Source organism: Ricinus communis, chromosome 8, assembly GCF_019578655.1.
Source record: "Ricinus communis isolate WT05 ecotype wild-type chromosome 8, ASM1957865v1, whole genome shotgun sequence".
Taxonomy (NCBI): Eukaryota; Viridiplantae; Streptophyta; class Magnoliopsida; order Malpighiales; family Euphorbiaceae; genus Ricinus; species Ricinus communis.
Window position 1 is genome coordinate 23,005,967 of NC_063263.1, and position 72,089 is coordinate 23,078,055.

At 34.0% G+C, this 72,089-nt stretch overlaps 1 protein-coding gene, 2 long non-coding RNA genes and 2 other non-coding genes across 9 annotated transcripts; 3 read left to right on the forward strand and 2 right to left on the reverse strand.

The window, feature by feature from the left end:
* Positions 1-15,574: 15,574 nt before the first annotated feature.
* Positions 15,575-15,681, forward strand: LOC112534342. Its single transcript, XR_003078642.1, has one exon. It is a non-coding gene; the product is annotated as a small nucleolar RNA R71 (small nucleolar RNA).
* Positions 15,682-21,596: 5,915 nt separating this feature from the next.
* Positions 21,597-24,069, reverse strand: LOC112534330. Of its 3 annotated transcripts, none has more exons than XR_003078626.2 (5): positions 24,012-24,069; positions 22,879-23,007; positions 22,435-22,718; positions 21,959-22,337; positions 21,597-21,860 (listed from the first exon to the last, which is right to left on the reverse strand). It is a non-coding gene; the product is annotated as an uncharacterized LOC112534330 (long non-coding RNA). The 3 variants fall into 3 exon arrangements; XR_003078627.2 differs by having other exon boundaries at positions 22,435-22,763; XR_007217171.1 differs by lacking the exon at positions 22,879-23,007 and having other exon boundaries at positions 24,012-24,055.
* An 8,026-nt stretch (positions 24,070-32,095) lies between these two features.
* LOC125370794 lies at positions 32,096-37,008 on the forward strand. The gene is made up of 2 exons (XR_007216868.1): positions 32,096-32,744; positions 33,863-37,008. It is a non-coding gene; the product is annotated as an uncharacterized LOC125370794 (long non-coding RNA).
* A 446-nt stretch (positions 37,009-37,454) lies between these two features.
* LOC8286569 (abscisic-aldehyde oxidase) lies at positions 37,455-47,731 on the reverse strand. 3 transcript variants are annotated; one of them, XM_025156776.2, is made up of 11 exons: positions 47,364-47,504; positions 47,044-47,111; positions 44,303-45,991; positions 43,411-43,670; positions 43,077-43,286; positions 42,679-42,897; positions 40,161-41,126; positions 39,806-39,901; positions 39,047-39,145; positions 38,600-38,789; positions 37,455-37,817 (listed from the first exon to the last, which is right to left on the reverse strand). In XM_025156776.2, exons 3-11 carry the CDS (start codon positions 45,768-45,770, stop codon positions 37,606-37,608), a joined length of 3,720 nt encoding a protein of 1,239 aa, XP_025012544.2. In that variant the 5' UTR covers positions 45,771-45,991; positions 47,044-47,111; positions 47,364-47,504; the 3' UTR covers positions 37,455-37,605. The 3 variants fall into 3 exon arrangements, 2 of the variants coding, with proteins under 2 accessions (XP_025012544.2, XP_002515837.2); XM_002515791.4 differs by lacking the exon at positions 47,044-47,111 and having other exon boundaries at positions 47,364-47,723; XR_007216867.1 differs by lacking the exons at positions 37,455-37,817; positions 38,600-38,789; positions 47,044-47,111 and having other exon boundaries at positions 39,041-39,145; positions 40,097-41,126; positions 47,364-47,731.
* A 16,101-nt stretch (positions 47,732-63,832) lies between these two features.
* On the forward strand, positions 63,833-63,939 carry LOC112534335. The gene has a single exon (XR_003078635.1). It is a non-coding gene; the product is annotated as a small nucleolar RNA R71 (small nucleolar RNA).
* The last annotated feature ends 8,150 nt before the right edge of the window (positions 63,940-72,089 follow it).

The following is a 72,089-nucleotide window of genomic DNA, read 5'->3' on the forward strand; positions in this document are numbered from 1 at the left end:
TATGCAAATATCCTTGCTGGAATCTCACCGAAAGCCACCAGATTGAGGCTGGAAAGCTTCAGCTCTGCTGAGTCTTGGACACAGCTTCCAAAGATTGAAAAAAATGGAAGGAAAGGGCTTCCTTATGTTTTTATGGTGAGGAATCCGTTTTCGATGTTAAATTTCAAAATAAGACCGGCGAGAGGCTGAACTAGTGGTGGTAGTCGAAGTGCAACTCCTCCACCTACTTTTCTACATTTTTCGACGAGCTAAAGGAGAAAGAGGATGACGCCACGAAAGGAGGAGGAAATGATAGTGTTTTAGTGGCTGGATGGTGAAGGGAAATGGTGAAAATAGTAGTGTAAGGGAGGGAGTGGGTATACAACGTGGCAGAGAAAGAAGGAGAGGTAGGTAAGATATTTTTGGTTTATTTTTTTAGGAAAAATTACATTTTGGTCCCTCAAATTTAGACTAGCTACCAAAAATAATTATTCTTAATGTTTTATCCACTTTTCCCATTATATATATATATGCCTATAATTATTCATACACCAAACTAACCAACTTTAGTTTTAGCTCATTGTGTATTTTAAAAATAAATGTACATATTAAAATTAATTTAATAAAATCTTGACTCATTTATTTAAAATCATGAAACTACATTTAAAATTCACTAAAATACTCCCAAAAATTAAAAAAACTAAAATTTAAAGATTATGGGTATTACATTCTCCTCCCTTAAGAAAATTCATTCTTGCATTTTGAAAGAAATAAGGCTTACCTTAAGATCGAAACAAATGGGAGTATGAATCTCTTATCTCCTGCTCAGTTTTCCAAGTACATTCCTCGATAGAATGATTATGCCATAACACCTTAACCATCAATGTAACTTTAGAGCGAAGCTGGCGAACTTGAGTATCTATGATCATGACTGTCTGCTCCTCATAATTCAAGCCTTCGTTCACCTCCACATACTGAGGTTGCAATACATGCGAAGGATCCGAAATATACTTCCTCAATGTAGATATATGAAATACCAGATGTACATGCGAGAAATTCTGCGGTAAATCCAACTTATATGCTACCTCTCCAATTTTATCAATAATCTTAAAGAGTCCCACATAACATGGGGCCAACTTGCCTTTCTTAATAAAGCGCATCACACCATACATAGGAGATATCTTCAAGAATACATACTCCCAAATACTGAATTCCATGTGCTTTTGCTTCGGATCCGCATAACTCTTCTGCCTACTAAAGTTGTCTTCAGTCTCTCGCAGATAATAGAAATCTTATCTGAGGTAATATGAACCAACTTCGGTCCTACTAACATCTATTCACCAACTTCCCAACATATAGGAGATTCGCACATCCTGCCATACAATGCCTCATAAGGAGCTATCTTGATGCTCGCATGGTAGCTGTTATTCTAAGCAAACTTATTCAATGGTAGATACCAAATCCTACTGACCACCAAAATCCATAACATACATTTGAAGCATATCTTCCAAGGTCTGAAGTGTTCTTTCTGACTATCCATCAGTCTAAGGGTGGAAAGTTTTGTTGAAGTTCAATCTGGTACCAAGCTCTTCTTGTAGCTTCCTCTATGACCTCGAAGTGAATTGTGGTCCACTATTAGATACTATAGAGATAGGAATGTTGTGAAGACTTACAATTCTCTCCAAATACACCCTTGCATATTTAGCCATATAATAAGTAGTCTTCACAGGTAGAAAGTGCGCTAACTTAGTCAACTAATTCAAATTTACCGAGATAGAGTCCTATCCAGCCGAAGTCTTAGGCAAACCCGACACAAATTTATAGTAATGCTTTCCTATTTCCACTATGGTATGGGAAGTGGCTGCAACAACTTGACGACTTATGGTGCTCAAGCTTAATCTGCTGACACGTCAAATACTTGGAAATAAACTCTGCCACATCCTTTCATCATGTTCTACCAGTAAATGCCTTTCAAATCATGGTACATCTTGGTAGAACATGGGTGGACACTGTAAGCCGTCTAGTGAACCTCTTTTAAAATCACCTTTTTGAGATTATCCACATCAGGAGCACACAGTCTAGTGCCCATCCTACCATCCTCATCTATGACAAAATCATTAGCTTGGCCCTGTTGCACTTCTTCCTAGACTTTTCTTAACTGCTGTCCTAACTTTAAGCTAACTTGATTCTGTTAACAAGTACAAACCAAACCTTGAAATGCACTAAGATCATTCTTGATTCTAATACCTCCAATTGTAATCCTTGATCATACAGTTCATGCAACTCTTTAGTCAGAGGTCTTTTCTCCATGCTGATGAAAGTAAGGCTACCTACTGACTTCCTACTTAAAGCATTTGCCACTACATTTGATTTACCTGGATGGTAAAGAATGGTACAATCATAATCCTTCAGAAAATCCAACCATCTCTTCTACCTCAAATTCAACTCCTTCTGCCTGAATATATACTTCAAACATTTATGATCCATATTTATCTCGCACGTCTCCCCATAGAGATGGTGCCTCTAGAGAGCAAAAATTACTGCTTCCATCTTCAAGTCATGAGTGGGATAATTTTATTCATGCCTCTTCAACTGCTTTGATGCATAAGCCACTACCTTACCATGCTGTATCAAAACACAACCTAAACCCACTCTAGAAGCATCACAACACATTATGAAACTACCAGTTCTAGATGGTAAAGTCAACACTAGAGCTGCAGTCAAATAATCTTTTAGCCTCTGAAAGCTCCTTTCACACGTATGAATTCATTATAATCTGAAATTCTTCTAAGTCAACTTAGTTAAAGGCACTGCTATTCTTGAAAAGTCTTGCACGAATTAGCGAAAGTAGCCTGCCAATCCTAGAAATCTGTAAACTTTTATCATTGTAATCAGTCTCTGCCAATTAGTCACTGCCTCCACTTTCTTTGAGTCCACTTGAATACCCTCTCTAGACACTAGAAGTCCCAAAAAAGCTACACTTTCTAACCAAAACTCGCACTTAGAGAACTTAGTATGCAATCTATGCTCCCTCAAGGTCTAAAGTATTATTCTCAAATGTCATGCATGTTCCTCTTCGCTTTTGGAGTAGACCAAGATATCATTAATAAATATAATGACAAAGCGATCCAAGAATGGCTTGAACACCCGATTCATTAGATCCATAAAGGATATAAGAGCATTAGTAAGTCCAAATGACATTATTAAGAACTCATAATGCCCATAACGCGTCCTAAACGTCGTCTTAGGAATGCTCTCACGAATTTTCAACTAGTCATACCCTAATTTGCAAATCAATATTGGAAAAACATGCAGCAACTTGGAGCTGATTGAATAGATCATCTATACGAGGAAGCGTATACTTATTACAAATCATCGTCTTATTCAACTGTTGGTAATCAATACAGAGGCGTAAGATACCATCTTGCTTCTTCATAAACAGTACTAGAGTGCCCCACATAGACATACTAATTCATAAGGTCTTGTAATTGCTCCTTTAGCTCCTTTAACTCTACTGGTGTCATTTTGTACGGTGGCATGGAAATGGGAGTTGTACCCGGTACCACATCATTGAAGAACTATATCTTCATGTCATGAGGTAATCTTGGCAACTCCTCTAGAAAAATATTAGAAAAATCATAGACCATAGGAACATCCTCAACTCTGCCTTTTCCTACCGAGGTATCCCTAACTAGAGCTAGATATCCTTGACACCCACAGTAAAGCATTCGTCTAGTTGTAATGGCTGACACGAGATTCGATGGTGCAAGTATGTGTTCACCTATAAAGTGAAATTCTGAGTCTCCCAAAATTCAAAAAGTCACTTGCTTTTCCCGACAGTCCAACATGGCATAATGCATAGCCAACTAGTCCATTCCCAAAATCACATAAAAGTCTATGACGTCTAACATCATCAGGTCAGCAGTCAGATCTCGACCCTTAATTGACACCAGACATGACTGAAACATAATATCGGTCTCTAAGACGACACTCAACAGCGTAGTCACAGACATAAGAACTTGAAGTCTAATTGGTTGAATACCCAATCTTAATGCAAAGCTAGGAGATATAAAAGAATGAGTAGCCCCAAGGTCTAACAAAACTCTAGCCTCAAAATAGCATACTGGAATAATACTTGACACCACAGTATTGGAAGCTTGAGCATCTTGGTAGGTGAGAGTGAACACTCTTGCTTGTCCACGGCCTTACTGTTGTGAACCCGAAGTCAACTTCAAGCTCTACCTCCCTTAGCCCTGCCTCCAAAGCCATGACCTTACTAGCCGGCAAACTAAGATCCAATCTGGGAATAATCGGGAGCTGCAAAATAAGTTGGTCGGGTTACGCTAGCAAATGAGCCCTGAGAAAAAGCTAGCTGGCTGAAATAGCAAGGGCATGTTCGAGCCATATAACCCATCTCACTACATCTGAGACAGGCACCATTAGACACTAGGCACGGTCCCTGATGTGACCTGCCACACATTTGGCATGCACTGGCTTAAGAACTAGAACTGTTGTAATCAAAACATTGTCCATTGCCACTAAATCCCTGTCTTGGCTTGAATCCTCAACTACCCTTCCGATTATGTCTACCCTTCTTGTGAGTATGGTAGCCTCTTTGCCTGGCTTACTGGTCAGAACCCCCGGAGTATCCTCCACTACCATAAAATTGCACTACTAGCTATGCACTACTTTGGCCCTCACTCTTGGTCTTTTTCTTCTTGCCCTCATCAGTCCCCTGGCCAAACCCTTGTAGGGTCATCTCCATCTATCTAGTCATATCAGTAACCTCTAGGAAGCTGCTCCTCAGAGACAAAACTCTGGACCAAGACTTGAAATGTACTTGATGTTCTTCTACTTCTCTGTCCCCATGGCATAGGTTGTATACCTACTCAACTGAACAAACTGCCAAGTGTACTCTACCACTAATAGATCTCCCTTAACCAGCCTCTCAAATCTCTCCCTATACTCCTACCTCACACGAAAGGGAATGAAATACTCCTCGAACCTATCTCTGAACTACCTCTAAGTCATACCATCCAAAAAGGAACGAATATTATCTTTGAACCACTGAGATGCTATTCTTTTTAAAGAAAAACCCGCCATCTCGATGGTCCTCTTATCTAAACAATGCAAGTTGGATGCTCCCTTTTCAACCTTATCCAAGAAGTCCAAAGGGTCTCCGGATACCCCATCAAACTTCATAGGTCTCAACTTGGTATACTCAGACATAGGAACCTCGTTCGGATTTCCAATATCGGACCTACTCGCAACTCCCAAACCTTGGCGACCTAAATTCTATCAATAAGAACCAATAGGCCTCCAAAGCTCTACGCACCCTAGTCATGCCGGCTACAAATGCATCAATTGGAACTCCACCAGCATCAAGTGCCTTCTGAGTCTCACCCTGATCTGGCTGGACTACCGCTCAAGGCCTACTTCGCTTTCTAGTATCACGGGCTAGTACTAGTGGGACCGACTAGGTAGGGACCTCATCTGGGCCTCTTCGGCCACTGCTACTGTCGCAGTTGCTCGAGTCCTCACCATAGCAAAAGTTGAAAATAAATAAACAAAATATCAAAATAATAACATACTCTCTAACGTGCATTGCAGATACTAGAATCAATGAAACATGCAAGGACAAACTCGACCCTAACTCTGCAATAGCTAAGGAAGCTAACCTAGGTCGAAAGAAATCTAAACCTAGGCTCTAATACCAAGTTTTTCATGATCCAATATGTGGGATCGTGTCCAGCGATAGGCAATGGGTAGGCATAAGGCTATCGAAACCCGTAACAAGCCTCACTAATCAATAAGTTAATTAAAATATAATTCCATTCAATATACCAAACACTTTATCTATTAATATTCATCCACACAGTTATAATAGAATTTAAATTGGTTCATCAGTAATAATAAAATTAATACATCATCAGATTTTTCATCATGTCAAATAGAAATATTAAGTCTGGATGTAAATGCTGCGGAGTATCTAGAAATTTAAATAGTTTAGAATACAAGAAAAATAATTATGTTAAGCCCGAGAAAGGAAAGAGTCGGGCTGCAAAAATGAGTGGAACTACAAAGACCGAGCTGACACCTGAAAAATTAATAAATTAAGACTGTCAATATCAGAGTGAGTTAAAATCATATAGTTTGAATTAAAAGCAACTATGTATATAAAACATATAGAATATCACAAAATAATAAAATGTGTGTCATATATCATAATTTAGAAAAATATAATTTTAACATATACGGGATGAGTACCTCAGTAGAATCCTAAACCTCCAATTATATTAGCCCTTCAGCTCTTTTATTCCAATAAGACTGACGCATAGAGAGCAAAGCTCAACCAGGATCCTTGAATCCAATCTGGTCACTTAAATACCAACACAAGCGATGCCTAAAAAGCAATGCTCAACCAAGGACCTTTTCTCCTGCAAGTCAAATTCTATAAGCCTAAAGAGCAGTTCGACTAGGGCATATCACCAAATACTTTCCTATTACGTGTCTCTGATTTATACCAGTATGCACACGGTCCTTATACAACTTATCAAGTGGCAATGCTATACTACTGTCTCATCCCAAACCACATTTCAAATTTATCATCAATAATTATAAAGTAACATGATACAGAGACATTTATAATATTATTTGATCTAACATTAAATATTAAAATTAAATAACGTCAGTTATAACAAACATGAATTAATAATGCAATATTTATAATAATAATAATAAATGTTATGACAAAAAAATAATAATTATAATAATAATATTAAAAATAACAAAAATAAAATGTAATAATACTAATACTGCTAATAATAATAATAATAATATTTATTAATCAAATGAAACTTGCATTTAAATCTAGATATGACACATGTAGTAGATTATATGACTTTAACTCATAGTTCTACCAGATTTCCTGTAGTTGCTCCTACACTTCTAGCGGAGCTGAACCGTCGAATTTTCTATTCACTGAAATAATTAAATTAATAAAATATTTCATAGTTAATTCTAGGACTAGACTCCTAGAATTAAACTACTTAAAAATTATGACTGATTTCAACTTGAAAATTCTACCGAAAATTTAGTAGAACTTCCCCTAAAATATGGACATTCATTCACCCCCATATAAACGGGTTTAGAACCTACTAAAAATACTTCTAATATTCATCAAATATTTAACAGAAGTCGGGTCATACCAAAATTGCATTATTTTTTTTCGATTATGCAATACAACTCAGATCACAATTAATAAGTAACAGTCCAACATAAATATTTATTCAACGACCAACTCAAATAATTTAATGGTATCTAATTTAATTATTCATAGCTACAATTATCACCAAATTGAATAATAATTAGCCATACTAATTAATTCATAATATTTATAATTAAACTATCAATTAATTAAATTATATTAAATTAATTATTTATAATTAAGAATTAATGGAGATAATATTTTCTAAAATTCTTTAAATAATTTTTAAGGTCCAAATAAATTTTAACAAGCCAAATATTCAAATTTCTACACGTTTGGAAAAAATCGGGATCTGAAAGCCAGTATAATCAACGGTATTAAAATTGGAATCTAGAGGTCTTGAGATACGTGGAGTCCATATTAGGGCCGAGCACGGATCGGTCCAATTCGGTTATTTATAAATCACCAGTACCATACCAAACCTCGGTTATTTTAAAATTGAAGGTACCGGTACCGTACCAAACATAAAAGGATCCAATACCGTATTGTACCAATTTTATGGTTCAATACAGTTCGGTTCGGTGCTATTTTCAATTCTAAAAAATTTAAAAATACAACTTTAATCTCATCTTTAATCAAATATATTTAGAGAAAATATGATTACCAATCTAAAAAAAGTAGCATGAAAATCTGAATTAAAATTGCAATCACATTCTTGAACAACCTGTTTCGCAATTCAATCACTTGCAAATACAATAATTCATTCAATATTCAAATACAAACTATTAAAATATATATTAATGCTAGCATAAAAATATTTTACAGATGGCAATCATTAAAATAAATAAATTTACAAACTTTATGTAGCACTAAATACATGTCCAAAATTAGCAAAGGAATATTATTACCTCCCCTCAAAATTAGCACTCCACATTTAATCTTGGCATAAAGGACTCATCAATCTCAAGATCTTGAATAATTTCTACAATAAAAGTAAAAAATTACGTCAATAAGACTTAACAGCATCAACAATAAATAAACATATGTAAGAAGTAAAGAAATGTTACCTGACTCTATGCTTTCAATATCCTCTATTGATTCTTCTAGTTGGATAGATTTATTTGAACTTCTAAGCCAATCTTGATAACAAATGAGGATCTTTGCTGTTGTAGGAAGTAAATAACTTCTATATTGTTAAAAGATGTTTTGACAATTTTTTTCTCAAGTTTTGTTGATCCTTTTCAAAAAAAAAATTTAAATTTATAAAATATAATTTAATATTTTTTTATATTTTAATATTAATTTATAATATTTTAATAGTTCATAAATTAATTATTTCTAAATATTTAATTTTTTAAGTTTTATTAGTATAATAATATAAAAATTATTTTTAAAATATTTATTTCTTAATTTTAATATTTATATAAATTAATACTTTTAGTATAATTAATATTATTATTCTTAAAATAAAAATATTATATAATTAAAAATATTATATAATAATATCTTTTTATAATTTTTACTAATTTATATAACTTTTTATTAAATTAAGTAATTTTTTAATTAACTTGTCAAAAATTTCTAGATTGTAAATAAATTTTAAATCTAGTATTATAGTATGTATATTAGATTACTAATATCAATATACTATGTGACATATTAATATATATAACTTATATTTTTTATAGAGTATAAAGTATATTATAATATTATATTTATTTTTAATATGTATTATTTTTATATTTCGATAACAATTCCTTGAATTATATAAATCATAAATATAAAATAATATTTTATAGAGTATATGTATTATTTTTTTAATATATGTATTATTTATATAATATAAATAATTATTTATAAATATATGTAAAAAATTCGGTTCTACGGTTTGGTCCGGATCAGTACAAGACGGATCGGTTCTGGTACGGTTATGGTAGGGTTTTTGCTAAAGAACCAGTACCATACCGTAATAGTAAAAAAATTCAGATCGGTTCAATTCGGTTATAAAAACTTTCGATTTTTTCGGTTCTGGTACTTTTTGGTATTGTTATTCGGTTCAGACGGGAATCATCGAGATCCATGCTCAGCCCTAGTCTAGATATGTAAATATCCTTGTCAAAATCTCACCGGAAGCTATCAGATCGATGCCGAAAAGCTTCCGCTATGGTGAGTCATGGATACAGCTTCCGGCGATCAAAAAATAGAAGGAAAGGGTTGTCCTTAGGTTTTTGATGGTGAGGAGTCCATTTTCGATGTTAGATATTCAAAATAAGGCCGACAAGAGGCTGACCCAATGGTGGCTGCCGAAGTGCAGCTCCTCCACCTACTTCTTTGAGTATTTTGGCAAGCTAAAGGAGAAAGAGGGTGATGCCACAAAAGGAGGAGGAAATGATGGTGTTTTACTGGCTGGATGGTAAAGGGGAAAATGATGAAAATGGTGGTATGAGGGAGGGAGTGGTTATACAGCATGGGAGAGGAAGAAGGAGAAGGTGGGTGAGACTTTTTTAGTTTATTATTTTATAAAAGATTACATTTTGGTCATTCTAATTAAGCCTAGCTACCAAAAATCATTATTCTTAATATTTTTATCCACTTTCCTCATATATATATATGAATATGTATACATCTATAATTATTTATATCCCAAACTAACCAACTTTAATTTAGGTTCATTATGTATTTTAAAAATAAATGTACATGTTAGAATTTTGACTCATTTATTTAAAATAAAAAAACTACATTTACAACTCATCAAAATACTCCCGAAAATAAATAAAATTAAAATCCAAAAATTACGAGTATTACAATAAACAAATAAGGAAGTTGACTTCCAAATCCATCTATGAATATGTAGTGTAAAAGCTTCTTTATGAAATCTGAGAAACGCCAGTCATTAGTAAAAGTGTACCAGTGATTACCCGGGTGGCGATTTCCATCTTCGTGCTAGTCTTAGTGACTAGTTAGTTTGTTTCCAATTAGGTTGAAAAGCCTTATAGTATCGTAGTCGCTAAAGACACTTGGGTGCGTGCCCGAAACCGCCACCAGTAGTTTTCTAAAATTCTACCACATGCTTTATTACATTTTACTACGAGTTCTATATTTCCTCACATTGTTAATTTTTACCCTAAAGACATGCATATATTACATAACTATCACATTGTCAGTACCCCTTTTCTAGATCTAGATATTGAGGGAAAAATAGAAAATCCTACGATGAAAGTTACTGCCTTCTTGGGTCTTGGGAGGTGAAGGACAGATGAATCTGAGGCAAGGATCAAGGTTAATCCAACTAGTATTACCTTTTTGAAATCAATTTGGACCTAATTATCAGAAAAATTAAGTTTGAGGGTCAAAACGGTAGTTTTTACAAATTCAGGGACCTAATTGCAAGTTTTTCATAAACGTTTATGGTGTAGAGCCAATCGGCTATATATAGAGCTGATTTGGATATATGTAGAGCCGATTTGGTTGTAAGTAGAGCACATCAAATAATCGATATTTTTGCAATCTGACGTTTTATTTTATGAAAATTTCACATCCAGATACAGGTTCTAGAAGGTTTCCTTGATGATAATCATTGTTCTATCAATAATATTTATATTTTAAAAATAAAGTGAGATATTTATCGATATATTTCTAAAATCTATCGTTTTCTCTAGGGTTTCACTTGAAACCCTACCTCTATAAATAAAAAGAGGTGTTTAGGATTTTGAGGGGGGGTCAATAATTAAAATCGGTCGTAAGTGGTATTAAGACTTGAGAGACACTAAGAAAGAAAGAATAGGGAGAAAATCCAGAGAGAAGAAAAGGAAAAGTATTGTTGTTCTTAGTCGTCGTTAGAAGATCCAAGCCACTAAAGAATGAACCATTTTAGGAAACAAGCCACTGAAGAAGGATCATTTTTGGAAACTATTTCTAAATAAACAGAAGGTTTGTCTACATTAGATCCAACACTGGATTCCTATCCAATCTCTGATTCAACTGCATCCTCATCGTTTGAGACTCGTAGATCTAACATTCATGGTGACAACCTGAGGGTTCCTTCTACCATACATCTGTATTCATTATAAAATCAGTTTTTTCATTCCTTATCTTATTTTTTTTATTATTTGCTCTTACAAATTAGGATTTGATCTATGATAAATATGATTAGATTAGATTTTTCTTTATAAATATGCATGTTAATAAGGTTTTGAATATGATAATAAGAAATTAGGGTTTTGAAATCTGACATTTTACCAATTAAGGTTTTAGATTTAATTAGAAATATGTTATAGGATTTATATTTAGATTTATTTGTCATTATGATTAAGTAATTAAACCTATTAAGCATGATTCTTTTGTTCTGATTTGCCTTCTATTAGTTAATGATATTTAGGGTTCTTAGTAATTTAGGATTTTGATTGCTTAATCGACTTTTGTTTCTTTATTTTTTTATGTATTTTAATCTATTTTCTCTCATTCTAATTGATTTTTAACGTCTGTGCATGTAAAATTCAGCTCTGGCGATGTGAAATTGTATTAATGATTGAAGAAATCAACTTGGGGACCCTAGAGCTGATAGGCTCAATGAAGAGCCAATTGGCTCTATATTAAACCGATTGGCTCTTCATATAGAGCTTATTGATTGTTCAAGCCAGACACCCATTTTTGTGTAATTTTGGTGATTTTTTGTGTACTTTTAGCCTCTGTATAGTTTTTAGGTCTTTCTTTCCGCAATCGTAGTTGTAGGCCGAGTTGTAATAATTAAGTTTTACTTTATGCTTTATTTTGTTTATTTTTGTTCATTGTATGTTAATCAAATATATGATTATATGATTGATTGATTAAAAATGGGCCACATAGACTTAGACTAAAAAACTGATCCAACATGAATCTAGTAGTCTAATAGGCTAATCAACTTTAACTGGGCCTAAAACCCTAAAATCCAAGTAGACTAGCGAGCCTTGGCATGTTTAGTTAGGGCTTGAACTTAGTTAGGGTTAAGATCACAATGAACTGGCCTTCTTAAAATAAGTATTCCATTAAGCTTAAAGGTTGAAATTCATGAGCATAATTGGCAATTGGGCTAGATTAGATGAGCCTTGTATATAATTGACTAGTAAGCTAGATTAACAACCTAATATGGGCTGGGTTTGAATAAAATGGGCTAGATTTAGGTGTATTATGTGTTGTTTTGGCATGTTTATGTATAAATTGCTTGCATTTATAGGGAATAATTTGTTAAACAATTAAATTAAAGACTAATACACACAAATAAGGAAGTTGGCTTCTCGATCTATCTCTGGAGTCTATGGCATAAGCTTCCTTATAGAATCTGTTCATTAGTAAAAGAGTCCCAGTGATTCCCCGGGCGGTGACTCCTATCTCTACACTAGTCTCAGTGATGAGTTAGCGTGCTCCTAATTAGGTTGAAAAGCCTTAAGTGCCGTAGTCACTAAAGAAACTTTGGTGCACACTCGAAACCATCGCCTACACCCATTCAAGTAAAAGAGTAGGAAAATTAAAGGCGTACTCGGCCCGCACTTTCGCCTTGCAGTGTGCTGACACGGTCACTAGGATCAGGGTCTTCGTCCAGTCACAAGGGAACTAATGATCACGCTGCAGCCCCACTACAGTCGGCTCTTCTGGGACCACCATTGGGTGCCCGTGCACCCTCGACAGTTGCCAGCTTGAGTCCTAACACACCAAAAGCTAGTTAGCATCTTGAGCTCTGTCCACCATTTTCTTTTGAAAATCTTCATAAAATGAGGACTTTAGAAAGTATTAGAAGTTGAGATAAAAGATAAATGCTAGGAGCAAAGAATGTGACATATGATGGTGATGTCTGACTCTTACATAGGCTATCGGGAACATCCTCACCTCGCACGAGCTCAGTTTTGACCTCGTGCAAGGACAAGCTTAAGTTATCATAAGCTCAGGCCTGAGCATACACGAGGACATGTTTGAACTCCCGCGAGGATAGTCTTGACCTCGCACGAACTCACTCCTAGCCCAACCCAACAAGTTACTTAAATGTGCTTTCATTTTTTTAAGAGGCCCAACGGTCTCACCTTATATAACCTTCGCAGGGCTCGCCCTAAGGCCACTTCTCTTTTTTAGGTTCTTCTACACGTGCTCCCCGGTTGTACGTTGCTTCACTTCAGTCCATCCTCGTCCCTCATAAAGAAAAGGGGCAGGATGCAACCGCATCCCACCAACAATATTATTTTACTTCTAAGATGGAGAGGGTTATTAGAGTATGCCCTAAAGACAAAGAGTTGTCAGATGATTTATATTAATTTGTACGTTATAATTGATAGCGTACAATTACACTAAAGGCATTGCTCGACTCTAATGGTACAAGTATTTAAGTATTATCAAGGACTAATCTAAACTGTTAGAGATGAACACCGTGAAATGTAAACACAAATGTAAAAGAAATTATAAAGCGAGTTTGTAATGATGAGGTTCTCATTACATACATTTCTAAACTTTGTACATAGTCGATGTTTGATCAAGAATTAGATATTTATCGTTGGATATTGATCAAATGCTCGAGACTACCATAATGTGTCATCACTTACTTATGAAATAAGAAATCTGTCTCATAAGGTTACGGAATAGGAATCCCGAGATAAGCATATGGGTACTTGTTATAAGAACAAGTTCATTGAACGTGATGGCACTGAATAGTCCATATGGAATTTATCCCAAGTGCCTATAGGCAATCCTCCTGTGACAATCATGTAAGACGTGATCCTTAGACTTGAAATAACAGTGTATTATCTTATATGAGGATTATTATACTTTGATACTATCTTATGTTCTCCTATCCATGGAGCGCTCAAGGGACAGTCATTGGGTATAGTAAGATTCATACAAAGATAAATAAGTTATCAATAAAGAATTCATTGCCCAATAATATGTCATGGGACCTTATCCTAATGATCCTTGATATGCTTTAACATGGAAATCCTTAGCCATGGTTGTTTGAATAAAGATTATGAAAAGTGTTTCATAGATCTTGTTCAAGATGTTATATGCAATTATCAAAAGTAAATATGCTTGATTTAATTATAGAGTTGACATTTGCATTCATGCTTTATGAATCAAATGGGATGAAAGTATAATGAAAGAATTGAATTACATTGTAAGAGTGTTCACTGCAAAGGTTGATTAAAGCACTTTAATAATTCCTATACATTTGGATGGTCATGATGCATTTCTAGATGCCAACCTTGATCTATGAATATGGATTAAGGTACAACAGAGAATTAACATTGAATTAAAGGAGTTTAATTCATAATCCATATTCTTTGCCAATATGTTAGTAACCTCTTAGGTCACACACAAATAGGCATTAAGTGAGGATTAAAATGAGACTTTAAGCATTGGGCTTAAGCTCATATATATTGAGCCTAATTAAAGGTTAATTAATTAAGAGCTAATGGGCCATGTATAATGGGTTATTATGTATGGATAAGTTCTTATATTAATTAAAGTCCATTTAGGATAACAAGCCCAACTTAATGTAAGCTAGAGTTTAATAGAAATCCTATATCTTTAAGGACTGATGTGGTGTGCTTATGCAACTACAACTAAGGCAGTGAGCCTATCGATGCAGCCTAGCACAATGGCAAGTATTAAAAATATCGTATCCCTCGGAAAAGTGAAATCCTAGAGTTACTGCTTCATTCCTTGTTATTTAACCTAAAAACTAAATTTTAAGTGTAATGCGAGAATGAATAAGCAAAAAGAATAATCAAGAAAGCAAACCCAAAGAGGACCTAGACTAGATGGCTATCAAACAAAAGATAATAGATTGTTCTCCTGGTTCTGAGGTAGTTGAACGAGAACAGTCTACTCTTGGGGTTGTTGCTGGTGCAACCGCTGAAATCCTAGTGGACCTTCGGTGTTATTATTTTGCTATCCGAAGTTGGGATGGTTTCTCCACCCTAGGTTGTATGTGTTATTGTATGGGTTATTCTGCTGCCTGGGCAAATTTCCCATATAATCAACCTATTCATGGTCAGTAGAAGAAGAAGATGAAGGAGAAGCAAACATACCTCCCGCATTACAATTTACACTGTAATGCGGGCCACCAGAAAACTCACAGTCAAACTGTGCTGCATGGACTGGCATTTGGATCTGAACAATCTTCTTGGCCAACAACTCCACTTGAGCTGCCAAGGCTGATGTAAAATATACTTAGTTCACCACTCCTTGCCGTCCTGGCCTATTCCTAGAAGACTGACACTAATATGTGTTCACGGGCATCTCCTCAATTAACTTATGGCCTACTCTGGCATCTTACTATTGATGGCCCCACCTGGAGCTGCATCTACCATCTGCCTCGTGGCTGAGTTCAAGCCGCTGTAAAAAGTCTGCATCTGCATCCATAATGGCAAATAGTGGTGTAGGCAACATCTCAGCAAGTCCTTGTACCTCTCCCATGCATCATATATGCTCTCATCATCAAACTGCACCAAAGAAGAAATATCATTACACATTTTTGCAGTCCTAGCAATAGGAAAGTACTTATAAAGAAATTTCTCAGCCAAAGAACTCTAGGTGGTGATGGTGTTGGCTGGTAGGCACTGTAGCCATCTCTTTGCTCTATCCCTCAAGAAAAATGGAAACAGCCTAAGTCGAATGGCATCATCGGTAGCTCCATTTATCTTAAAGGTACCATAAATGTCCAAGAAGTACGTGATGTGGGTGTTAGGATCTTCATTGGGCGAGCCCCTAAATTGTACACTCTGTTGCACCATTTGAATGACATTTGGCTTAATTTTAAAATTATTCACTATAACATGTGGCCTCAATATACTGGTGTACATCCCCTCCAAGGAAGGTCTAGCAAACTCGTACATCATCCTATTTGCTTCAACGACGTTGTTGTTGTCGTCTCCCATTTTTACTGGTGTATGGATAGGAATCTCAATCTACTCCTCCTCCACGTCTAATCGCTTCCTCAGCTACCTGAAGGATTACTTTGGTTCGGGCAGAGGGTCTACTAGTGCAGGATTAGAGCTCATGGTCATAAACTACCTGAAATAAATAAGGCATCAACAAACCAAACAAATAAATGAATGAACAAATGAATAAAAAGTAATGACAAAAATAGAAAAGAAAAATGGCTAAAGTAATAAATAGCAAATTTCACACTAATTTTCAAACAAAATCCCCGACAACAACACTAAAAACTTGATGCGGTGTGCTTATGCAACTACAACTAAGGCAGTGAACCTATCGATGCAGCCTAGCACAACGGCAAATATTAAAAATATCGTATCCCTCGGGAAAGTGAAATCCTAGAGTTACTACTTCGTTCCTTCTTATCTAGCCTAAAATTAATAATGGAGGTTTCTAGATTTACTAATGACTAAAAACTAAATTCTAAGTGTAATGCGAGAATGAATGAGCAAAGAGAATAATTAAGACAAGAAAGCAAACCCAAAGAGGACCTAGACTAGTTGGCTATCAAACAAAAGATAACAGATTGTTGAGTCCGATTACGCTACCCGTGGACGGATTCTAAACTGAATCCGGTTTTCCTCTCGAGATAATCGAATTCCTACACTTAAGAACCTAAAGTTGGAATCTCTTCCTAACGATTGATTATTAAGTAAGCCTTAAGCTTTAATCCACCTCAATTAAGCTTTGTTAATTCTTAATCCGGTAAATTAATTATCCTTACCTATAAGAGAAAATTAACTTGTTCTTGCAATTAAATTTCCAAACTCAATTAGAAATTCTCAATTGCTAAAAGAGTTCTATGAATAGTAATCAATACAACCAATGTAACGGCAACTAGATTTATGTTATTGATTGCAAAAGAATACAAGAAAGGAAACTCAACCAATCTCAACAATTCAACATAAAGCCAACATAGCAAGGAACCCCAATAGGGTCAACCAATCTAACTACACATGTTCATGTCTAAAGTAAATAGGAATTCAATTATAATGAAAGAATAAAGAAATTAAACATATACACCCTTTTCCTAGAATTGGACGAACAGCTGAAAGCCTTAATCTACACTACAGTTGATCTCTAGAACTGCTTCTTGATTTGCTCCAAAACTCCTCTTCAAGCTTCAATCCAAAACCTAGAATCACGAATCTGACATTCCAAGGTGGAATCAGTCTCTTGGAAGCCGTCCTGAAACACGTCTAGCAAAATTACAAAGGAGGATGAAAAGTCAAAATTGCCGATCCGGAACTCCCTTTCTCTTTTTTGGCTCGTTCCTTTTATACATTGCACCAATACGGGTGTGTTCCAGCCTGTGTCTCTCAACACGGGCTGTATCCGGGCCGTATTGGTCTCCAAATGATAGAATGAACTGAATCGAGCAAGGTCGTGCTATCAACACGGGCCATGTTCTTGCCCATGTTAGCCAACACGGGTCGTGCTCTAGGGTGTGGTACCCTCAGAAAACATGCTGCTTCAAAGTGCTTAAGCTACACGGGCTGGAATTTCTGCACGATTAAAAGCTTTTGATTACGTCTGTTTTTTCGCTCGAAATTGATTTAAAATTGCTAAAGCACTGATGTTGGACCTATAAAATCTCCTGAAACATGAAAGGACATAAAACACAGGTGATATTGGAATAAAAACACAATTAATGCAAAGAAAATGCGCAATAATATGTCAGCAAATATGTGTAAACCTATGCATATCAAGGACTTTGTTTAAAGGTTGTATATATAGAAAAAGATGATATGGGGAGAAAAAAAAGGTTAAAGGGTGATTGCATATCTAAGAGAGAAAAATGTTTCTTTGAGATACATATCCTAGATGAATCAATCAATAAGATCAATTGATTCAACCCCCTTGCTTGAAACTAGCATTCAATCTCTAACATTTCTTCTCAATCTCCTAAAGTGGTTTAGCGAGATCTTTGCTTAGAAGCTTGTGTGGATCACCAAAAAAGGCTGGTCACTTGAGTAGTTTTAAAGTGCGTAAATCATCGTTGAAGAATCAAGAATTAATAAAGCAAGAAGCACTCCTTGGATAGGCCGAAAACTCCCTTTGTAAGCCTTTTCCATCTTTTGTTTGTTTGTGTTATGACTATCTTAATCAATAAGATCCTTGGTGGGAATTGAGAAAAAGTTTAAATTGCTTATGTTGTGCCTTTCCTTTTGTTGTAATAGCAATTCCTAATAGGGACAAACCTATGCACCCTCAAGAAGATGTAAATAGCACCTACGCACCCTCAAGAAGACATCAGTATCGCACTAACGCACCCTCAAGAAGACGTTGGCATCGCATCGATGCACTCTCAAGAAGACGTCGGTATCACACCGACGCACCCTCAAGAAGACGATGGTACTGCATCGATGCAACCTCAAAAAGATGATGGTACTGCACCGCCGCACCCTCAAGAAGACGACGGTATCGCACTGACGCACCCTCTAGAAGATGATGGTGTCGCATCGATGTACCCTCAAGAAGATGATGCATCCTTAAGAAGGCGATGCTATCACACTGATGCATGTCTAAAATGACGGTATTGCACCGACGTGCCGTAATAATCAAGGTATGAACTTCACAATCCCTCACTTACTTGCTTTGATCGAACTAACGCTTTCCAAAACACTTCAAGTCAAAACCATTTTTCCAAGCATTCCTCCTCCAAAGCAAGGGGCAAACTGTTATTATAGAAAATTCAGAAACTAGAGTTACATAAAGCCTAATGATGAGAAGGTTTAAATAAACAGCTATAAATTGAAAGAAGAAAGGGAACTCTAACCCTAAAACCCTAAGGAGATTGCCTTAAAGAGAAAAGGAAAAGAAAAAATAGAGAGAGAAAAAAAGAAAGAAAATACCAAGTACCCTTGTTCTCAAGCTTGACCTCGCACGAGTCCAAGGTGACCTCGCGCAGGTTCAACCTGACTCGCTCAAGTCAACCTAGCCACCGCGTGGTTCATTTCCTCGTGCATGTCCAATATGAGCTTGCACATTTCTAGTTTGAGCTTACGCAACTTCACCAAGCCCTCGCACGAGGAGAAGCGTTGACTTAGGAGAATGATCCATGTACCTACCCTCACGCATGCTCATCTTAAGCTCATGCATGTTCAGGCTAAGCTTACAAAAGGACTCACATTGACCTCGTGCGAGCTCAATCGGGATAGAGGAAAGCACAAGAGATGTGCCAACCATCCATTGGATGGATTCTTAAGGGGAAGCTTACATTCAATAAGGCATAAACACTTGTCCAAATCCACTTTAAAATATTGACTTTCCCATTGAGTCAAGGATTGGCAATTTGGCTAGTAGGTGGTTAAGAAATTTAATTATTGTGTGAACTATCAAAAAATATTTTTCTGAAAAAGACGAGAGATCTTTTTTTAGCAATCAGCCTAGTGCTTTGAGAAAACATCTTTTTGAAAAAATCTGCAACTTGTTCTTGATAGCAAATCACAAAGCTAGCTATTTGGGGGCCAAAATTTATTCTTAATTCCATTTTTTCATATTTCTCTCATGTTCATTACATTTGCGATAATTTGACTTTCTGTCCATTTAATACTTTTTCCTTTATTTTGCAATATTTATTTTTCTACATAGAGGATTTTTATTATTATTTATCATTTTTTATTTACTATTTCAAATATCCACTGGTTGGGTTGAACTCACACCACTGGACCCTATACTCGTGCAAGGTCAGCCTCTTTCCCATAAACTACTAGTGCTTTAAATGAAATATTTTGTATTTTAACTAAAATGGTGTCATTTAAGGTTATATGGACATGAGCCATTAAGCTCGCACGAGGTTCGCCTTTGCACGCATGAGGTTATAGAGCTCGAGGCCTCAACTCGACATTGTTTAGCTCTAAATTTCGCATTTATTGGGTTTTAGGCCTTGGAATCTTAAGCTCGTGTGGGTCCAAGTGCCACATGAACCCAAATAGTAGACTTTTGAGCAAAATGACACCATGTAGCCTGTAGATAGGGCTTTGGGAGTTGACCTCGCACGAGGTGACCCTATGCTCATGCGAGGTCGGCCTCTATGATGATGAAAAGACAAAAGAACATTTTTATTTTTTCCTTCTTAAGCATTATTTAATCCCTTATTTAAATTTTGTCCCTATTTTAATTTTGTTTCCTATTGCATGTTTAATTCGTCATGTGTTTTTTATTATTGTTATTTATTTCAGGTTAACTACTAACTTGAGATGTAGAGTAAAGAGTTTATGGAGATCCACCCCCCGAGGAGGATCAATTCTTTATTTTATATTATCATGTGCTAATTTGTATTAAGGCCATTAGGGCCATTTGTATGCATAGATTCCCCCTGGTTAATCCTTATTATTCTTAATCCTATTCTGGTTCCATTCTCCTCCCTCCTTCTATGTATGTTTAATTACTACTTAGGGTATCACCACATGTAAATAATGGGTAAAATTAGACTTAGAAATTGTTTGGATCACCCCACACGTAAGGATAATAAAATTGAAGCTTACAAAGCCCCTGCATCTTGCATGTACTCACCTCAAATGCTAAGGCTAAAATAAATCTTACACTTAGACTAGGGTTAATAAAATCATAGATGATATGAACACCATGGCATGGTAAGATAAAACCTAAGGTACCAAAATGTCTCCCAATTAGGACTAGTGAGGACACTAATATGCCTCCCATCTAGAGCTAGTTTAGGTACAAAATACCTCTTCCTTAGGCTAGTCTCTTTGTTTCTCACCTTATGTGCTAAAGAAGATAAAAAAAGGGTTGGTGAATAAAATGAATATAAGGTAAATATTTGGATAAGACAATGTTATTAGGATAGGCAAAGGTTTGTCTGCTCTAATGGAGGCAAGGCTTCACCACCTAGGCAGATAGGGGTGCTTTCATGAACCTTCCCTATCTGTACCTAATTTTTTGAACTTAGAATCTCTAATTTTAAGGAGAGGGAAACTTAGGCTCTCCACAAGGGGTACAAAGTTATCATCCTCACTCCCGAAAATGTCCCGATCTTATTGGATGTTGACTCCTTCTCATATTGGTCTTAACATCATCCATAATCTCTTAGGGCCCTCAACCAAACAGCTTATTTCAAAACGAGCATAGTATGGAGAGCGAACCCTGGACATAGCAATGATCCTGATCGCTCACATAAGCTTAATCCACTCATCACCAGTTAGGGTTTTAAGAAGCTTTTTTAGGTCATGGTTTTTTATCTAAAGGTATGAGACGCGTATGGGGAAGTATACGGGGTGTGCATCTATTTGAAGACCAAAACTCGGTATTCGAATCGGACTCTGTAACTGTAGAGCCGATCGGCTCAACTCCATAACCAATCAGCTGTATGATGTCTTCAGCTGAATTCTTGGTTTTTTTCTTGGATTTTCGAGCATTTCTCTAGCCTTGGTCATTTACGAAACCTATATGCATGATATTCAATGATGAGACAAGTACCAAACACATATTAAAGGATTAAATATGAATTTTTATATATTAGAAAGAGTCATGTCATTTAAAGCAACAAAAGTAAAAAATATAGAAAGGAAAACTAAAGTCATAAGCCATCAGAGCTCTCTTCCTAGTCCTCTATCCCCTCATCAGAGTCAGCATCCATGCCCTGGGTCCAAAGAGTGGACAGCTGGAGAGTCAAGGTCTCCATCCGGCATTGGTGAGCCTCCATCTGACGCTGACGGTCATCCACTTGCCTCTACAAGCTCTCTTGATCCCTCTATAATAGAAAGAGACCCAAAGGAGTTAGTCATTGGATTCCATAACCTACATGTATACATCATACATTTTCTATTCATTTTATATTATTTTATTTACCCTCCAGTCCTCACTGATGATAAAGAATTGTCTTCTTGCGGTTGCAGTAAGCCGGTGTATGTGCTAAAACTAATCTCTTTGAATCTGTATAAATATTACTAAAATTTCAGGAAAAGCAAAAGTGTGTAAAATACTAAAAAAGGGAACTCATGTGGGTACAACTAGCTGGGGTGAAGTCTAGAGGAAGGCTCGACTCTAAAGCCAACCAGTGATTGATGGTACCAGAACACTCTAGTACGACACCATTGGGTACAAAAGGAGCAGTATACTCCCCGGGATCACATCTGATGTCGCTGTAGGAGGCGCCTTAAAGGTAGCGAATATCAATGAGCCCGTAATGTGAGTGGTCAACAGGCAGATTGCCCCTTTGACTCAGAAGCTTGGGGTGTAGGGCATGAAAAATAAAATAGAGGAATGAGAACCAAGCAATAATATATAACAAATAATTCCATGAATAAGTCAGAGTAAGAAAATACTTGAGTCGAGGGTCTCACAATCCAAGGGCACAGGCCCTAGCAGTTGAGAAATGAAGGAGGTATAATCCATACACTAAGATCAAATGGTAAGATCCTCAAGGTTTTCATACCCCTTCAGGCTGCCAGCTCCTCATCGGTGATGTCAACCCACCAAAACATAGATAGTGGAAGAGATAAAGGCATATGGCGCCTGCTGGGACCTCTCTCCCAACCATAGATCCTATCCCCCAAATACCATGCCCTACGGGCGGGGCCAACCAAGAGAACCCTTCTTTGCTCAAGATCTGCGATAGATTGCATATAAGGATACTAGTGATGGTGCTCCTGAGCTAATCTCCATGAATTTAAAAAATACAAAAGTAAGTAATCAAACTTTTAATTGAAAATGTAACTAATAAATCTTCTCTTTTACATGATCCTAAGATAAGGAGGTGATCTACATACGGTGCATGTGGACCTGCGCCCACTCCAACTGGATGCTCTTGCTTGAACCTTAGCAGCTCAAATGAAGGAAGGCTCGAGATGTGCTATTAGTCTTGGAGCCTACTAGAAGACTAATCTCCAAAGCCCATACTTGTAATTAAGATAAGTAGCAATCAGCTATAAATAAAAGCGAAGAATCAAAACAATAGTTAAGACTTATATGCACGGCGTGCCAAAAGCTACAAAGTCTCTTGATCTCCCGAACAACGATGTCCATCTACTAGTATAATTAAGCAAGCATAGTAGACCTCCAACTAAAGGAGGAAACTTAGTCCAAATCCTTCAATGGGGCCAAAAAGTGGAGGTTTAGTGAATTCCTTGAATTAGTAAACAATGTAGTCTTGAAAAGATAACTAGGATGGCTCAAGCTATCTGATCTACCTCCCGAGTGGTCCAATGTGTGAATCCTTTATTCTGATAGGCTAGGCATAATGTGTTATTGCGCGTAGACAAAAGCCCCAGCAGATCAATAATAAACTGGTTCTAAACATTGGACCGCTCATCGTATATAGCATCGTCAAAAGGTACAGGAGTACTTGTGAAGTCAATCCCCTTGATGGCAGCAAGAAAAAAAAGCAGAGATAGTGTCAGCTTTTCGACCATGGTGTGGAAGGTATGGGTGGTGTCCATCCACCTATCAAGCAACACACAAATTGAGATGTAGTTGGTCCTCCTAGTGACAGATGGCAATATGGCAACGTACTGGCAAAACCTGGTGTCACCTATTTAGGCCTGGACGGAGCTCGGTAACTCATCAAACTATTACGAGCATCATAAAAGTTCTCGGTAAATCGGATCGACAGAGCATCACTCTAGAAGTGCAAAAATAGGTATAAAAATGCAACACACACCTACCGAGGCACAAAACAGGTAAGTATATTAACCACTTCTATGTATTTTCATTAAAAAATGCACTAAATATATCTTTTCAGCCTGTGCGTGCCTGATCTAGCTCTACATAGTCGATTGGCTCTGTGGGTTAGGCCACGCATATTTTCGTCAAATTGTTGACAATTTTCGATGTTTTTTAAGCAAATTACGTGGATTCCCAGTTTTTAATTGATAGGAGATAATATCTAGTGCAAGAAGAATACCTCATCGACAGCGAGAAATGCCCGATGTGTGCTCAATTTGGCCAAAAGGGGGATTTTCTCCCCTTTGTGTGTGCTCAATTTGGCCAAAAGGGGGATTTTCTCCCCTTTGACCAATCCTAGGTCATTTTGACGCAAAATAGGTGGTGAAAACTCCCAATCCATTACGACTAGAGTACATCCAACAAATCTATATGAGGAGTTGGCCATTCCGGACTGATTTTGTGAAATTTAGCTAAGAAATGGTCAAAAAATTAAAAAAATAGCAAAATAGGAATTTAGAGAAAAAGTAGGAAGAATTGATAGAAGTGCATAGAAGTGGGGATAAAGAATGGATAAGAAGTTATATGTGTATATATATATATATGTCCTAAAGAAGGAAAAGTGTCATTTTGGTCCTTGACCTCTCAAAATGACATTTTAGCCCTCAAACAAGCAAATTATCAATGAAGTCCCCTATAAGACATTGATCAATGCAATTACAGCCTAAAGTAAAATTTTTCAACCTAAAGTCAAAATTCAACACCTGAAAGTGGAAAAAATTTAGCAAGCAGGTGTAGTCATCAAATCTAAGCAGACATGGTCTTCAACTCAATCGGACGCAATCCTTCAACTAATCAAGCGTGGTCCTCAAGCGGTCAAGGTCCCTAAGTCAAAGATTTTTGCCTCAGCTTGAGCTTACAGAGCGTGGCTCCTACAGCTCAAGAATCATATTCTTTTTATGTATCCTTGATATTATGATTTGTCTCAATTTATTTAATCACATGTGTGGTTCTAAATTTGAAAAATTTATAACCACATGTGTGGGAGCAACATCAGCATCTATTTTTCAGATTTAGATATAGAGAGAATTACGAAAAACTCGATGATGAAAATTGTTGCCTTTCTTGAGTCTTTGGAGGTTGAGTTGTGAGTAATCAAACCAAAATTGCTTTTTTAAAATCAATCTGGACCTAAATGATAGAAGAAATTAAATATAAGAGGTCAAATAGCAGTTTTTAGAAAGGACTAAATTGCAATGATTTTTTAATTTTTCAGCCCCTAAGCTAATCTGCTCTGCATACAGGCAAATCGGCTCTATTTAAAGCTGAATTGGCTCTATAAAGTCCCGATTGGCCTATTTTTCAAATTTTAGTGTCGTTTTACGTGTTTAACTGATTTAAAATGTTAAAATGCCTTCTCAAAGATTTTATCAATAAATTATTTGAATTTAAATGAATTTTAATAGGTATTCAGTTAACTGAATATCCGATAAAATTAAGAGATTTAATTTATTAATTAAATATTAATATTATCTGATATACCTAAGATCTCCTAAAATCTTAAGGCTATAAATAAAACATGACATCCTAGGTTTAGGGTTAGCTACATAGATTAATTACACCCTTTATTGAACAAAGAGAACTTTAGGTAGTCAAGAGGATAGTTAGGAAAGAAAGAACTCAAAATTAGGAAATATTTTTTAGAACAATAATACTCTTTTCATCCCATTAAACACTTAATCAAACCCCAAATAGTTGGATTCATATCCACTATTTGATTCAACCTCCTCTTCATCTCTAAAGACTCAAGGATCAACATAATATGGTGACAATCTGAGAGTTCTACAAGCCTGCATCGTTAGCATCCTCTTTTATTTCTTTCTTTTCTTTATGATCTAGAAACATGATTAGGGTTGATCTTGAATGCTATATGTGATTTATATGATTAGATCTAGGGCTATTAGTAGATTAGTATATTTTTGTGATGTGTATGTTGGGTCTTGAGATCTGATAACATGTTCTTATTTGGGTTCTTGAATCTAATGATTTGAAAGATTAGGTTAATATGTTAGATTTTTTTTTATCTTTATGATATTTCTTTTGATTATGTGATTAGATCTATATTTTTAGGATTTTGTAATTTAATTTAAGATCTGCCATGTTAGGTTCATGCCTTCTATCAGTTGTTATTTTTTTATGTTTTACATGTTTTGATCTTATTTAATTGAATTTTATGCTTTTAATTTGTTAAATTACATGTATTAACCGCTTTTATCTTATATGCATGTTAAATCGGCTTCTGGACAAGAGGATCAAAGAACTAAGGCGAACTCATCAATAACCAAGCCCTAAAGTCGATCGGCTGTTCATCCAAATGTGGTCTAATTTTAGATTCTCTTTTTTTTGTTGCAATTTTGGTACTCTGTAACTTATTTTATTTGTTTTCCTTTTATATTTTAGTTGTAGGATGGTTGTAATAGCTAAATTTTATTTATTTTTCTTTTATATTTTATGCCAAATATTTATTATCTGATTTCCTAATTAAAACTGAATATATAGACATTAGGCCTTAAAAGTGGACCTAGCACAAAAATTATAGTATGTTACATTAATAAGATGTTAAATTGGGCTTAAACTAAAATCCATATAGACTTAGTGGGCTTTTGCCATATTTTAATTAATTAATGGATCACATTAGAGTAAGGTTGCCCAATTGGGCCTCAGCATTTTAAAAAAGTAGTTCATTTAGGTTAAAAGGTTTGGTCATTAAATACATAACTTGTAATTGGGTTAGACTAAGATGAGTCTTTGTACATAATTGAATAGCTAAGTTTAACCATTTAAATGGGCTTGGGCTTAAATAAAATGGGCTAGATATAAGAGGACATCGCATGTTGTAATGTTTGCTTGTAAAAATATAATGAGGATACAAATTAAAAATGATGATACAAAAATAAGAAAGTTGGCTTCCAGATCCATATTTGGATGTGGTGAAGCTTTCTTACGGGATCTAGAAATGTCACTCAATTAGTAAAAGTGTTACAGAGAATTATCCGGGTGGCGACTCCCATCTCCGTACTAGTCTCTGTAATTAGTTAGCGTATTCGTATTAGGTTGAAGAGTCTTGCAGTGTCGTAGTCGCTAGAGACACTTAGGTGCATGATTGAAACCACTGTTCATAATTGCATATCCAACGATTTCTGGGTTTTCTTAGTTTTTTGCTACTTTGATGTATGATATGATCTTTGATGCCAGGTTTCTTTTTATTCTTCAGGTAAATTTTATCTATCCCCGAAGTTTGGTCTAATATATAAGTCAATCCCTGTATTTTTTTTATATGAAATTCACTTCAGTTTTAATAAAGTTAAGAAGAAATTATAAAATTTGACCCATTGTTTTAAAAAACGAACCAAAGTGCAAACCGGTCAAGATGCCATTTACCGATTCAACTAGTTTGACCAATTGGACTGCTAGCTAGACAGGTCTAATAAAAATCAATTATATTTTATTTATTATACTTTAAAATAGTAATTACAATAAACTAATAGTAAAATTTTAATTTTTAATAGTGTCTAATAAAGTCCAAATACTAAAACTTAAATAATTAAATAAAAAATTTAAGTAGACGCATATCAATATAATTATATATTATAAGTAAAATAATAAAAAAAACAAAATATATAAATTGTAAAAACCATAAGTTATAAACACTAGATTTTAAAAATAAAACTATTTCTTTTCTTTAAATACAAGTTCCACTCATCTTAAACACAAGTTCATCCAATCTTGGCTGTTATAATTTAGTTTTTTCTTTATTTATTTAATAACTTCTTTTCACAAAAAAACTGATTCAACCGGTTTTATCTGATTTAGCCGGTTTAATCTAATTCAATCCAATCCAATCCGGTTTTTCCACAAATATAGTTTTCAAGCCAATTAGACCAGACTGATCACCAATTCTCGATTGAATCTTCCGGTCCGATTCGATTTTAAAACACTACTATGCAACTCATGGACCTTGCGTTAATAAGATATTTAAAAAAATTGGAACGACATTGCAAAGTGTAGAATCACTATAACCACACAAGATAACAATCAGTGTTAGAATTTAAACATGTTTTGATTTGAATATAGGAATTTATAACAATATAGTAGATGCATATCAATAAAATTATATCTTAGAAGTAAAATAATAAAAAATAAAATATATAAATTGTAAAAAATAAATTGTAATCATTAAATTTTAAAAATAATCATTACTTTTTCTTTTAAACGCAAGTTTTAATTATCTTAAACACAAGTTCATTCAACTTTTAGTATTATAATTTAGTTTTTTCTTTATTTGTTTAATACTCTTTTTTATAAAAAAAAATTACGTCAAATCAATTTTTTCAGTTTAGCCTGTCCAATTCGCTCCAATAAGATTTAACTGCAAATCTAGTTTCTTAAGCCAACTAGAATGGACTAATAATTGGTTCCCAGTTGAATCGGCCGCTCTAGTCCGACTTTTAAAAAATTGCTATGCAGCTCATGAACTTTCTAATTGAAAAATGACAATTTTGTTGATTAGAGATTTTAAAAAAAATTGGAATAATATTAGGAAACGTAGAATCACTATAACCACATAAGATACCATCGGGCTCTAGAATTTAAGTATTTGAATCTTGGAATTATAACAACAAAGTAAATGCATATCAATAGCTTTATATGTTATAAGTAAATGCATATCAAGATACCATTGAGCCCTAGAATTGTAAGAAATAAGTTATTAACACTAAATTGTTAAAAATTTACTATTTTTCTTTTAAGTACAAGGTCTAATGATCTTAAACACAAGTTCATTCGATTTTTGGTGTTATAACTAAGCGTTTTAATTTTTTTTTTTTCATTAAAAAACTATTTCAACCAGTTTTTTCAATTTAGCTGGTTTAATTCGGTTTAATTCGATCCAATCCAGTCCAATATGATTCAATTGCATATTTGGTTTTTAAGCCAATTGGACCAAATTGATCACCAATTTTGAACAAGTTGAACTAGCCAGTTCGATCCTATTTTTAAAACGTTGTTATGCAATTCATGGACCTTGCAATTATAAAAATGATGATTTTATTGATTAGAGATTTAAAAAAAAATTGTAACAACATAAAGCGTAGAATTACTATAACTACACAAGATACAAAAAGACCCTAAAATTTAAGCATGTTTTGATTTGAATCTAGGAATTTATAACAGCAAAGTAAATGCATATCAATAGAATTATTTCTTATAAATAAAATATTAAAAAAATAGAATATATAAATTGTAAAAATATAAAATATGAACACAAGATTTTAAAAAAGAACTATTACTTTTTCTTTTAAGTGCAAGTTCTAATAGTCTTAAACATAGTTCATTCAATTGTTAGTATTATAATTATTTTTTTTAATAATTTTTTCACAAAAATACTAGTTCTAAAGATTTTCTTAGTTTAACACAATTCAATTCAGTCTAATCCAACTCAACTTTTGTGATCTCTAGTTAAAATGACAAAACAAAAAGCTTAAACAGCTCAAACAAGTACATATCATGGTTGTAATAAATAGTTCATTAGCCTCGTTGGTGAATTTGACAAACATTAGAACCATTGTCTGGTGAGCATATTCAAAATAAATTAATTTAAAAATTATATAGTTTTAAAATCTTCCAGTTGAGGCAAGCATAGATGCTGAATTCTTTATAGTTCTTTTTTCAGGATTTGGATTATTTAGGATTTTGATTTTTGTTTAATTTTGTTAAGCTATCTTTTTCACTACCAAAAGGATTTTAAATTCTTTATATTTCTTTAGGTTATTATATGCACAATCTATATTAAAAGAAAAGAATTTAACAATTAATTTATTATTGTAGATCAAAATGATTCTTAATAACTTCCATTTATTATAGGCAATCTATAATGATTCTTAATATAATTATCTCATATCAAAATATCAAAACAAAAAGCTCAAACAAGGACAGGTTTATGGTTGTAATAAATGATTTATTAGCCTCATCATCTATGAATTTAACAAACACTAGAATCAGTATCTGCTGAGTATATTCAAAGCAAATTAATTTCACAAATTATATGTTTAGGGTTTATAATTGATTAGTTTTAAATTTTACAGTCTAGGCATTGCACAAATAGCTGCTCGTGCACAGCAAGCACCAGCTGCAATTGCACGCTGACATGAGCTGCACTTCATTCGAAACGATAAAAAAGTATATTTTTTGAGTCACTTGCTTCTAATACTGTTATAAATTTAGAAATTACACCAGTAGTGCGATAAATTAGTGAAAGAATAGGGAAATCAACATGATTTCCTAAAATATAAGAAGCTAAAGTAAACGATTGACTAAAAATCGGTCTAGTCTGATTTTAAAATACTACTATGCACCTCATAACCACACAAGCCTAGAAAAAAAGAAGAAGAAAGAATTACCATAACCACACAAGATACCAACAAGTCTTAGAATTTAAGCATGTTTTAGCTTGAATCTAGGAATTCATATTAGTAAAGTAGATGCATATCAATAGAATTATATATTATAAGTAAACTAATAAAAAAACAAAATACATAAATTGTAAAAAAATAAATCATAAACACTAAAATTCTTTTTTTTTTTTTTAAACGATTACTTCTCTTTTAAGTGCAAGTTCTAATGATCTTAAACACAATTTCATTCGACTTTTGATATTACAATTAAGTGTTATTTTATTTTTTAATTAATATTTTTTTCATAAAAGAATTATTTCAACCAGTTTTTTTCGGTTTAGTCGGCTTAACCCGGCTCAATTCGGTCCAATCCAGTACAATCTAGTTTAATTGCATATTTGGTCTGTAAGCCAATTAGACTGAATTGATCATTGGTTTTGAACAGGTTGAACAACTAGTTCGATCCTATTTTTAAAACACTGTTATGCACCTCATGGACTCTCCAAATAAAAACTTATAATTGTATTGATTAGAGATTTAAAAAAAAAAAAGGAAAAAAAAAAAATTGAACAACATTACAAAGCATAGAATTACTATAACCACATAAGATACTAACGAGCTCTAGAATTTAAGCATGTTTTAGTTTGAATCTAGGAAGTTATAATAGTAAACTAGATGCATATCAATCGAATTATATCTGATAAGTAAACTAATAAAAAAAATACATAAATTATAAACACTAAATTTTAGTTTTAAAAAAACTATTACTTTTTTTAAGTGCAATTTCTAATGATCTTAAACACAAGTTTATTCAATTGTTGGTATTATAATTTACTTTTATTTTTAGTTCTTCATAATTTTTTCACAAAAAAACTAGTTTTTCCGGTTCAACCAGTTTAACCTGGTTCAATTCGGTCCAATCTGGTTCAACTGCAAATTCGATTTTTTAAACTAATTGGATCATACTAATTACTGATCCTTAGTTGAACCGGCCAGTCCAATCCAATTTTTAAAACACTGATTTGACCCTGTAATTCATTCTTTTTAAATAAAATAAATAGTTAAAAGTTAGTATTTTTATTAAACATTAAAATTAAACTAAAGTGAAAATTTCTTTTATGAAGCTTACTAGTGTCTAGATTATTTGCCAAGATTAAGACATGATTGTTTAATTTAAATTTTAAAATATAGTTTAATTCTAGTATATAATAAGAATAACAATATAATTTGATCTTTTAACTAGAAATATTTATTTTATATTAATAACTAAAATCAAATTATATAGCAATCAAATAATATTGTTCTAAATATAAATAGTTTTAAAATATTTAAATTTTGCTCGGATTAAATTGTATTAAAAATAAAAAAATTAGAACAAGTAAAAGAAATTTAATTGATTATCTTAGTTAAACACTAAAATTATATTGTGCTAAAAGAAGATTTTACTCTAATTTGATAATAAAATTAATTTTTGACAAATATACTACTTGATAATAAGTATTGGGGATCAACCTATACATTTAATTAACTACTATTTTTTCACGTTAATCAATGACTAAATTGATAATTTAAAACAAAGAGCTAATAATTATTTTTATTAAAATTTAAGATGGTTTTAATATAATAAAAAAACAGAGACTAGCTTGTGTATTAGATCAAACCTTATAATAAGTATTATTTAAACCTTATTCTTATTTAGTTTTGCCTATACCATTCTGTTTATAATATTGGAATATATGTAACTAGTTATACATAGCTAGGGTTATTTTAGTCATTTCTGTTTAAGTAATTATGTATTATGTTAGTCCTTTACACGTGTATTTGTTGATGCATTTTCTATTTATAGAGAAGCTGCTCTTGTTCTTTGGTTAAGCTCAATGTACGGAAATCTTTTTCATATTCTGCTTTCATGGTATTAGAGCACGAAAGTTGAATTTTCTTTCATTTTCTCACTGATTTTTACCAATCAAACGCTTAAACCCATTCTTCATTCTTCGTCATTTCTTCTCATTTTTGGCTCATTATGTTGTTCTTGAATTTGTGATTCTTAATCTGTTTTCATTTTATCTCACTGCTCTCTATGTTACGCTAGATCTTGGATACTTTTAGGGTTTTCTTGAAATCATGACAAGTACAAATTCTTTGATTTCAGTTATGGATGATCCTTTTTCATCGTACTTTCTGCACCACTCAGACAATCACAGACCTAAACTGACTATTCATAACTTTGTCTCTTGGAAAAGATCTTTTGTTCTAGCTATTTCCATAAGGAATAAGTTGAGATTCCTTGACGGTATCATTCCTAAACCTAAGGAAACATATCCTTTTTTCCTTGCTTGGACAAGATGTAACAAGCTGCTAATTGCTCGGCTTTTTACTTTCGGTTTCTCCTTCGATAGCTTCTACAGTGTTCTATATGAATTTTGCTAGTAAAATCTGTGATACTTTGAATTAGAGGTTCAGGCAGCCAGATGATACGAAAGTTTGCCATCTTCAACATATGCTATACAATCTCACACAAGGTACAAATTCTGTGGATAAATATTTCACTCAGCTTAATGCAATTTAGGACGAATTAAAGTCTTATTGTCCTCTACCTAAACGTGAATGCGGCAAATGCAATGACACTTGATGACACTTATTTTGAGAAATATGTTGCTCTTCAAGAGAAGAATTATGTGTTTAGGTTTCTAAATGGACTGAACAAGAGCTACCAAGGACTTAGATCACAGGTTATCTTGCTTAAGCCATTTCCAAGTCTTGATCAGGCTTATAATATGGTGTTGAGAGAGGAATCTCACAGAAGCATGCATTTACAGTCTACTAATTTTACTGATGTTGCTGCTATGGCTGTCAAACGGTCTAGACAAGATGTTAAATGTTTGAAGTGTGGTAAAATGGAAAATTAAAAGGATCAATGTTTATCATATGTGATTTGTGCACATTTTGGCTGAAGTAGTCACTATAAAGAAAAGTGTTACAAGTTGCATGGTTATCATACAAATTTAATAATACAAGGTCAACTGACTCACCTCACTCCAAACTTAGTTTTGCTAATTAGATGACAATGACACCACTCCAAAGGATTCATGCTCAATTAGATGACAATGACACCACTCCAAAGGATTCAAATTCTACTACTTCTCAAGTTGACATGTTGAAGGGTCAAGTTTAGAAAATCATACATCTCCTCAATGCTCAAACTTTAGCCACAAACAACCCAACTACATCTCTACCAAATCCTTCTAATACTCCATCAGTTTCTAATGTGCATTTTAAAAACTTTTCTAATATGGCAGGCATACTTCTTTCATCTTGCATGAATGCTCATATGCATCCTTTGCATTTTCATAATCATGCTAATTGGATCATAGATACTGGTGCTATATATTATATAATCTGTACGCCAGAATTATTTGTCAAAGCAATTAAAGTTCATAATTCCTTTGTCCATTTACCTAATGGACATAAGGAACTTCTTACTCATATTGGTGGTGTTCAATTGTTACCTTCTCTATTACTTACTAATGTTCTTCTAGTTCCTTCTTTCACTTTTAATTCACTATCAGTAAGCAAACTTACTGCTTTTAAACAAGTTTCACTTACTTTCTTACATGATCATTATCTGATTCTTACTCAGGTCCATTCATCATAGATGAGGACTAGACTTGCTAGGATGCAAGCTGGGCTATATTTTCTTCGATAGGACATTTCAAAAACTCCTGAGTCCATTGTACCTAGTTCTAATTCAGTCAATTGTATTTCTCATTTCAACTCAGCAACTACAAATTATACTTCTTCTGTTCATAATGTTTCTTTTAATGTTTAGCATTATAGACTAGGACATCCTTCTCAAGCCAAGCTCTTCTTTCTCTTATCCTTTCCATTGCCAAACAACCTACTGTAACTCCTTGTTCTGTTTTCCCAAAGGCCAAGCAGAAAAGGAATTCTTTTCCAATTCATATTAATAATACTACTCACACTTTTGAAATTGTGCATGTTGACATATGGGGCCCTCATTCTCAAGCTGATATTTCTGGTTACCACTATTTTCTTAACTTTGTGGATGATTTTTCTAAATCAACTTGGGTTTTCCTTATGCATAATAAGTCTGAAGCTTTCCAATTACTGCAACAGTTCTGTAATCTGATCCTTAATCAATTTCATGTTAGCATCAAGATCATAAGAACAGATAAAGCTCCCGAGTTTGCTATCTCTAGTTTCTATTCTCATAAAGAAATTCTTGATAAAAAATCGTGCACTTATACTCCTTAGCAGAATGGAGTTGTTGAAAGAAAACATCAACATCTCCTTAATATTGCTAGATCTCTTCTATTTTATACCTACATATTTTTGGGGGGATGCAGTGCTTACTGCTATATACATTAGAATTCCAACTTCTTTCTTACAAAACAGAGGTCGATTTGAAATATTGTTTTAGAAAACACCTTCTTATGATCATTTTAAAGTATTTGGTTGCTTAACCTTTGCTTCCACTATATCTAATCATAGAAAGAAGTTTGAGCCTAGGTCCAGAAAGTATGTTTTTATTGGATATCTTGTTGGTGTTAAAGGTTATAGGCTCTATGATCTTGATACTAAAGCAGTCATTATTTCCAAGGATGTACAATTTCATGAGTTTATGTTCCCTTTTCAAGATCTTTCTCTCTCTTCTGATATGGTACTACCCCATTTGTCTGATCATGACATTCATTTCGATAGTTATTCACCTCCTGTTCACTCTAATGTCCCAGCTGCATCTCATGCTCCAGCATCATCTCATGATTATGCATCTTCTCTTTCTCCTTCTTCTTCTCCTGCCATTACTTTGCCTCTAACTGTCCCTACCAGACAGCACAAGAATTTCTAGATTATCTACATACTTACAAGCCTATCACCATTCTTTGAAAATCGGTACTTCTTCAGTTATAGAACTTCTCATCCTCTTCATCATTATCTTTCTTACAGTAATCTTTCTACTCTTCATAAGCATTTTGCACTTTCCATTTCCTTACAAACAGAACGTACTTCTTATAACCAAGTTCTTAAACATGAGCATTGAAGAGTTGCCATAAAAGACGAACTTGAGGCTTTAACAGCAAATCAAACTTGGACAGTGGTTCCTTTACCCCAAGGACAACATGTCATTGGCTCTAAATAGGTTTAAAAGACTAAGCATGACTCAGATGGTTCAATTGAAAGGTTCAAGGCTCGTTTGGTGGCTAAGAGGTATAGCCAAAAGTATGCTTTCGATTATGAAAAAACGTTTAGCCCTATCGTTATGCACACTACAGTCAGGGCACTGCTTGCTGTGGCTGCTGTCAAGGGTTGGTCATTTTCTCACTTGGATGTAAATAATGCCTTTTTAAATGGTGACCTTCTTAAGGATGTTTACATGGAGATTCCTGAAGATTTTGAGCTTCAGGGGGAGAATTACATGTTTGAATATGCAAACTTTTAATTCTGTTAGCAGTGTTAATTGTCAAGCTAGATTAGTGTATAAGTTACAGAGATCACTGTATGGTTTGGAACAAGCTTCCAGATAATGGAATGCTAAGTTGGCAGAATGTTTAACACATATTGAGTTTATTCAGTCTAAGGCAGATTACTCAATGTCTATAACGCAGTCTGAGAAAGGATTTATTGCTATTCTAGTATATGGATGATATTCTCATAGCAAGTTCTAATAAACTTCTTAATGAACAATTGAAGCAAGTTCTAAATTCAAGTTCTAAATTGAAGAATTTAGGAAACTCAAAGTTTTTCATTGGACTTGAGATATCAAGTCTGGAATTTCTTTATACCAGAGGAAATATACACTTGATCTTTTGGAAGAATATGGTTTTCTTGGTGCCAAGCCAAATAATGTTCCAGTTGAAGTGAATCACAAGTTGGTTAATACTTATGAGAATTTGCTTAGTGATCCTTTAAGTTATAGACAGCTGGTGGGAAAACTTCTTTATCTAACTGTCTTAAGACCAAACATCTCATACACTGTCCATCTTTTGATACAGTTTATGTTTAAGCCAGCTGAAACACATCTTATGGCAGCTCATAAGGTGTTGAAGTATTTGAAGAAGTCTCCAAGATAAGGGGTTTTCTTTCCTGCAGAATCTTATTTGAAGCTAAAAGCTTATTGTAATAGTGATTGGGCAGGCTGTAAAGATTCAAGGAGATCACCAACAAGTTTCAATATTTCTCTTGGTGGATCTTTGATTAGTTGGAAGACAAAGAAGCAGAATGTAGTAGCCAGAAGCTCAATAGAGGCAGAATATAGATCAATGGCTTCCACTACTTCTGAAGTTCTATGGATTCTTTTCTTATTAAAGGACTTGGGAGTAAAACATGAAGGATATGTTGATTTGAATTGTGATAATATGTCTGCTATACATATAAGCAAAAATCATGTTTTCCATGAGAAATCGAAGCCCATAGAGATTGACTGCCATTTTATCAGATGACAAAGTCATCAAAGGTGTCATTAAACCAGTTTATATCAGCACTCATGAACAAGTTACTGACATTCACACAAAGGCTTTGAATTCTAGGCAGTTTAATTACTTACTTTTCAAGATGAGAGCATACATAATATATATGCACATCTTGAGGGGGGTGTATATAGTTGTACATAGCCATGGTTATTTTAGTCATTTCTATTTAAGTAGTTATGTATTTTGTTATTCCTTTACACTCTGTATTTGTTGATGCATTCTCTATATATATAGAGAGAGAGAGAGAAGCAGCTCTTGTTCTTTGGTTAAACTCAATATACAGAAATCTTTTTCATATTCTGCTTTCAATTTGTGATGTAAGATGATAGAAATGAGCCTGATTTTTTTACAATGAACAAACAATCGACACGTTAGCATTGTTCCTTATAATTAGTAATTAACATAATTAGTCTCTGTTAAATATTAAGTTAAGAGAGAATAAATTTAAAATTTTTATTAGTTTAAGGGTATTATTGAGCCCAAAATCAATTTAGGAGCTAATCTTAAATACTATGCGTAAAGACACATTTTCCTTTTTCCTTTCCCCTCTTAATTTCCTCTTTTATTTTGTTTGCCGCATATCGGGTTAGAATAACAAAACGTAAAAAAAACCAAAAACTTTTTGTACCAGAAGTTAAACCAAAAGGCTCTAACCCTAATGTTTGAAAAGTTTCAAATTGTCAGAAAGTTTTTTAAGAAATAAGTATTTTAAAAGAAATAAAGTCAATAAAATTACCATGATTTTGTAAGAACACAATTGTTACACATGATTTATTCCATAAAAAGGCTTTAGTGAATAGTTCAATTCATAGTTCTGCACAATTATTTTTGTTCTATAATATATCTATATAATTCTCCATCGATCATCAAGTCCAACTTAAAGAACTACTGCTCATTTCATTTTCCACTGCAAGTACCTCTCCACACTATCCAGCCCACAGAGCTCTTTCACAACAGGCATGGTGGCAGGGACCCCCAGGTGGAATGTCGAACGGATTTCATCTTGGCAGCCCCACGAATTAAGCTGTTGTTGTGCATCTTTAATAGCAGCTCTTGTAGCACAGTGAATTGATGCTGCTAGGAGCAATGGTGGCTCACCAGAAGCTGCATAAAGCACATACAATTCAACATCCTTTCATAAAACTGCAAAGAACCCTATAACAACAATAGAGACCTTTTAAAGCATTGCAGTAATATTGCTACTGCTGGTGGAATTTAGAGTCAAGTGTAATTTGATTATCCAGATCTATTTTGATGGCAATTGCGATTTCGGCAGCAACTCTGACTACGATCATTTTTGAAGCCTCACTTTCTTCCTGTGCAGTTCTTTTGTAGCCTTTTAGTATGGAAATGACTTTAAATATCATCTTAAGCTAACTGTCGTTATGTTTATTTATAATCCATGTTTTATACCTTCTAGAAAATGCATTTCAATGTTTTCTCTCTCTCAGAATGAAACATGTAAACTCTTCCCACTGAAAATGGGTTTCCTTGGTGCTGAGCCACTAACTCACGAAACAGCAAACTGGCAGTTTCCAGCGTGGAAAAAGCTGTCTCGTTTGTCATTGTGTTATTCAGTGCAAAAGAATAATATGTCATCTAACTCATGATCACACTCATTTTCACGAGAAAATGGGATATTTTGACCAATTCTTTTTATCCTAATTTCTTTAAAAAAATTAACCCTCTTGAATCTATTCCAACTTATTAATTACTAGTTAAATAGTTGAACTCTAAACTATACTACCATCAGAAAGCTTAGAAAACAGGGAACTCTTTATTGTAACTTTTAAGTTGCCCATGAGAAAAGACATTTAAGTTAACCCCTGTACAAAGAATATCATTGAAATTCTTTTTGCATATTTATAGAAGTAGAAAAAGTTTACCTTTCGAAGAGAGTACACGTTTTTTATGACGTCCACTGTTAAGTACTTCCACATTCAAGTGTTTCGGTATGGTGTCTAATGTAGGGATCTTGTAATTCCAAGTGCCTTCCTGAATCACCAATCCATCTGGGTCTGTTGTGTATTCTTCAAGCATGAAAAACCCAATTCCTTGGACAAAAGCTCCTTCAATCTGCAAAGACCAATTTCTACCTCTCAATATAAAAGACCGTTAAAATTACCAGTTATAAACTCTCATTTGGTGCCTCAAGAACTTTCTGGTAAGTCCATTCACTGCACTGTACCCCTCATATCAAGAAACAAGATTTTCAAGGAACTAAATGCCATCGAAGTACATTCAGAAAACCCGTATTTTAAGACTAGTAAAAATAAGGAAGTCTTCAGATTCAAGAATTTGATTTTCATATTGCATATATAATGCGATCTGACCTGTCCTAGATCCACAGCTGGGTTGAGACTTTGTCCACAATCATATATAAGATCTGATCTCAAGATTGTCGTTTCTCCTGTCAGAAGGTCTACCTCCACCTGTGTCAACATAGCTTTATGTTAACTACACAATTATCAATTTTATTTACAAATTAATTCCTGAACTTTACACTTTAATAATTTTATCTAATTGTTTCAAAATTTTAAAATAAATACTCATTCTTTTAATTTATTTTCAAAAATACTTCTTGATAACAACTTTTGAAGTTTCACAATAGGAAGTCGATTGTGCTTACTAAAACAATAATAATATTGAATCTGTAAAAATAGTTTATTCTAGACTTAATAATATGTCCATTAAAAATCTCATGTATGTGCATTACTTCACATATTTTACATCTAAATACAACAAATTTTTTATTAACTCACTAATTTTTATATTAGCAAGCAGAATTGATTTGCCACGTCATTTTTTTCATTGTAAAATTTAAAATTTCTTACCGAAAAGTGTTTTTGAAAATAAATTGAAAGCATAGAAATTTTAAAAACAATTGAATAAAATTATTAAGAAGTGTAAAGTTCAATGGAATTAACAAGAGGTACCTGAATTGATTTCTTACTGCATTATTTAAAATCTCAAGGCCACCTAACTCTCATGTTAAAAGAAACAATCATTCAATTTCAGCTCACACTCAAAGACAAGAAACATCACACCCGTACACGCACAAAGTAAATGGAGAAGTTTTTGCAGAAACTTACCTCGCTCACTGCAGCACCATAGTTTAAGTATAGGAGGGAATCAGCATTCGGAACAAAGTAAGAACTCGCAGATAAGTTCACAGCTTCCTCGTAGGCCTGCAATTTTTGTGGACTATACTGGTTAGATGGAAAAGATTTTCCATATCTGGTTAAGAAAGTACACAGGGCAGTTTCATACACTCTCATTAAAGTATTACTTCATAAAAAGGCCCCATGTAAACATAATAAGCAAAGAAGATAATGTTCAGTTACAAAGAATACATGAAATAAAATAATAAAAAGCCAGCAAACCTCAGTTCCAAAAAGGAGAATTGTCACAAAGACCATTGAATACTCGGGATAAGCAGATAGCTACCTGGTGTATAAGCAACTCCCATTTTATAGAACCTATTTTCTCCTGCAACCTTTTCTTTAGAGGTGTCAGCCTGTCAACCAAGGTTTCACAGCAAAGTCTAACTGCTTCGCAGCTAGATTCAGATGTAGTGCTCCCATCAGTAAAACCCCCTTGAATTAAGCTCACAGTATCAGACTGGACAACTCGTACTTTATCCAATAGATCTCCTGCTTCATCACATTTGATTGCACTAAGACCAAATGCCGCCATTTGCTTTACCTTTGTCCACAGCCCCTGGCCCAACTCTATTCCCCCAACTTCAACAACAATAGACCCATCACTTAGAATTCCTACTTTTCCTGGAGTTGGCCTCAACATTACTTCGTGTATAATAGGTATTCGAGAAATACCTCTTTTCTTCCATACATTACAGCTATTAAAATCTTTTATCATTATGGTCCTCTGACTAAAGTTTGAAGATGTTGCCAACTTATCCCATATTGAAGCCAATGTATATTCCGGAGGTTCCCCGGCACTCTCATCATAAAATAACTTAAGGCTATCATATGTGTGGAGATTTATGGCTCTCACAGAATCTGCATCCATGGAAAGAAAAGATGCTACATCTTCAATTATAGCTTCTGCAATAAATGACCCTTGCACCTGTCCAGGGGCTCGCATTGCTGATCTGCTTGGAAGGTTTGTTTTGCATACCTTTATATTAAATGATAATGCACCCCAGTCATACTTTTTAAGTGTACCTACAATGTTGCTAGGCATTATAGGACTCCAATCTGGAAAAATGCCAGCATTAACCAATATATCCAGCTGTAAGCCCGTAATTTTCCCATTAGATTTAAATCCTACACTGTAAGTTACTTTCATGGGATGCCTTCCTCCTGCCATTATCATATCAGTCTTACGATTGAAATAAATCCTAACAGGGTGCTGTAACTTGTGTGCTGCGAGCGCACATGCTGTAGCAACCTGCAAAATCACATAATACCCCCCTTGTAAGGACCTGCACCAAAAATTAAGAGATAGAACAGCTAGCAAATCCTTAATCATGGGGAGAGATGGAGACTAATTATTATTTTCACCAATGTGATAATATAGAACAATTTTGAGTGATAAAAATGCATTCATGGAAAGTTACATGCAACAATGAATCAAGTATTTTTACACTAATAATAATCCATTGCGAATTCAGCCTGTTTGTTTTTATTATTATAAGTGGTAGTATGATTTCTAACAATGATATTAAAAGGTTAGAGTAGCAATTGTTACTCACAAGGTCCAGAAATTAAATAAAGTATTCAATCATTTATATTAATTTAATCATCCACTTTGCATACTGTGAAATCTATTTACTGAGTCACTCTCAACAAAGAGAAGAGTTCATTTAATTTCATTTAATGATACCATACTAATTGGGTTCACATTCTAGCATGCAAGAATTTGATCTCCTCTCTATTCTTCTACCTCTCAATGTCATTTAACAGACGAGAGAGAGGGAAAGAGAAAAAAGAACATGCCCTTCACTGTTTGATGTGCTAGTGCTACCTAAGTAATTTATTTTTTATTGTTGAATGCCACTAAAGATACTTAAATTCGTATTTGCCTTGTTTGGCAAGTATAAAAATGCAAGTATCCGTTTTAACTGAATTTTATCTCATTAATTCTCATATTTGTAAACCTTACAGTTGCTAGAATTCAATTCTTTCAAATGTAATTACGATAAATTAATAAAAGCATTTTGAAAGAAATGAAATCATGTTAAATGTGACAAGATTTTGCTAGATTTTCAATTCCATTAACTCTTGCACGTGATTTCTTCCAAACAAGACCACCAAGAAAAACCATAAGAATTTTCAACTGTCAATTAAAGCAGCATCCCTCAAGATTACCAGGTTCAGATGCCAAACTTGATATGACTCTATTCCTAGTTTTATAACCTCTGCCAGTGTTTGCCAGCATCAGTTTGCACATGATGCTTAACTATAATTCTTCCCTGCACAAGATATAAAGTTCACGCAAAAATTCTGCCAACTTAGCAGCCATGTAAGTCTCCCAGTCCCAGCACATTTATGAGCACATTACTAAACCGACAAAGAAAAGAACGCAGTATTTTCTTGCACTAGGGAGACAAGTAATCACATAATATGGCTATTCAGAGAATGTACGAGTCTTAAGCAAAGTTTACAGACTAAACCCCTTTATCTCACAATATCAAGCAAACATTCTTTATCAGAAAAGAGCCAGAAATTCGCCTTCAGAGTAAATCAGTTTATCTATCCAATGAAAACTCAAAATCAGCCTAAAACTATTTATAAATATTTGATTCAAAGATGGAGGGTTTTGTTGGCAATGCAAGTAATAAGCTCAACGGATGGTGTTAGACACACTAGTGTAGACCTTATGCAGGATAATCTGCATGCATTCCACATTATATGTTTTTCATAATGTGTCTATATATCTATTTCACTAAAGAAGCAACTAAATACTGAACTACATCAGACTTGTATAAGAAGGTACTCACAGGCATGGCTTTCTGCCCTTTTCCACCAAAGCCTCCTCCAACCCTTCTTGTGATCACACGTACATTATGTTCAGGAACACCAAGACATTTTGCAATCACACCATGTGTAGACTCAGGGCATTGAATTGAACTGTAAACCACTATGCAGTTGTCTTCATCAGGCATGGCAAGAGCAGCTTGATTCTCCATATAGAAATAATATTGCGACCCAAGTTTTATCTGAATGTCATGATTCAGCAAAAAGCTGGAAGTAAGCAGTGATCATGCATACTGTTACTAAGGCAGTAATGTACTAAAAGAACATCGAGTCTTTGCCTTCTAGTCTAGCAGCTTCTTATTTTTATTTCCTTCTATAGAAAAAAAGATGGAAAGCATGTTAATGAGAAGGTGCAAAGTACCTCCGAGAAGAGAATCTTGTGATCAGCTTCAGCCATTCCCTTTGAAATATCACCAACTTGTTTTGGGGAGAAAGCAGGAGGGACCTCGAAAACGCTAGATCTCTCAATAGCCTCTTCTACAGTTAAAATGGGAGGTTCTAAATTTTCCATGTCATAATCAACTGTTGCAATATTTGATGCTACTTCTGCTTGTTTCTGTGTATCTGCAACCTGTGAAGATCATTTAATTTTAGACTAATTTAAGCAATATATCCCTCATAATCCCATCATATGGATATTTGCTCAATCCCCAAAGTAATAACTGCCAAACAAGAATGATGGAGAAGGGAATCACCACAAGTGCAAGACGCTGTCCACAACACTGAGTAAACTCATCAGCAAACAAAGGTTCAGGACCAAACATGGTCTTAGAACCTATGTTTTGCCCACCTTCTGGAATGTCTCTAAAAGAAATAAGTGCACTGACTCCATCTGGGAGTGATTTAGATTTGAATTCTATACCCTTTACTCTCGCAAAAGGCTTCGTACTATAAATGAAAGCTCCATGTAGACAATTTCTAGGAGAGGGAATATCATCCACAAAAACAGCCTCGCCTACATAATTTGTTAGATAAGTTAAATAGCCATTTGTTCATTGGCAGCTCTGAGGTATGAATCAATAGAGACATTTCATGTTATGTTAAATGGAAACGAACACAAAATATTAGCATGGAACATAAAAACGGGTAGGTCAATATTAGAGACCACAACAAAGTGGACAAGTTGAAAGTAAACAATTTATTTATTTCTTTTTTACTTGTCAAGAAAAACAAATGGTTCAAGCAAAAGTTTCATTAGTTACTGTTTCTATTGCATGTACATGCACAGAAAGACCACTTTATACACCAAACAAAATTATGATGTTTGAGTAAGAGACATATTATACATCAAACAAAATTATGATGTTTGAGTTAGAGACATATTATACACCAAACAAAATTATGATGTTTCAAGAATAATACTGAGAAAGAGAGAGAGAGAGAGAGAGAGAGAGAGAGAGAAGAAAGATAACTCGAGCAATCAACTTCAAGAACATAAACCTTAATTAAGACCAATTAAAATTCCCTTCACATAGGCTACCAGAAAAAAGAAAGATAAGATAATTGTAAATGTAAATAGATGAAGCAGCCCTCGACTGCAATGTAAAATAAACGGTCAAATAAAATACTCTGAAGAAAGGTACAAACCAGAAGCCTGAAGAGCAGCTCCAGACTTTGTAACTGCCTCACCAATTGGACGGTATTCTTCATTTATTTGGATCACCTGCTTTGATGATGATGGTAAAGTGGGAAATTTAACAGGGTCCATCCAGTCATTATTTTGTTTCAGTTTTGCATCTTTCAACATTGAAGTATTGATATATCCGTTCAACAAATCATTAGAAAGGAAATTCACCAAGGGGCTAAGAAAATCAAAAAGAAAACCAACAGCCAGGCTTGACCTATAAGCAGGATACGAAGTCCCGTCCTCAGGTACCACGGTAGCTTTAACTAATTTAATAGCTTCATAAAGAACAGCAGCAGTTAGCACTTTTCCAGTTAAAACTTCCTCAACTTTTATTGCGCGAATTGCATGCTTGGTTCCAAAAGCACCAAAAGCCAACCGACAGCTATTCAACACAAATCCACCAGATGAATTGGGGCAGGAAAATTCAGCCAAGAAAGCAGCCTGCAGATAGGGCAGAGCATTTCCAAGGGGCCGTGGTGCAGCTCGATAGGTTTCAAATAACAACTTATTCTGCCTTTTAGGAGATTTGCTCTTTAATGATTCAGAATTTGGGATTTTAACACTTAATAGTAAGCTTTTGGAATCCATAGGAGGCCTTTCTAGAAACTCTTCCAAGGTAATCTTTTCATGTGTGGTACCAGTAATAATATTAACCAAAGAACCAGCTGCTAGAAGGACTGTAGCAATATCTGAAGGAAAATGTTTCCTTTGTGCCATCACCAAATTTCCCCCAACACTACCTAAATTTCGAACAAACTCGGAAGCGATTTTCTCCATATGGACAGCAATTTTTTTGAAGACCAATTCACATTCTGAGAGGTATTCACCTTTTCTTTCTTCCCTCAAAGCTTCAATTGCTTTAGAAATTGTCACAGAAGCCCCAATTTCAATCCCAGACTGATCTCTTCTAATGATTGAGAGCTCAGGAATACGTGAAAGATCTACGTATTTATCATAGTCTTCTATTTCCTTATAGTAACTCACAGCCGTATTACTAACCACTAGTTTCATCCGAACATCATCTGCATTAGTAGATTTTAACAAGCTCTGAAGCTCCTCAATGCTTGCAGGTGTGTACCAAGAGTACCTTTCAGAATCTAAGAGCAAGGAAGATTTTACTTCCTTTTTTAAAAACTCAGGGAAAGTACAAATCTCATGATTATGGTTATACACAGGTAAACTGCTTATCTTTGCTTCCTGAAGATCTTCCTTCTTCCAGAAGGAGTTGAATCCCAAGTCCTCAATATCGACATCAGCTGCAAAACTTTTGCATGCATCAGCAATGGGCCGATATCCAGTACAACGACAAAGATTTCCTGAAATAGCTTTTTGAGCTTCAATGACTGTCAGCTTTGAAAATCCTCGAGGAGGCTCTGGTCGATCAGCCTTTTCAGCTTTAACAAGGGCCCCAAAGAGTGAAATACACATTCCAGGAGTACAGAAGCCACATTGAGAAGCATGGAATCCAGCAAAACGTTGGTGAATTGAGTGGAATCCATCTTTGCTATTACCAAGGCCTTCACTTGTTGTAACTGAACATCCATTTATACTGCAAAGCAGTGTTAGACATGAACTTACTGTAAAATCTTCAACTTGGTCACGCACTGGATCATACTTGGAGAGCAAAACAATACAAGCACCACAACCACCTACAACCAACAATTAGGGTACATGTTGAGTATTCACGTAAATGGTTAACAGTTTCAACTGCTCAAGAAATTCACAGAAAAATATAAGCTGAGGAGAGGCACAAATGGGTATTCATTTACTAAAACAACACAGATGTAAACACCCACGACTTGCAATAAGAATGCGAATAATGGAAAAGCTCAAAAACCATGCCATGAAATTCAAATCGTTCACTTTAAAAGTTGAGGTTTTCCTTTCTTGCTGGTCATTTTAGTCACACAGTACTCATTCGTTATTACTCCAATAGCATTTTGATTGATTTGTTTGCAATCACAATTATGCAATACTTTTTTTGGTCAATAACCAAGAGAGCTTTTATTCTGCACAGAAAGATTACAATGTATAATTGAAGCTTCATCTCAAAATCAGGAACTAAAGAATACAACTCAACAACAAAACAGACTCAAAGAAAGAATTAGTCACATCTACAGCAGACAAGAATCAAAACTCAACATAACTAAACATAACTCCGGCTGCCACATGTATTATTACTAGCAGAGTTGGTGACATGGCTGAATTTCAATAGAATAACATTTTTAACTCTTTGAAAAACTATATCTGTATCAACACTTGTGCATTACTTACGTCACCAAATATATTGTTAATAAAAATTGTAAAACTAGTTTTTCTTGAAAAATAACCAGAGCTAAGCAACCTAAGTGTCAACTAATATTCCAATAGTCCATCATCTATGCAGAAAAGAATTAACATAAGTCCAAAATCTGTCCTACAATAAGAGTGTATATGAGTCAATCTACTCATCCAAATTTGACCTGACAACAGCTTGAGCTTTAATTAGGTGAATTCAAGTATTATAATACTCAACAGAACTGAAGCAGCTCACGAGCCTAATCAAGAATCACCTTGTTATATGATTTGGTCAATATTATTAGATTTTTAATTCAAACTTGCTAAATTTTTTATATTACATAGAGTTGATTTCAAGTATTCCAAATATCTAATCCAGTCCAATTTGAGTATGAAAAGTTGAAGCTTGAGTCAAGTATCAAACTTGGGTTTCTACTGGTGTCAAGCTCAGAATGCTAGTCAATTCACCAACTCAGCTCAATTACACCCCTCCTACAAAGATACACAACAAGCCAAACCCATCAAAATCCTCCACAGCTCATTATCTTAGAGCTAAAGCACTAAACACTAAATATGCACAATATAGAATTAGTCATTACAGCCAAAAATAGAAGTACGAAATTCAAAATGCAAAAGAAGAAGAGCAATCAACAAATTAAAGAAGAGGATAGCAATTAAAAACAGTAGGCAGTGGTACCAAAGACCCCCCCACAACAATATATAGAAGCAAAAGAAAGAGAGTACCTTCACCACAGCTGAGCTTCACACTCTTGAAAGGTGTCTGAGAACGCAAGAACTCAAGCAAAGTAGTAGAAGGGTCAATATTTGAGAGCTCAAATCTCTTCCCATTAACAGCAAAAACAAGATTGTGATTGTCACTCTTTCTTGATCTTTCCAAATCCATTTCTTTGGGTTGTTCGAGACCCAGAAGATGATAAGGAGCGATAGTAACATTGGCCCTTTAATAAAGGTGAGAATGGAAGTAAATAAGCAAACGTATCAAGACACAACACAGTGATGTCACCTTTTAATGGGGTCTTTGGCCTTTGCAGTCCATTATTGTAGTGGGAGCAGGGGATCTTTTGCTCCCTGTCAGGAAAAGAGACAAGCGAGGTGATCGTGTGCAACTTTTGAGTGTCCAAAAGAGGATATGTATCTCGTAAATTTTATGTACACTGCACCGGATCAGTAAAAGAATGTAACAGATGTAGGCAAAAGGTACAGAACAAAAGCCCTTGAATAATTTGTGGAAAGACGATTAAAACCTTAATCTTCATTTTGTCTCAATGCCACCCTTATCCTTTTCAAAAGAACAAAAAAAATCAATTAAACCCAATAGGTAACACAGCTAGTATTTCCGTTAATGGTGGGGCTCTCCATAATTTACCCCCAATAGTAAAATGCCATCTAGCACTATATTTTATTTATATATTTTTATTAAAATAATAATAAAAACATTAAAGATTAATAATTATTTAAAACTAATGTCATTTTCTCTCCTTTCTCCTTTCCCTTTTCACTTTTTTATTTTCTACCATCCAAACTACCCTACAATTTGTTTCTCCCTCCTCAATTTAAATAAAAGGTCCAATAACATTAAAAAATTAAATAATTTATCTATTTTTATAAATTTAACCTATCTTTTAAATTTTTATTTAAATGACCCCATTTAACTAATTAATTGTGATTACAACCAAATTAAAATCTCAGTCAGAATTGGACGCTACCTCTTAACTCTAGATACTAATATCTTTCTATTTTACTATCGTTTACCTCTTAAATAAATACATAAAATCACAAGAAAAATGAGAAGAAAAATAATTTCACCTTTTATTTTTCTTTTTAATTCATAATTTTCACTTGTCATTCATTTTTTTATTCATCTATAATCTGACCTTATAACCTGACCTTAGTAACTCGTATGTGCTACGTAAATATATATGGCAGTAATATATAAATTGTTAATAATGACACATCATCTTATTTTAACTAAAATTTTAATTTAGCTATAATTGCAATCAATTAATCAAATTATACAATTTAAGTAAAAAATTAAAAGAATAGAATAAATTCGCAATTTGATATAAAAATTTAGATTTTTAGTGTCATTAGACTTAAATAAAAAGATGAACATAACAACAACCTCTCTTACCATTTGCATCTCCCTCTTTAATGCATCCCACTATGAGTGATAGTGAAAGCGGAGTTGCTAGCAACTGTGAAGGCGAAGTTGTTAGCAATGGTGAAGATGGAGCTATTAGCAAGCGCGGCTGTAGAAGCAGGAATTGTTAGCGAGATTTGTTACTAGAGGAGGAAATGTCAGCAAGGGTTATTCTCATCGTCTGCCTTCTCCTTTTCATGTAGCTCAGCAACAACTTTTTTGTGTATAAAAATAGTGGCGGTGGAGTTGTTTTACAATGATGGATGGTTGTGGAGGAGTTGTTTCAGGATTCTGCTGATGGGAGGTGGTGGTGTAGAAATGATGATAATTAAGGCCTAATTACTAATTAAATTATCAATTTTACACTTTTTAATAATTTTATTTTATTATCTTAAGATTTTAAAACAAACACTTATACTTTTAATTTATTTTTAAAATATTTTTCGTCAATAATCTTTGAAATTTTACTAGCATAAAAATAAGCGGTCAGTAATTTTTTATTTTTATATTTAGATGTAAAATATGTGAAAGAATATAAATATATAAGTTTTTTAATAGTCATATTATTGAGTTTAGGATAAACAATTTTTATTTATTCATAATTATTATTCTTTTAGTAAGCATAATCTTCATAGATTATTTTTTTTATTTTAAAATTTTAAAAATTGTCATATGAAAGTATTATTGAAAATAAATTAAAAGAATAGATATTTGTTTTAAAATTTTGAAATAATTAAATAAGATTATTAAAAAATATAAATTTTAAAATTAAATTTATAATTGAGCCGATAATTAATTATTTTTTATGTATTTTTGATATATTGTATGGGTTTCTTAGGATAATTGTTATTTACATTTATTTAAAAAAATTGATTAGTTGGCTATAGTAGATCCACCTTCTATTATTTTTATTGAACATTATTATTAATGGATCCACCACTAATGAAAATACTAATGGTATGATCAATCGAGTTTAATTGAACTTTCTTAAAAAGATTAAGAGTAACATTAAGACAAAATAAAGCATAAATCTGATTTTTTTTTAATTTATTCAAGAATTTTTTTGTATTGTTATATAAATATGAATAAATATAATATATTATATATATATATATATATATATATATATTAATTACATATGAATGACATATTTAATTATCTAAGAATATGACATATATTATTCATTTAGAATAAAATAGAAATATATATCTAGCCTAAGTAAAAATGATATTATTTATTATAGCAGTAATTTCAATTGATTGGAAAAAGTTCTTTTTTAAATAAAACAAATTTACTTTTTAAACTTTAAAAAAGATAAATATTTTTCAATCTGTATATTTATATTTGCAATGTATTTAGAAAATATATGAAATGCCATATGGATGAGTAGGGTATAAGATATTTATGAACAAAAACTGCTTTGAATGAGAAATAGATAAATTGTAATAAAAAAGAAACTTTATTATTTTTTAAAATTAATATCCTAAAAAAATCTATATATTTCTCAACAATTGAGAATTATATATATATATATATATCTGTGTGTGTGTGTGTTTTTTTTTATATCTGCTTAAAGTTATATACTTGAAACCAAATGAAATTTATAATTATAAAGAGTTACAAAGATTATATAATTTAATAAAGATTTGAGTACTAAATTTTTTTTGACTTAATATTCAATCTTATTATTAAAATAATAGCAACAAGAGATAAAATACGTTAATATTTTGCTATATTATACAAATAAAATTGATGAGATAAAATAATAATATACTAAAATAAAATATCATATATTTTTTAAAAAATATATAAATATTATTATATAGAGAAATAATTTTTAACTTGAAATTTAAAAAGTTATAACTTATTATAATATAAAATTTTATTTTATTTTTAGTATGAATTAAATTAAAATTAAAATTCTTACAACGATATAGAAATTTTAATATATATAATATATATATATAATCTTTATCTTGATTTAGTGACTATTTTCAATTATATGATATCAATAATTTATATTGAATGATTTGAAAAGAATTATTTATATTGAAGATGAGTGAAGTGATGTACACGCAGCATGATTAGGAAGAAGAAAAATTTTAATGGATGAATTGGAAAGTATAAAAAAGAAGAAAGCATAATAATCAAAGCAATAATGAAGAGAAGAAGAAAACAATTATAAAAAAGAAAAGGCGCCAGTAATTGTCTTTGGCATTTCATCACGTGTTTTATTTTTAAAATTATCAATGTTATGGTGTGTGTGCTATAAGACATGACTATCAATTATTGAGTTGGCATCTTTCATAACAGTTTACACAGTATAATTCATCTTGTACACATTAATCCAAGAATGAAGAGTAAGTTATCTAGATGGTCCCTAAGCTTTTTTTCCTTATATTATCAAAGTTCTTGAACTTCGGTTTGTAAAATAAAACCCATACAACTACCATTTGAGTTACTGTAAACTCTTTACCATCACATTCCATTTCAAAGACGAGATAATGACATGGAAGGCTGATGTGTTTTTTCTTTTCTTTTTTTTTTTAAAAAGAAAAAGACAAATAGTGTGAAAGTGAGAAATAGACATCTAAAAAAAAGAGGTGAATTGGACGTCTCAAAATTTTCTGGTTAGATATCTTATTATTTGACATATGGTTATGGAATTATTCTACATGAGCTATATCAGATGCCTGGTGCAAACTGTCCAAATATCTAACCAAGTTTAGAAGGCTTTCTATTAGATACCAATAAGCCAGTGTTCTTTCAACAGATAGTTCAACTGCTATGATTTGTTCACTGTTCTATAGATGTTTCAAGATTGAATAAATAAGAGGATGTAAGGAAATAGATGTCTTATGCACATCTGAAAAGAGTTAGATATCTAATTAAACAATTCTTATCTGTAATGTGACATAGATCACTAACGAAGTGGATAGCAGTATCAAATATCTAATAATTGCACAGATTAAAAGATGTCAACATAAAGATTTATCCCGATCCAGTACTAAGATCTACATATAGTCCTCAAGGATCACATCTTAAGATTTTCTCCACAAGTTGGCTCTATTAACGGCTAGAGATCAAACCTTACAAGGTTCTGATACTAAGGCACCATATCTCCTCTCTAATTGACTCACAGAAGTTATTAGACTTCTTAACTTCTCATCTGCTTTCTTAGGTGCAAATGGATCTCCCATAAACTTTTCAAAGGGAGGTTGTGTCACCCAAGAGACAATAAGCTTTCATACTTAGTGTTTGGAAACCTTACAAGAAATTTTCTTTTTAAAACAATAAACTTAAAATATTAGAATTTCTATATGGATCAAATACAAATTTAATGCAAGAAAAACTAATTTTAGAAGATAATAAACACAAACACTCAAGAATGGAAGAAAAAGATGAAGAGTGGTAAAAGTAGCTTTCAGGTCTTGAGAGTAAATGTTATTCTTTCTTATTCATTTAGTAGGTAAAGCTCTTATTTATAAAGCAAAAATAAACTAGTTATTAAAGACATTTCTTAAAGTACTTTAGATAGGCACAAAATAAATATTTTTAAAATTTAATTTAGAAACCTTTACAACTGCTGATTTAGACATTTGATACATTTTGCAGCTTTTTGTCATGACAGTTAGTAGAAAAGTTGTCAAAAATAGCTTGTTACTGTGGTAGACAACTAAAATTGACAATATGAGGTTGCTTATACTTTATCCAATGTTAACTAGCCATTTGGACACATGTGTGATATATGTAAGTATGTGGAAAAATAATATGTCAGACTAGGTGATGCCTTAAGAATATCGAATGGATATATGATCAAAAACAAATATCTCAAATTGTGATTTTGAAGAAATAAGAGTTTATGCACTTTAAATCATTTTGAAAGAAAAAATTAAAATATGTCTTTATATGATTTGAAAGTAGAAGAGGACTTGAAATCTTAAAGTGTGCATGAAAATTATTTTGTCAAAGCAATTGATCCATTTAACAAGATATCTAAAGGACACATACTCTTAAATGGAGATTACTAACTCATAGACTTCTTATTCTTGATGTCTGAGTGTTGCCTTGAATATGGTAAATGGCTGCTCTAGTCACTCTACTCTGCTAGTCATCTGATCAAATTCTTTTTATACATGTATTGTTAGATGTCTGCATAAACAGTATTAAAACACTCAATGTTTTATTATCATCAAAACTTAGATTAATAGCTTCTTGGAGCTAACAATCTCTTTCTTTTTTGTGATGACAAAATATATTTTTATAATGGCACGATTAACTATTGAACATTAGCAATTTATATAATGTAGAAGACTTTATAGTAAGATGTCTGTACCTGCAAGTTAAGTAGCTAAAGACATATAGATGCTTAGTTCTAACATAATTTTAACAAATTTATGAAGGCTAGAGAGATATCTATAAAATATATCAAGTTAAAATAGCCAGCACCATACTGACAATGGATTAAAGTACTTAAAAGAAATATAAACAAAAAGATAAAATTGTTCAAACTGTTTCTAAACATGCTTCCCCTAAGCAGATGTTTGTGGGTCATGTTCTTGCAAGGAAAAAGTTAGGATAGCTCTCCTTGAGCATATCTAATATAACCACATTTTTCTCTCCCTTTTTGTTATCAACATAAAGGAGAGGATATTTAACGATATCACTAAAATTGTTTAAATTTTTCAAGGATTAAAAAAAACTTTGAGAAGAGGAAGAGGAAATATAGAGGAAGACTTGGAGGATGGGCTAAACAAATATATGCTTTCTTTCTCTTCTTAGTGGTCTTGGAGATCTTGGCACTCATGGTGCCCTTCTTTTCTGCCTGTTTCTCTACAATCTTGACTTGCTCAATTTTTGCCTTTTTTTCTCTTTTATCCTCTTCAGTGGAGTTGACAAAGTTTTCACTCTTAGACACTCTTCTTTTCCTTTTCTTACCACCTGTAGTAGCTTCCATAGTAGATGTCTTCTTAGTTTGAGGTGAGAGGTGCTTGAGTCCTTTAGTTATGTCAGACATCTCTTTCTACATAGATACCTGATTTTTCATGCTCATCTTGAACCCTTTTGCTACCATAATTTTAAACTATTGGATTTCTTCTTTTAAGCTCTTATCTAATGTACTAACTGTCTTTTCTAGTCACTCTGCTTCTTCTAGATCTTCATTAAGAGTTTATAGGTATCTGAACTAGAGTTAAGATCCATACATAACTATTTATTGGACAATGCAGTCAAGTGATTATTAAGAGCAACAATGATTTTACTCATCAGATTGCTGATGAATTATTGGTCACTCTAAATAGGTGCTCGAATGTTTGCTTCTGCCTTACTTTTTCTCTCTGTTTCTTCTATTTCTTTTCCACTAAATTAGGACTCTTCTTTAAATCTTCAGACTTCTCCTCCTTATTGTCAAATCTCATTAATACTAGATGTCTGACTTTTAGTACCTTCAGCTGATTCCTCTTGGGCATCTGATAAATGGCTTAACAAGCTCCTCGTTGACCTTTTTGAGAATTTCCTTTCTCTATAAGTCTTGGTGCTTTAGTCTGGCTAAAAAGTCCTCATTCAAGCCAATCTATTATTAATTTTCTCATCTATAAATGCCTCAATTTTCTTGTCAGACTTCATTTTCTCACCTACTAACTTCTCTTTCTCAAGTTCCTAATGCTTTTCACTATTTTTTTTAGATTCCTTAACCACCAAAATCATATGCTTCTTTACTTTGGTTTTGTACTTCTTCTTCCTTACCTCACCAATTCCTCATAGAGTTTCCTATTGAGTTTCAATCATATTAACCTCGTCATTTTCTCTACACTTGTTGTTATTAATGGTGAACTTCCTAAGAACATCGCTTGATTTCAAATTTGTTCCATCTTTAAGTGAAACCCCAAATTTCTTAAAAAATAGTATGAGATACATATTATAAGGCATTCCACTAGTAGGGTTAAAATTAGTCATCATATTCAACAGTAAATATGGTAGGTTTAGTTTCTACTTCTTAGCTATGTGCCACATGATTTTTAAATTTAGCACAATGACATAGTCTAAGCTACCCATCCTAGGGATGAAGCATTGAGCTACAAACTTATGGAGCATCCTACCATGAAGAGCATAGTCAGTAGAGAATTTCGTACCAGGGGTTGGCTGATTGGCTTTTAGTTCTTGGATGAATCTTTTCTAGTCATACATACATATATCTTTGTCATTAGTGTGTTTGATGATTTTAGCTCCTTTTATTGGTCCCAAAACAGATCCCAACAAGGTGTTGGGAATTGATATTAATACATAAAGAAAGACACAATAGAAGCAAAATATTGTTTTTACTTCCTACCAAGGATCTCATTAATATAAAATAGTCATAACACACAAAACAAATAAAAGATGGAGAAGGATTACAAAAGGAGTATGCTGCCAATTTCAAGGAATGCTTCTAACTTTGTTGATTCTTGATTCTTCAAGCATGATTGATGTACTTCAAAGCTACTCAAATAAGTTGCCATTTTTGGTGATCCATACAATCTTCTAAGCAAAGATCTCTAAAACAACTTTTAAGAATTGAGAAAAGATGTAGGAGATTAAATGTTAGTCTCAAGCAAGGGAGATGAATCAATTAATCTTATTGATTGATTCATCTAGGGTATACTTCTCAAGAAAATATTTTACTCAATAGAAACATCAATACATGTCACCCCATGCATCTCTTTCTATATATATGACCTTTTAATCAAAGTCCTTAAAATTTTAGCATTACTATAAAACCTAGCTTACATTAAGTTGCGCCTTTTATTTTTTTAATTGGACTTTAATTAATTTAGATCTAAGCCATAGATAATAAACTTATCATAGGCCCATTATACAAGGCTCATTAGCTCTTAATTAATTTACCTTCAATTAAGCCTAATATATATTAGCTTAAGCCCAATGCTGAATCTCTTTTTAATTCACACTTAAAGCCTATTTGTGTTTGACCTAAAAGGTTCCTAATATATTGGCAATAAATATGGATTATGAATTAAAGTCCTTTAATTCAATGTTAATTCTCTAATTTAACTTAATCTATATTCATAGATCAAGATTGTCATTTAGAAATGCATCAAACGTGTAGGAATGATTGAAGGGCTTTGCAGGGAATAATCTTACAATGTAATTCAATCTTTCATCATACTTTTATCTCAATTAATTCATTGAGCATGGATGCAAGTGTTAACTCTATAATTGAACTGATATGCTATTTGTGTAGCTAAAATCTAAGGCAGTGAACCTATCGATGCAGACTAGCACAAATGGTGAGTATCAAGGTCGTATTCTCGGGAAAGGGTGATCCTAGACCTACTGCAGCGCCTTATGTTATCTAACCTAAATAAAATCGATGGAGTATTATGCTATGATTAAATATGAACAAACAATTAATTAAGTGTTAAATAATCTGAAAGGATTTAGGAAAAACTCTTGAAGGAAAAAGTAAACCCTAGGGGACCTAAGCTAGTTGAATTTTAGTGAAGATAGAGATTATATTAATTATCAATTGCAATTACCCATGGACGAATTCTTAACTGAATTCGGTCTCCCTCTCGAGATAACCGAATTTCTAAACCTAATAACCTAAAGTCAGAATCTCTTCCTAACAGTCGATTATTCGATTAGCATTAAGGTTTAACCCGCCTTTATTAAGCTTTATTAATTCTTAATCTCGCTAGTCAATTACCCTTATCTCTAAGTGATTATTAACTAGTTCTTGCTATTCAAATTTCCAATTATTAAATGAATTTCTCAATTACATAAAGCAATCTAAATATCACAACTCACAACGTCTCATGAATAAAGTGATTTCTCATTAATAATGAAAGCAAGAAGAAACAAGCATTGATAATCAAAATCTCATAGCATTAAAATCAATCCAACAACATAGGAACCCCAAATGGGTTTGACAATTTAGTTACTCATACTAATAAGCAACACAAAGTAAAGAATAGATTCAGAAAAGTAAATTAAAGGCATGTACACCCTTCTTCTTTAAGTGGATGAGAAACTCTAAATTCCCAATTCAGAATAGTAAACCCTAATTTGCCCCTTGAATGATCCCAAATCTTATCTTGATCTTCAATTTGATGTTAAAACAGTTGTAATCATTCCTTCAATAGATGAAATGATCTTCTAAGGTTGAATATTGAAGTCTGGAAGAAGATGGTCTAAGCTTGTATAACGGAAATCAATTCAGAAAATCGAACCCTAATTCAGCAAATCGTTTTTGCCTATATAATCCCTTCAGCATGGCCGTGGTCGGGCAAAGTCCAAGCCGTGCTGGACTTCCGCATTCCACAACTCGGGATTTCTTCCAGGCCATGCCTTAGCCAGTGCTGAGCCACCACAGGCCGTGGTGGCTTCGAAAACTGTGCCAAAATGGCACTCTTGGAGAGCAACTATTTGATGATTCAGCACGGCCGGAGTCAAGGCCATGCTCAACCTTGGAATGCTAGTCCGTGCTCAATTTGATGGATTATGGTTTGTAATTGTGCGTATTTCCCTTGATTATTGATAACATTCCTCGATAATGACCTAAAACATGAAAGGAACCAAAAGACAGGTGATTCTAGTATAAAACGAGATAAATATGCACAAAAATGTAAACAATTGGGCATGTAAATATGTATAATATGATGCCTATCAAATCACCCCACACTTAAGCTTTTGCTTGTCCTCAAGCAATCAATAACTCAATACATGCACAAGCAGCAATCACCCCTCAGAATCTATGCTAAAGTTGACAACTCAACCTTATTCAACATATAAATAATGAAACTCAAGTAACTAACAAGTTATACACCTTTAAGGAAGAACTATAATAATATCATCTCGAAGCACAACTTATATAACAATTCAGCATTAAAGACTAAGAACCATTGCCTCACAGGAATCTCTCAAATTACTCAGTGTTTACAGGTAATTAAGAGAATTCCCTCAATGCAGCTGCACAAACCTGTTTACCATAAGCTTGCTCATAAATCTCATCTTCGCTACCGCGAATAATTGAATACCAAAATCAAAGGGTCTTTTTAAGGGTTGAAATGTGGCTGAGGTAAAGGTAAGAATATTTGGATAGAAGCATAAAGTATACTGAAAAATCATGCACTTATTTGAAATGAATGCTTCAGGAACTGAGTGCTAAAACAACAACAACATTCACTAAGCCTTATTTGAAGTAAAGGATGCTCACAAGAGTTAAATTCAAAAGAGCTTAGAGCTAAGAAGTAAGTCATAAAAAATATTTCTTTCTTTTTCTCTTCTTTTATTTATTTATTTATTTTTTTATATATGCTATGTATATATGTTACAACAACTTATATAGGGGCTGCTGTGGTTAGTGACATAAACAATAAGAATAGTTATCCAATTTGGATTGAAGGGAGCATCAAAGAATAACTAAAAAGACTAAGTGAATTAAGAACAACATTAGGCACTATGATCCCATAAATGAAGAAACATAACACATAATTACTCAGTATACAGGGTGAAAGGGAAGACAGATGTATAGAATGGTGTATGTGTAGTGATTAGGTGTAAATTATGAAGAAAGGCTAAAGCTCAAACCGGTTGACTAATGGAACAGAGGGTAGGCTTTTGGCCAGATGTGATGAAATCCTAAGTCGCCCAAATCATCTAATGGTATTCAAAAGTTCATGTAACCAAACAAGAAAAGTCATGAGCATAATGTGCAATGGATGCTCAATTTTAGTTCAAAAACTCACGTTTGAAGTGGCTAAAATTTGCAATTGGTTCCCATACTTATCAATTGAATCATCACATAAATTGAATACGAGATTGACGTAATCAAAGTTCACAGTCAAAGGTTGTAAATTCGCAAGGAACTCAAGTAACACCGGTTTAACCTGACCAAATTGACATATTGAATACAGTGAAATTGCTTTCAAGAACAAAAGATAAAGAGGGAAATTAAGTACTGGTATGTGAATTAAGTCATTAATTACGAAAGAATAAACTAAATTTGAATGTCATGAAAACCCTAGGTCCTTACATCCTAAGAATAGTCCATTATCATTGCCTTTAAACAATTAAGGGATACCTACCCCACACTTGAGTATAACACTGTCCACCGTGTTGGAAAATTAAAACTGGGTATAGCACATAACTAGCACATTATAATCATTAAAGATCACACTAAATGTACATATCAAGATGGTAAAGCAAAGTGTTCTACTAAAATAAATTAACATGAAAGGAAAATGAAAGGAAATAACATAAATTAAAAATGCAAAAAGAAAAGAAAATAAAGTAAAATACAATAAAAAAGGGAAATAGAAAGAAAAAGAAAAAGGAAAAATAGCACAAATTTTTATTTCACTACTAGTAGTCTGCCGAAGGCGCATCCTCACTGGCCGGATCTGCTGGAGGATAAGGAGTAGGGGAAGTTGCTGAAGGAAGGGGCGGCGGTGGTGGCACAGGGTCCGTGAAGCATCCTGCTACATCGAACTCCATATCATCAATAAATCTCTGATTTTATGCTCCGATCTCCACCATCTTTTTAATTTGCTCTGCCATTAGGTCTGTCTGTATGGCCTGCCTCTCCAACCCATGCATAAGCTGCTGGAGCATATCGTTTAAACCTCAAAACTGTGCCCTAGTCTCCTCTTGAAACTGCCCAAACTCCTTTCTCTGTTGCGCAAACTTAGTATAGTGTTGCTACTGTAAATCACAGACTCGATCTAGTCGGTCAGCCAAAGCACTAATCTGAGCACTCGATGTCCATACAGAATAAGAAGATGAGGCTCCAGATGTAGGCATAAACACTCTGGCTGGGTTAGAAATCCTAACATCTGGAATCCCAGCCGTCGGGTCTTGGGCTCCTCTAGCTGCTGTCTCTCTAGCCTCCCTGACTATTGCGTTTACGAGCTTGTACTCTATGCTATGTGGGTGTCGAGTAGCCCTGATCATCTGCATGTTGATCATCTCTCTGATCCCTAGTGGTGTCATGTCATCAATCTGTGAAAGCTCTGACAGACAATCGTCCAATACATCCAGTCTCTTGGCTAACCTAGTTACATATGGGCCAAAACAACAGTGCATCTTCTTCTGGGCGTCTACTATAAATGAACGGATTTGTCGAGCCAATAAATATCCCAAGTCAAGCTTCTTGCGATGTTGCATAGCCCACAGGATAAAGACATCGGTCTGTGTTACCGCTCCAAAACTATCTCCTCTGCCTGTAATCGTGCAAGCTAATTAAGTATGGAGATACCAGAGATGATTCGAAAGGGTAGACGCCTTAGACCTACTGGGGTAGTACGATTCTGGCCTGAGTACCAATGAATCCCACATGGTGTCGTACGAGATTGGGTTGATGTAGAGACATCCTTGATATTCCTTACCCGATGTCTCCTGCTCAGTCCATAATCCCAAATTCATATCGAATTGTGAAACTAATATTGAAAACTTCCTTCCCCCAAGTCTAAAGTAAACTGTATCAGGCTGATGCCAGTTTGTGATCTGTCGCTGTAGAAAGAAGGTGCTGAGGAATTCAATCGTAAGCTCACGGTAGGTTGGCTCAATGATGTCGAAGAATCGTGCGTATGGTAGAGTTTCAAACAGAGCACGCACATCCTGAGCCAATCCCACTCTTTCTAGGGATACGAAGTCGATGCAACGTCCCGCCATCACTTGCTTCCATCTCATGACTTGGAACCGACTCTCGTTATCTGCATTAGGAAATGTCCATAATGGATGACGACCAAGTGCGGGTGGATTCGCAACTGGTGCTCTTCGGACTCGGACTAGTTCTTTGTTGTGGAGTCTTTAGTCTTGGTGCTAGTCTTTGGTCTTTGGTAAAGTGGAGGAAGATGTTCCTTCGCCACGCGGGCGCTTACTGGTAGTGGCACATTGCGGTTGCTTTCTATGTGATTGATCGCAGTCCCTCATATTACCTAATGCAATGAATCATTAGTATTCGAACAAGAAATCAAGTTAATAAGAAATTTTACCGAAAATTAAACAGCATAGCGGCTATAACTTGACTAACAAAAAACTTTAGACTTAACAAAAAGACTAAAGCCTCAATCTCCTGCATAAAACTAATTCACAATTACATTCCAACCTACTTTATCGTGCACCAAATAAAGCAAATTTATGCTAACAATTGTTCATAATAAAATGCCATAAATAAACTTTATTGCTGCCAAACCCCACACTTGTCATTTCATAGTCGAATTCATATTAAACATAGCAACTAGTATTAATTAAATCTAATCGAGGTCAAATTGAAGCAGTGTAATAAAGTAAAACTACCAAAGCATATCAAAATGTCCTAAATAAAATAAATGCATAAAAGAAAAATCAAATTTAATCAAATAAAAGCAAAAGGCGAAGAGACTTACTTGAAGTTGCTGACATAGTTAAGAAAATCAAAGACAAGGAAGAAAACAACACCTTAGAGCTTAGAGAGGGAAAGGTAGGAAAATTTTGAAAAGGCCTCCTTTTATAGTCACGAGGGTCAGCACAGGCGAGGGCAAGACCGTGATGGTCAGCTCGGCTAGGACTCGGCCCGTGCTAAACCCTAAGCTTCATTATGGCACCCATCCGTCACGGGTGAGGGCACGACCGTGCTGGTCAGCACGGCCTAGTATTGCTGCCCATGGTGCCTTCGAAAGCCGTAGTGACGGCTAAATTTACCTTGTGCTTTACGTGCATCTCCATCACGGGCTCGGGCACGGGCGTGGTGATCGGCACGGCTTGGTGATGCAGCCCGTGATGGCCTTGGAAGCCATGGTAAACGGGTTAAGTCTGGGCTTTCCTTCGCCATCTCGAGTCACCGAACTTCTTACCTTCATTTTACACATATATACACACATTTTGGCTGTCAATCAAGTAAAATAAATCAAACGGGGAAGTATGTCTTCACCAGTTACCAAAAATCCGACTTAAATTAGTCAAACCCTAGATTCATACAACTATGTTTAATTATTAAGTAAGTGTTATAATTAAGCATGCAAATGACTGACAAAATAAAAATGTTAATAAAAACATAAAATTAAAATTTTAGGGTGCCTCCCAAAGAGCGCTTCTTTTAGTCGAGTCACTTAGCTGGACTTTGCAGTAGCATCCCTGCCCCATTGGCAAATTAAGAAGGTGGGCACATTGTAAGCTGGAGCTTGAGGCATATAACCGCAAGGAGTCAGTCCAATGTGTGCGACAGATGGCCAAGGAGGTGCTTTCCATACCGAGTTGGGATGCCCAGTCATCCATTCCAAATCCTGTCTAGGTGACCTATCATAAATAGAGTTGCAAATACACTTCTCGGGTGTATCACAACATGAAGTTTCAAATTGATACAAGTTGTTTTCTTTAAAGGAATGACACATAAAAGGCAAAGAAACATGCATAGCATCATCAATTAGTATATCATATGGTGGCTTATCACATGCAAAACCAATCCTGTCAATAGCGCAAATTGCATGAACATGTTTGGGGGGAGGACTCTCGAATGGGACTAAACTGAAAGTAACACAGTCATCCCCTACATTAAGCTCTAGCTTTCCCTTATATATATCTATTTTGGCTCTAGCCGTGGCAAGGAAAGGTCTCCCTAAAATCAAAGGCACACCATGCTCATTATCCATATCCATAACCATAAAGTCCACAGAAAATATGAATTTATCTACCTTGACTAGCACATTCTCCACAATCCCCCTAGGAAGCTTAATAGAATGATAAGCTAATTGAATGCACATCCTAGTGGGTTTTTCTTCCCTTAATTGAACATACTTGTGGGCATTACATTTATGCTAGCACCTAAATCAGCTAATGCATCATCAACAAACAAGTTACCCAAAGTGCAAGGAATAGTAAAACTCCCTAGGTTGTAATGTTTCTTTGGTAACTTGCTCTGAAACACTGCTGAGCACTTTTCATTGAGCTTAACATATGCTACCTCTTCCAGCTTGCTTTTATTGCTAATTATGTCCTTCAAGAATTTGGCATACTTTGGCATTTGCTTCAATACATCGACAAAAGGCAAGTTAATATGCAGTTGTCTAAAAATATCCAAAAGCTTACTGAACTGCTCTTGTGCTTCTACTTGCTTCAGTCTAGTAGGATAAGGAATCTTAGGTTGATACTCCCTGACTGGGATTAGTTTCACCTTTTGCCTCTCAGATTCCTTAACCTGGTTGCTCGCCTCGATCTCCACATTAATAGTGGAATCATAAAAAATAGGATTAGAAGGAGTTGAAACTAACTTACCTGAATGCAAAGTGATGGCGTTCACGTGCTCCCTCGGGTTAGACTCAGTGGTGCTGGGGAGGGCTTCTTGTTGCCTTTCAGACAACATTTTAAAAATCTGCCCAATCTGATTTTCTAAGTTCTGAATGGATGCTTGCTGATTTTTAAGAGCACTGTCGGTCTATTGGAACCTTATCTCAGTTGACGTGACAAACTTCATCATTAGCTCCTCTAATTAGATTTCTTCTTGGTTGGTGGAGAAAGCTTTGATGGTCTAGCTTGCTGCTGCTGCTGATGCAGTCTCTGAAAGCCTGGTGGACCCTGGGCATTATTATTGCGCCAACTAAAATTGGGGTGATTTCTCCACCCAGGATTGTATATGCTGCTATAAGGGTTATTTTGCTGTCCGGGTGCATTCCGCATGTAATTAACCTATTCATGGTTAATAAAAACATTAGATGAAGTAGAGGGACTAGCAAACATACCTCCCGCATTACAGTTTGCGCCATAGTGCGGGCCATCACAAAACTCGTAGCTTATTTGGGCTGCTTGAACTGGTATTTGAAGCTGGTCTAATTTCTTGGTTAGAAGCTCCACTTAAGCTGCCAAGGCTACTGTGGAGTCTAACTGGTTGACCATTCCCTGTTTGACCGATCGACTCCTAGAGGATTGCTACTGTTAGTTGTTCATGGCCATCTCCTCTAACAAGTTTTGCGCCTGCTCCGGTGTCTTACTGTTCAAAGCTCCACCTACTGCAGTGTCCACCATTTGCCTAGTAGCAAGGTTCAAACCGCTGTAAAAGGTCTGAACCTGCATCCATATCGGTAGACCGTGGTGTGGACAACATCTTAACAAGTCCTTGTACCTCTCCCAGGCATTGTACATGCTCTCGTCGTCCATCTGCACAAAAGAAGAAATGTAATTTCTCAATTTAGCAGTTTTAGCTGGAGGAAAGTACTTGTAAAGAAATTTTTCAGCCAAGGATTTCCAAGTTGTAATAGTGTTCGGTGGAAGGGACTGCAGCCATCTCTTTTCTCTATCCCTTAAAGAAAATAGAAATAATCTCAGCCGGATGGCATCATCAGTAGTTCTATTTATCTTGAACGTGTTGCATATCTCCAAAAAGTTGGCTATATGGGCATTGGGATCCTCGCTTGGGAGCCCTCCAAACTGTACACTTTGTTGTACCATCTGGATCACATTTGGCTTTATTTCGAAGTTGTTAGCTGCCACCGCCGGTTTGAGTATACTCGTCTGTGTCCCATCCAATAATGGTCTAGTAAACTCGTACATCTTTCTGTTGGCGTCCACCGCGACATTTCCATTGTGGTTCTCCATCCCTTCTGGTCTATCAACAGGTACCTCAACCTCAATCTCCTCCTCTTCTGTTTACAAATGCTTTCTTAAAAGTCTGAGGGATCGTTCTAGATCAGACAGAGGCTCTATAAGATCGGAGCTAGAGCTCCTAGTCATAAACTACCTAAGAATGGAATGTAGCAACCAAAGAGCAAAAGCAGTTAAAACAATAAAAGAATAAAATAAAGCAAAATAAAGACAGAAAACTAAATATGGCTAAATTAACAAAAACACAAATTCACTCTAGTTCACACAAAAAGTTCCCCGGCAACGGTGCTAAAAACTTGATATGCTATTTGTGTAGCTAAAATCTAAGGCAGTGAACCTATCGATACAAACTAGCAGAAATGGTGAATATCAAGGTCGTATTCTCAGGAAAGGGTGATCCTAGACCTACTGCAGCATCTTATGTTATCTAACCTAAACAAAATCGATGAAGTATTATGCTATGATTAAATATGAACAAACAATTAATTAAGTGTCAAATAATCTGAAAGGATTTAGGAAAAACTCTTGAAGGAAAAAAGTAAACCCTAGGGGACCTAAGCTAGTTGAATTTTAGTGAAGATAGAGATTATATTGATTATCATTTGAAATTACCCGTGGACGAATTCTTAACTAAATTCGGTCTCCCTCTCGAGATAACCGAATTCCTAAACCTAATAACCTAAAGTTGGAATCTCTTCCTAACAGTCGATTATTCGATTAGCATTAAGGTTTAACCAGCCTCTAATTAAGCTTTGTTAATTCTTAATCCGGCTAGTCAATTACCCTTATCTCTAAGTGATTATTAACCAGTTCTTGCTATTCAAATTTCCAATTACTAAATGAATTTCTCAATTATATAAAGCAATCTAAATACCACAACTCACAATGTCTCATGAATAAAGTGATTTCTCATTAATAAGAAAGCAAGAAGAAACAAGCATTGATAATCAAAATCTCATAGCATTAAAATCAATCCAACAACATAGGAACCCCAAATGGGTTTGACAATTTAGCTACTCATACTAATAAGCAACACAAAGTAAAGAATAGATTTAGAAAAATAAATTAAAGGCATGTACACCCTTCTTCTTCAAGTTGGATGAGAAATCATAAATTCCCAATTCAGAATAGTAAACCCTAATCTGCCTCTTGAATGCTCCCAATTCTTGTCTTGATCTTCAATTTGATGTTAAAATAGTTGTAATCCTTCCTTCAATAGATGAAATGATCTTCTAAGGTCAAGTATTGAAGTCTGAAAGAAGATGGTCTAAGCTTGTATAATGGAAATCAAGTCAGAAAATTGAACCCTAATTTAGCAAATCATTTTTGCCTATATAATCCCTTCAGCACGGTCGTGGTCAAGCCCATGCTAGACCTCAGCATTTCGCAACTCACGATTTCTTCCAGGCCATTCCCTAGCGGTGCTGAGCCACCACGGGTCGTGGTGGAGGCCGTGTTGGCTTCGGAAACCGTGCCAAAATGGTACTCTTGGAGGGCAACTATTTGATGATTCGGCACCGCCAGAGTCCAGGCCGTGCTCAACCTTAGAATGCTAGTCCTTGCTCAATTTAATGGATTCTGGTATGTAATTGCACATATTTCCCTCGATTATTGATAATGTCCCTCGATAATGACCTGAAACGTGAAAGGAACCAAAAGACAGGTGATTCTAGCATAAAACGAGATAAATATGCACACAAATGTAAACAATTGGGCATATAAATATGTATAATATAATGCATGTCATGAACCAATCATATCACTTCTTAATAATCTCATATAGCATCTTGAATAAGATCTATGAAACACTTTTCATAATCTTCAATCATACAACCTTGAATAAGTATTTTCATGTTAAAGTATATTAAGAATCATCAGAATAAGGTCCCATGACATATTATCTTGGACAATGAATTCGTTATTGATAACTTATTATCTTTATATGAATTTTACTATACTTAATGACTATCTTTTGAGTACTCCATGGATAGGAGGAGATAAAGTAGTATCAAAGTATTGTAATCCTTATATAAGATAATATATTGTTATCTCAAGTCTAAGGATCACATCTTCATGATTTTCATAAGAGTATTATCTATAGACACTTGGGATAAACTCCATATGAACTACTCAATAGAGTATGTTTAATAAACTTATTATTGTAAGAAGCACCCATATGCTTATCTTGAAATCTCTATTCCTTAACCCTATGAGACAAATTGTTTACTTCATAAGTAAATGATAATACATTATGGTAGTCTCAAGCATTTTATCAGTCTCCAACAATGAATACCTATTTCTTGATCAAACATCAACTATGGACAAAATTTAAGAATGTATGTAATGAGAATCTCATCATTATAAACTCGCTTTATAATTTCTCTTACTTTGTGTTTACGTTCCAAGTGTTCACCTCTGATGGTCTAGATTATTCTTTGATAATACTACAACTACTCATACCATTAAGAGTTGAACAATGCCTTTAATATAATTGTGTGCCTTCAATATTATGTTAAACTCAACATAGATCATGTGATAACTCCTTATCTTTAGGGCATACTCTAATAACTAAAGCATAATTAAAGTCAATCATCATGGTATCCAATACAAAATTCTTTCTTATGATAATCGTGTTCTTACTAGGTCAAACGACTTTGTTGGAGGACAATCTTTGTTATCCTTAATAAGCATTTCTTTTATCTTTATATTCTACAAATAAGTCATTTATTAGTAATGCTCTAATACAATATTTTGGATTGTAGATGAGACCTTAGTTCTTTGAAAATGGCTCTATTGTTTGCCTAACTTTTTAGATCAAGAATTTAAAAAAACCATATCTAATTCTTAAAAAAAATATTAAAGATCCAAATACCTCTCACATAGTACCTCAAATAAATGAGATGTATTGAGCTTAATTTGTAAGAATTATGACCTTTTGGAACTCTTTCCAAAACTCATATTTTCCTTCCACAAATAAAATTAATCTATCTTTTGAGTTTATTCTATGTGATTCAAAAGCAACATCTAAAATAACCATAAACTCTAGTACATAACATGGCATATGTACATAATAGAATATTATGCTTTCACATAAATCATTCTATTAATAACCTCTTTCTCAATAAGTGTTTATGTCACATATCTTGGGAAAGAGATATGTTAGAGACATCGTCAAGAATCTTTCTTTGATTATTTCATGTTAAACCTTTTAATATATATATTTATATACATGAAGTTTAGAACATCCATGCAGTTTGAAGCATCTATCTCTATAGATCTCAATCCTAGATAGTAACTACATTTTTTAACACTTTATAGATTTATAAATTTTGGTAGATTCATAATAAAAAATTTGTCACTTTCTCTTTATCTATATGTCCATAACATTTAATATTAGAAAGCATTATTATACTCCTACTAGCCTCTTCATATGCACTTGTTTATTCTATTTGAATTGATACTTATAATTATATTACTAGTCAATATTTTCGATTAAGTATGTAACTTATTAAGTTTTCTTTGCTCAACCTTTGTGCAAAGACTTTCATATCAATACTATCATACTCTTGAAATAAAAAGCATTTGTTTGGATATGTTGTCCTTTTAGAAAAAAAGGACTTCCTAAAAGAAATAGTAGGAGTTTGATAGATCTTGATAGAGATCAAGATAAACAAACTAACATTAAAATGGAACAAAGCTTAGAGGTGCTTAGCATAAGATGCATAATCTTAAGCTAATCATAGACACTCGATAGGTAGTAGGATACAACATATTTATAAAAGATGAAGATCACTTATGAAATATATAATTATATCTCATTATTGATGAGACTACTATAATAAGAACTAATATTTGATATTAATTCTTAGAGTTGGCATCAAGTCATAAGATTCTACTATGAATACCATATTATTTAATCAAGTGAAGACTATGGTAGACCCATCTCAATGGATAAGATCCATTAAGATACAAGTGAGTTTCCTCCTTGTAGCTCCCGAAACGGATGTTTCAGTTATTCATGGGGTTTGCCTATATGCACGTATTTTCTTTCTTTTCTAACAGTGGAGCATAGTGAAAGTAAAGCCGTTTAAACCACAAAGTGCCCTATCTTAATATTATTAAATGAAATAATAATAAAAATTATTTTAGAGAATTATTAAATAATAATTATCAAAATCTAAATAAGAAAAATAAAAACTAATAACCAAACTAAATGGCAATAATTGCCTTCAAGCTAGTCTATTGCTTCTTCTCAATATTAGAAGCCTGTTCTTGCTTCTTATCTATTAAAGCAGTAAGATAAACTTTGTAGTTTCTTCTCCAATGTCCTTCCTTCCCACAATGGTGACACTTTCCTTTATCCTTATGAACACCTCCATTAGCCTTTAAGGCTTTTTTGGGCTTCTGATTTTTCCTTTTCTTTTTCTTCTTAGACTTACTCTTAGTAGCCTTTGAATATTCTACCATTAAAACAACTCTCTTTTGCTTCTTTATGGTACCCTCCGTAGTTTTTAACATATTAATAAGGTCGGGTATCGTAGCATCTAACTTATTCATATTAAATTTCATAACAAACTGTGAATAACTGTTAGTGAAAGATCACAAAATTAAATCTATACTTAATTCATGGTCCATCATAAACCAAGATACCTTAGATGTTCAATATATCCAAGCATCTTTAATCCATGTACATTAAGAGATGCACCTTCGACCATCTTGCATATAATCAAGACTTTGCACATCGGAATTATATAAGATAGCTAAGTAAGACCCATCCATTAAAATAGAGAATATACCTAGGTAATAGGGAACCTTAAGTTTACTCAACAAATGGACATATGAATAAGGCTCTCATTCCTATTTTAATTGTGGAAGGTGACTTAATCATATTGTTAACATGTGATTTAATATTAAATGAGGGATTTGTTCTTAAATGATGATTAAGATCTCATGCTTTGGCATGAACATGTAAATATCAAATATAAGAGTTTCATGCTTTGGCATGATCATGCATATATCATACATCACATCTATAATATAAGCTAAGCATGCCAAACTATTATGAAGGATTATGGACTTCCTAAACTAGTTATCTCGAACAATCAAAGATAACTAGATGGTCAAAACATAGGTATTGCCTTCATGATCTCCAAGTCTTGGAGCAATATCCCCTCCATCTTCATTTGCTGCTATATCTCCATATGGATTACAAAATAAAATTCTATCTAATTATTTTAAAACTATATAAGTATTTATATAAGATTTAGAGAAACTTTGAGTTGCATTCAAGTAGAATTAGATGAGAGAAGAATTTTACAACCTAGAGAAATTTAGAGAAAGGCAAGGAATGTAGTCCTTAATTCAATAATACTAAATCAAAATATTCAACCATTTAACACAATCACATTGGTCTTTTATAGTCCATAACCATCCATCATGCCAAATATAATCAAATTATATAAAATATATAAAAGAATCAAGATAAATAATTCAAGTTACTTGATTATTGCATGCAATTAGGACTAAATGGGGTATGGAGAATTAAGATAGTTAAATCATATTAAAAAAAAAAGTCTTCTTATTTTAGAGTGTAATTTTTGGTCAAAACAAAAATTAGAATATAAAGTTAACCTTTGATTAAATAAACTTTACTAATCCTAGTCATACTAGGAAACTAAGATTTAATCTTAGTTGAAGAAAGTTATAGAGAATTAAAACTTATTAAATTAGATTTAATTAATAACTAGTTCCCTATAAAATATCCTTAATTTTAATTTAATGTCCTTTTAGGATACAAAGTCAAACATTAAGACATAAAGACAAAATTATATCTAATCATACTACGATACTAAGACATAAGTCCTAGGTTAATTATGATAAACGAGAATTTTAATTAATTAAATCAAATTTAAAAATAAAAATTCCTTTTTGTAATCTTTATAATTTCTAGCCATGTCTAAATTTAGGATTGATGCAAGGGCAAGTGGAAGATCGACATCGTCAGATTGATGCTCAGCAATATCGGATCGATACTCTAACGTTTCAGCTATCGACCTTGCGGATCCAAGGGATGGACACCGACTTGGATGATGGGATGAGAGATTTATGAGAGAACCTCAGCTTTTGATTTTTGCTATTGCTTGTACTTTTGACTCTTTTAACTTTTTGTAGAACTTTTGACTTTTCAAGTATATTAATTCCTTCATTTTGTCCTTCAAATTGCTTTCATTTTTCTTCATTTTTTTATTGCATTTATATGAGCTTATATGCAACAAAAACTGGAAAAGCACCTAGAAGACCGATAAATTTGGCTAGAATTCACACCGGGAAGCCACACATCCGATCGGCTTTGCACTCTACCTATCAGTTCTGTAGTTTGCCAAGTCTGAATTGGAAACTAATTTGAGGCCTATATATATCCATGCACCTCCTCACTTTCTCATACGCAATATTTACCTTGAAAAGCCAAAAATATGTCTAAAAAGAGTTCCCAAAGGGTACAAACTCTCCTCAAAACCCTAATAGGTGATGATTGGATCAAACTTGGAAAATTCAATTTTTCATCCTTCAAAGCCTTGCAACACATCAAGCTTGATTATGGGTTTCTCCATTCTGCTATCAACTTTTGGTACTTAAAAGACCATGTCTTTAGATTCAATGAGCAAGAGTTGTGCCCTATAATTAAAGAATTCTTCACCATTCTTGGAGGTCCCATGGATTCTACTCATCCTAATTCCTTTCTAGAACTTGATGAGCCTTTTCCTAGCAAACTAGTGGAGTTATTGTACATGCCCCTAGCTGAGGTACATTCCCATTCCATTGGCGAGTACATTTCCTTTATTTCACTAATATCTTACTGTGAGAAGAAGGAAAAGAGCACCCCTTCTTGGACTCGGATGTTGGGCTTTTGCCTTTATGCCCAATTTCTGCCGATTTCTCCTCAAGGAGGAGGAGATATCAGAATTGCTGACATTTTTGACTAGGTAGAGCATGGAGTAGATCCAATTCCAGTCATTTTGGTTAAAAACCATCACTAGGTTAGACATGTATAAAACCTATCAGTGGTTTGGTGGCAGCCTTATTCTCTTATAAGTATGCAGCCCAAATCTCTTTTCTTTTACTATTTATATTTTTTTGCTTTAATTTTTATGTAAGCTGTCCTTTTGAATTTCAGCCTAATAAACTTTTGTCTTAGCTTTTGCCTAAGCCACACTTTCAAATTTTTGACTTAGCAGACTTTATGTTTTGCCTAAGCCGCCCATTCAGATTTTCAACTTAGCTTGTTTTTCTTGTTTTTATATTTTCTCTTTTTCTAATCTCTCTTTGCAGATTTGGCTACGCGAGAAGCTTTAGATATTGACCATCCAAAGGAATATCGACAAGTACGAGTTGAAGCACGTGAAATTCGATTTGTCGTTACCTTACAAGGTTATAATGGCTGGATTTCTAGATGAAGTGAGTCCCAGACATACTCATTCGCTGGACCTGCTCTTGGTGGAGAATCAGGCATGTCATACTCATAGTATATGGTGATTGTGTATCCTTACATAGACTACGGGCATCCACCTTTTACATGCCTTTGAGACTTATCGCTAATATGGGCAGAAGCAACGGATCTTGGAAAACCTACCTGAATTTGATGGCTTCCAACTTAGACAGGATTTCCTGGATAAGGTTGAAAGACTTTGGCCATACCGAGACACGACTTCCAGAAGATGGGTCCTCATCCCGAAAATGAT

What these genes read in the sequence shown, in the direction of transcription:
- LOC8286569 (XM_002515791.4), bottom strand. Translation starts at nt 47,523, where the DNA reads ATGGATTTGGAAAGATCAAGAAAGAGTGACAATCACAATCTTGTTTTT. An exon ending in CAGCTGTGGATCTAGGACAG is followed by an intron (nt 38,790 to 39,046) that starts GTCAGATCGCAT and finishes TGGTCTTTGCAG; the next exon opens with ATTGAAGGAGCTTTTGTCCA. An exon ending in ACGTGTACTCTCTTCGAAAG is followed by an intron (nt 37,818 to 38,599) that starts GTAAACTTTTTC and finishes TGCTTTATGCAG; the next exon opens with CTTCTGGTGAGCCACCATTG.